Source organism: Nicotiana tabacum, chromosome 9, assembly GCF_000715075.1.
Source record: "Nicotiana tabacum cultivar K326 chromosome 9, ASM71507v2, whole genome shotgun sequence".
NCBI lineage: Eukaryota > Viridiplantae > Streptophyta > Magnoliopsida > Solanales > Solanaceae > Nicotiana > Nicotiana tabacum.
This window is the reverse complement of record NC_134088.1, coordinates 64956994-65029082: the sequence shown is the minus strand read 5'-3', so window position 1 is coordinate 65029082 and position 72089 is coordinate 64956994. Positions and strand designations below refer to the sequence as shown.

At 37.3% G+C, this 72089-nt stretch overlaps 3 protein-coding genes across 4 annotated transcripts; 1 reads left to right on the top strand and 2 right to left on the bottom strand.

Annotated features, from left to right (window-relative positions):
* Window positions 1-38517: 38517 nt before the first annotated feature.
* Window positions 38518-40628, top strand: LOC107826165 (GRAS family protein RAD1-like). Its single transcript, XM_016653121.2, has one exon. It carries the CDS (start codon window positions 38879-38881, stop codon window positions 40496-40498), a length of 1620 nt encoding a protein of 539 aa, XP_016508607.1. The 5' UTR covers window positions 38518-38878; the 3' UTR covers window positions 40499-40628.
* A 633-nt stretch (window positions 40629-41261) lies between these two features.
* LOC107826164 (RAF-like serine/threonine-protein kinase 20) lies at window positions 41262-53478 on the bottom strand. Its single transcript, XM_016653119.2, has 9 exons — window positions 53147-53478; window positions 49484-52291; window positions 49323-49391; window positions 48416-48568; window positions 48124-48287; window positions 47823-47970; window positions 47516-47638; window positions 46769-46856; window positions 41262-41635 (listed from the first exon to the last, which is right to left on the bottom strand). The coding sequence occupies exons 2-9, from the start codon at window positions 51986-51988 to the stop codon at window positions 41451-41453; spliced, it is 3435 nt and encodes a 1144-aa protein (XP_016508605.2). The 5' UTR covers window positions 51989-52291; window positions 53147-53478; the 3' UTR covers window positions 41262-41450.
* Window positions 53479-54266: 788 nt separating this feature from the next.
* Window positions 54267-67998, bottom strand: LOC107826163 (uncharacterized). Of its 2 annotated transcripts, none has more exons than XM_016653117.2 (13): window positions 67830-67998; window positions 66742-66974; window positions 66358-66408; window positions 65440-65570; window positions 65205-65321; window positions 64959-65078; window positions 61998-62062; window positions 56262-56431; window positions 55762-55815; window positions 55220-55329; window positions 54834-54947; window positions 54613-54738; window positions 54267-54526 (listed from the first exon to the last, which is right to left on the bottom strand). In XM_016653117.2, the coding sequence occupies exons 2-13, from the start codon at window positions 66919-66921 to the stop codon at window positions 54499-54501; spliced, it is 1266 nt and encodes a 421-aa protein (XP_016508603.2). In that variant the 5' UTR covers window positions 66922-66974; window positions 67830-67998; the 3' UTR covers window positions 54267-54498. The 2 variants fall into 2 exon arrangements, with proteins under 2 accessions (XP_016508603.2, XP_016508604.2); XM_016653118.2 differs by having other exon boundaries at window positions 66742-66942; window positions 67830-67963.
* Window positions 67999-72089: the final 4091 nt, after the last annotated feature.

Sequence of the window (72089 nt, the reverse complement as noted above, 5' to 3'; positions counted from 1 at the left end):
TTCTATTGACATGCAACACAAATACAACCTAAAGCCACAACTGTGCAATCTGTGCACCAATAAGCAACAATTCAAATGTACTCAAACATGGAAAATGACTCAAATGAGAGAATTGTCTCGCAAGCTTAACAAGTGCCACCACAAATGCAATTCTACGAACCCATCACACATAGTAGAACCGAAACACACGAATCTAACTCAAAAGATCATATCTCAACATAACTCCGCTGCAACGCGTGACCCCATCCAAACACCATTCGTATGAAATACCTCAAATCACAATGCTCAAAATCAACAACCACACACAATTTGACACCAAGTACACTAAGTGCATGACCATAACCATAGAGAAGCGAGTAACACAATATACCACAGTCCGGGAAGACCATAGCCAAGGCGCAATCAACCATTCAACACCCCAATAACCATCTCGCTCGAATTCCACGACAAGACCGCAACAAAATCGCATCGGGTATGCACATAACCAACAAATCACAACCCCTCGTAGCATAGAAGAGTAACACATAGAACATATCAGAATACGAAAAAGCTCAACTTTAACCGAAAGACACACCTTTCAGCAATAACGGTGCTGAGTCAACAAATGGGCCCCCAAATAAACTCCGGTCATCCCCAAATGGATAAATGGCCCTCCAAAAGTCCATAATGATTTATCCATAACATATACCACCATTTGGATAACTTTGGCTACATTTTCACAGTCCGCAACCCTGAAATAATCTGCTTCTAAGAACTCTCAGTCTCCAAATCCATAGAACACACGAATCACCAATAGCCGATTCCAACTCCACCACTCAAATGATTAACACATCTCTCATACACAATCATCCCACGAGAAATACTTCTATAATTCTTCTGTGCCACATAGAAGAATCTGAACATTAGCAGTCGATCAACCAAGTGAGTACCGCAATACCGATAAAGCATCTGTAAGTCAAAACACAGTACGCCTTCTGAAATACGCACCTTTCTCAGGCAATACCAAGTAGTAATAGCATTCATCCAGTCGTCTTAAATCATCTATGTTGCCTAGGAATTCATGACCTTCTCTTCAAAACTGAACTGTGACTTAGCATATGCAATTCTCAATCCCACACAACACACTGCATCTATTATACCATCATATGAAAAGCACGAGAATCTCATAATCAACTCTGAGTCACCAGCAAAATACATATTTGATAGATCAGAAACCTTCCATTTGATCACATCCAGGAGAAAATCACATTACGCAACATGATTCTCATTCCAGTAGGAAATATCCATCTCAAACCATGGTATAAACCATCGAGAACTCCTCGAAACCCATTTGCACATAACCAAGCCATCAGAACTTAATCTATCTAATTCAACCAAGCCATGTAGGTCGTCATACCCAAGAGTATTGCTACAAAACACCTGTAGAGACTTACCACATCATAAGTACCCAAAGAATCAATTTTATCCATTACCGTGCTGGTCCAACCTACTACCAAGCTGTCATATTTCTCCGAGTTCCTTCCGAATTACCCTCAAGTTGTCACTTATCCTTTCCAGAACATCACGCTCCTTACTCAATGCTCACCATAAGAGATCCTAGCATAAAACTGCACCGCCCTAAGGTCATTCCCTCTTAAGCACCCCAAGAGTACCACAACCGAGACATCCACTCTCAAGAGACCTTCTGTGAATTTAAAGTTGTTCATTTTACCTTTATCTTACTGAAATGTAGAATTTATAGTGATAGAGAAATATCGCAAGTCCTGACACCATCAGATGCAAATCTCAAATTCTAGCCATACACAAGTTCAGAAAATTCTCAATTGCCACATATAATCTTGAATCCATTACAACCTTCTCGAGAGTCATCTATTCAGCTAACATCTCAATTATGTCACATCTCTTTTTTATCGAGGGATCGGGAGTTTTTCCATTTAAAGTGACATTATTCGAAATTGGATTATTTATTTATTCAGAGTCGCCACTTGGAATAATTTATGGTGTCCCAAGTCACCTGTTTATTTTAAATCCCAAATCGAGGAAGTTGACTCTGTTTTAAAGTCTGCGAAAACCAGAAGACCGGGTAAGGAATTCTGTTAACCCGAGAGAAGGTGTTAGGCATTCTCGGATTCCGTGGTTTTAGCACGGTTGCTTTAATCATACCTGGCTTAACTAATTTATTTAATTACGTATTTTTAGAACCTACGTATATTTACCACTTTTAATTATTGAATTATGGATTTATCTTTGAAACGGATCACATGTGCGTAAATCCATTTTATTTGGGGCGCTAAAATTATGTCACGTGAATGTGTACATAATTAATTACGCTTTATTAATTATTAAGATTGTTTGGCCAAAGTGGCGCGAACGCGTACTTCGGTATTAATTTTGAAAATCATAATTATGTCACGCGAACGTATACATAATCACGATAGATTAATTAAAATTGCGCCTAAAGCACTCTAACGTATTCATGGATTATTTTTCATACTTTAAAATTATTGTAAAGGCCATAGGTTATGGAATTATTTTGGAAGTCAAGAAATATTTGGCAATTTACAGTATTGACAAGTTATTCTATTTAGAGATATTTACAAATTACTACTCTATTTTTGAAATTATGAGATAATTATCTATTATGGAAGAGTGGGCTAACCACTAATCTATCGACTAAAATCAATGAGGCCTGACAGATTAAACTTGTTCGGCCCAAGTGCTTTCGAAACCAAGCAAATATTCTTGAGGTAAAAGTCTGGTTTTAAGACTTTTAACCAGCAACCCAAACGGTCCAACTTCAAATTAAGCCACACGACCCATTTTGATTTTTGCAACATACAACACTGACCTACGAGCATAACGCTAAATCTTTTCATTCCCTAATTCTAAACCAAATTCAATTACAATAAATTAAATTCATTCAACTAATCTAGCATGTAGCTCAACAATCAAATGGAATCGAAAAGCCCTACTTGCTACTACTAAATTGTAACTGTAAAGCTAACAAAATGAAACTGAAAATCAGTATAGCATCACAAGAAATCTAAAACTAAGAACGATTCACCACATAAATATAAAAATATTGAACAAGCAATATAAAGGTCAGCATATTAAACAAGAATAAAAATATACACGAACTAAAGATCTAGAGTAGAAATAGACCTTGAGTGAAGCAATTTCAGATTTGTAATTATAGGAAGAACCTCGTACAAATGAATTCAACATCGGCAAATTCGTCGAAAATTGGACTAGAAGTCAAAATCTACGATCATCTTTTAAACCGGAACCTCGAACAAAATTGACTCGTTGGACCTTTTGACGGAGTTCAATTACTCGGCTGATCTTCGCCGGAGTGGGGGGGGGGTGTTTAAAGGCCGGTTTTCATGGAGTTTTGAGGAAAGAAAGTGAAGTTTTGTGTGGATGTAAAGATGGAGAAGAGCTGGCTTTAATGGAGTTTTATGCCCGTGCTTTTCATGGTATTCCCACGGTGAAGGTGAAACCAAGTAAAGAAGAAGGGAAGGAGAAATTTACCGTTGTTGCACACGAGAAGAAGAAGAAGGCACTGCTTGGTTTTTAGTCCCCAAATTGTTCCCTTTTCCCGGATCTCTTTCCTCTCTTTTCCATTTTTCCCCTGTTTTTGTTTCCTCCCTCTCTATCTCTATTTCACAGGTGCTCTCTGTTTTTACCTCCTCATTGTTTCTATCTTTTCCCCCCACTGTTCCGCTCCTTCTTCTTTTGCTTTTCCGTTTTTTCCTTTCCTTTTCAAGTGAGGTCGGTCATGGTTAGAGAATGAGGGGGTTGGAATGCTAGGAATTGGGAAATTGAGAGGAGCTGGTCTTTTATGTGTGTGGGGGGCCTCTGGAAATTAGGTCTTAGGGATTAATTTATGGCCAAGAAAAAAGAGTGTGTATGTACATATGAGCTTTTTGAGGGAGAGCATGTGAGTGAGTTTGTTACAAAAGATAAGGAAGAATCTTGCCACATGAAAATGACTCATTGGCTCTTGCTTTAATTAATAATTTTTCTTTTCTTTTAAGTGTGTAAAATAAAAATACTAGCTAAATATTTTAAAATCAAGAACATATAATTTTTTTGTGATTTTTAATTTTCTTAAATAAAACTTATAAAGGTGAAATAAGATCTAAAATATGTAGATTGAACTTAGAAACTATTTAAATACTAAAAATGATTAAAAGAAACTAAATATGATCAAAATTTAGGTGCTCACAGCATGCCTCTCTTTGCTTGGAAAAATGAAGAGTTTTTAAGCAAAGACAAGGTGAGCCATGTGACTAATTTTTGACCAAATATTTATTCAAAAGGGAATATAAGCAAAGGAAAGGGTGCAACCGAGTCCTGGTTTTGGACAGCCTACATATCTCGAGTCATAAGGGAATCAGGTCGTGTGTAGTTCAAGGAGAACGATGGAATGATGAGTTCGAGATTCGAATGAGGTTCCGTCGAGGCTCCGGTCCATTGTCCTGTTATTACATCAAATTAAAATCAAAAGAAACTAAACAAACCTATCAGCTATGAGTTACAACATTCTTATCTATAAGTCTTCTGAAACTTGATCTTGAGTCTTGACTGGTTCTTCACGCAGACTCTGATCTGAACCTTGATACTTGCTAGCTGCAGGTGTTAGTTCATTCTTCTAAGGCTTCTTCTGATCAAAACGGGAAATGTAATGCTCGTGACTTCAGTCATGTCTTGAGCAGTCCATATCCTTTTCATCTGCTTCTGCATATGGATTCACTTTTTTTTCTTTTCTTTTATTCTGGATTGAGACTTCTTCTTTTGATCATCTCGAACCCTGTGCCTCGAGGTAAAACCTGTTCAGATACCAAAACAAACAAACAAACAAATGAATTTTTTCTGCCCCAATTTTCACTAGAAAAATTTCGTGAATTATTTGTAACAAAACTCTAAACTACTTTATTAGCAGCAATATAAAGTCGAGAATGGTGTACCCCGAAAAGATCATGATGATTTATTTTTTTTATTTTTGACTGTTTTTTGGATGGTGTTCCTTTATTGTCAAAAGGATGTCTCAACTAAGGATTGGTGTACCTTATGTTGGAAAAATATGGCTAGGAAATGATATACCCTATATTGGCAAAGATATCAGGGAGTGATGTACCATGCATTTAAGATCAAATCAACTAGGGAGTGGATACCCTATGTTGGAAAGGAGACTAGGGAGTGGAGACCCTATGTCTAAAATAAAATCAACTAGGGAGTGGAGACCCTATGTTAGAAAAGAATACTAGGAAGTTGAGACCCTATGTCTAAAATAAAAATCAACTAGGGAGTGGAGACCCTATGTTGGAAAAGGAGACTAGGGAGTGGAGACCCTATGTCTAAAATAAAATCAACTAGGGAGTAGAGACTCTATGTTGGAAAAGGAGACTAGGGAGTGGAGACCCTATGTCCAAAACGAACCAAGAAGGATTTTTGGTTTTGTTTTTACGATTTTTTCTTCTTCTTTTTTTTTTTGAGAAAAATCATTTTCATTTTTTTTTGTTGAGAAAAACATTCTTTTAAACAAATTGCCCCGACGCTTATTTTCTGAGGGCATGAACAAATGATCCTTTTTTTTAAATTCAGAATTATTATTATTATTATTTATTATTATTATTATTATTATTATTATTATTATTATTATTATTATTATTATTATTTTAATTATCTTACGAGAAAATTCATCAGACTAGTTTTTTTTATCTTAGGAGAAAGATTCATCAGACTAAGACGTCTATCCTAGGAGAAAATTCATCAGACCAGGTTTTCTAATTTATTATCTTATGAGAAAGATTCATCAAACTAAGATTTCTATCCTAGGAGAAAATTCATCAGACTAAGTTTTCTTATCTTAGGAGAAAGATTCATCAGACTAAGATTTTGTATCCTAGGAGAAAATTCATCAGACTAGGTTGTTTTATCTTAGGAGAAAGATTCATCAGACTAAGACTTTGTATCCTAGGAGAAAATTCATCAGACTAAGACATTTATCCTAGGAGAAAATTCATCACACTAGGTTTTTTTTTTGTTATCTTAGGAGAAAGATTCATCGGACTAAGATTTCTATCTTAGGAGAAAATTCATCAGACTAAGACTTCGATCCTAGGAGAAAGTTCATCAGACTAGGTCTTTTTTTTGTTATCTTAGGAGAAAGATTCATCAGAATAAGATTTTTATCCTAGGAGAAAATTCATTAAACTAGGTTTATTTATCTTAGGAGAAAAATTCATCAGAATAAGACTTCGATCCTAGGAGAAAGTTCATCAGACTAGGTTTTATTTATCTTAGGAGAAAGATCCATCAGACTAAGACGTCTATCCTAGGAGAAACTTCATCAGACTAGGTTTTCTAATTTATTATCTTAGGAGAAAGATTCATCAGACTAAGAATTTTATTTGGAGGAAAATCTATCAGAGTAGGATGTATTACCCTAGGAGGAAAAATGTGAAGAGTAATGGCAACATTTTATGCACACTAGAAAGACAAATAAAGGCAAATATTTGAGAAACTTCCCTTTGTCGGCTCTTCTCTTCTCTTCTTTTTCTCTTTTTTTTTACCACTTTCCTTGCACTGCTTTGTTCCTTTTTCAAACAAAGAAAATTTTGTCAGTTTTGAAAGTGGTGGTCGATTTGTGGCCTTGAGTCTTGGACGGCTTGGCTTTGTGATCATCCAGCTTTTGGAAGAGCGACTGTATTGGTAATTGGCTGCACTGCTGGGAGACTCTGTTGTTGCTTTCAAGGGACCTTTACTTTCTGTATCAACCCTGACTGTTTCGCTCCCAGTGCCATTTGTGTTTTGTAGCTCAATCAACCTTATCTCAAAAGATATTTCTTTGCTTAGATAACCTTTTCTAATATCTTGAATGACTTTTGCTTTTGGAGTAATTTGTCTGTTATAGAGAATCACAACTGGTAAGTGCCTTTTGCACGATGTGCATACTTCATAGTCCTTGCTCGGTACTATAGAGAATCCCTGATTAACCTTGATATTATCTTTGCTTGCTTTAGCCAAGTAAGCTGACAAGAGTCTTTTGGGGGGAGCCTTTGCATGAATCCTCAAGGCATGTAGACTGTAACAACTCAGTGTGCTGGCCAAATTTACTTTGTGCAACTGAAATGCTGGTAGCATATTTTGAAATATTTTTTTGCTTGTTTTGACAAGGACTGACTCAAAGTGAAGGACACAATAATGCAAAGAAAAAATATTAACAAGAAATGCTCCTGTCGGGGAGGAAAGAAGGAAGAGTTTTTTTTTCTTTTTTTCTTTTTTTCTTTTTTTTTGCGGTAACTAGCCATAATGATCATGACATGCATTTTTGGACTTAACGGACCGATCTATCAAACTGATTCATTCTCTCCTTTTACCATTTTTATGCCTTTTGAAGTCGGGCTTGTTCGTGCCAATTCTTTGACTCACTTTCGACTAGTGGTGCCCCGAGGGGTTTTCACCAACAAGTCTTTCTCATTTATTCATCTCTGCTTACCGTCGCCTTGTAGTGCCCGTGAGGGTTTTTACCAGTAAGACACTCTCATTTTTTCTTCTTTATTTTTCTTTTTCTTTTGCTTTCTTGTGTGAGCAACTTGACAGTATCCTATGTCGCGTGACAACCATTGCTCGTTGCATGCTTCTCTTGACATTCTTGTAGGCTTATCGGGAGGTCTTATTAGGAAGGTTTTTGGATAGGGTTGGAAAGAAAAAATGACATGAAGGCTCCAAGTAGACTCAATATGATGGGGTTGTACACTTACAACTCTTGGAATCGACTCTTTAAAAAAATTAAAACAAACTCATGCCACAGTTTTAGATACTAGGGATTTTTGGATTTTTTTTATTTTTCTTCTGAATTCTTATTTGATTGGGCCGAACCGTGTAAGGCGTTGCTACGTATCCTTTTTTAAAGAAATCAGGTCAAACATAGTTCAAACCTAAAGAGGGTTGTCAAAAAAAATAACACATGCTCAAAAGGGATAACAAAGGTATAAAGTATTTGGGTAGCAGAAAAAGAGTCTCACAGCCTCGAGAATGCCAAACATAGTATCCATTCGCGCGATCACATCATTGATGAACATGTATGTTTTCTCGGTGTGTCGTGGTCGAAAGACACTTTCAATCCATTAAGGTCAAACTTTCCACTAATCTTCAATTGCTTCTTCCTCAAACCCGGTCTTCACAATGATTTGAAGATAAAGATCATTAACCTCCACGGGTATGACTTTTCTAGTTCCATTTGAATTTTACTCGAGCTTAATTCCAAGGTATTTCAACTCTTTTTCATCTTCAAAAATGTCTTTTTATTAGTTATCCAATTCAAGCTTAAATCAATTTTCTAAGATCTGGCCAAAAATTCCGCATGCATGTCATGTCACTAGAACTAGCGGCGAAAGAATTAAGCATGGAATGACACAAAGGACAAACTGTATCTCATTGAATAAAGGATGGAAGAGTTTAACAACAAGACAAACAACCTAAAATCCGAGCTACAACCCTAAAATAACCCGGATAATGAAATTAGCAACAGAACAGACATACAAGACTCACATAAACAGAATAGAGGGATGGAAGGGTTTGACTCAATAAAACATAAAATTCTGGATCACAACCCTGAAATAACCCAGATAATAGAAAAAACATCAAAACAAGCTACCAAAATTCCTTCCTAGTGAGGAGGGAATGACTTTTCAATTGCTAAGCTTGACATTTAGCCACAAAATTGCTCATTTGAGTCACCAGGGCCTTCTCCAATGTCAATATCATTAACTTCAATCAGCAAGTTCCCGTGAGGATACTCATACTCTGTGTCACCACGCATCATCCCCATAAAGTGTGCATCATCATGTGCAGGTAAAGGATTTTGCACGATATTCTAGGTGTCACTGTCTTGGATCACAATCATTTTTTTCTGGATCATCCTTTCAATTTCTCTTTTCAAATCCCGACAGCTTTCAACATTATGCCCCTGGGCATTGGAATGGTATTCACGCCTTTTAGAAGGGTCAAAGCTTCTTGCACGTTGGTCCACATAATTTGGAGGGATAGGTGCAATCATGCCATAATGCTTTAATTTCTTAAACATGCTTGCATAGGACTCTCCTATTGGTGTAAAATTATCTTTCAACCTTTGTTCCCCTCTATACCCCTGGCTTGGATATGAGTTATAGGGCACTTGAAAATTTTATGGAGGCTGGTAGAGATTTTGCGGTGCTGATGCTCGCCTTCTGGGGTGTGTTGGTGGCTGGACAACATACTGAGGTGAAGCAACAAAGTGTTATGGGTTCTGAGGCGGGTAGTAGTGCTCAGGGGAATCGTCGAAAACCAGACAAGGGTGGTCATACCTTGGAGATGTTCTCCTAGGACCTCTTCTCGACCCTAATGACATCATGGTTTCTTCATCCTTCTCATTCGTGTCACTAAAATTAACAGATTCAATTTGGACAGCCTGAGTTGCGGCTTTGAGAACAGTTTGACTTATAATTCTGCCTGTCTTAAGGCCATTCTCAACCATTTCCCCAATTTTGATTGCTTCCGAGAAGGATTTTCCCACTGCGGATATCCTATTTTGAAAATAATATGGCTCTTGAGCCTGAAGGATGACAGTGATTAGCTCGTGGTCATCCATGGGTGGCTTAACTCTAGCCGCTTGCTCTCTCCATTTAATGGCATATTCCCTGAAACTTTTAGTTGGTTTCTTCTTCAGGTTGGAAAGGGAATTGCAGTCTGGGGCGATGTCGATGTTGTATTGGAAGTGTTTGACAAAGTCCTGGGCCATTTCATCCTAGACATACTGGCGAGATGTGTCTTGATCCATAAACCATTTGGAGGCTACTCCCGTAGGGCTTTCCCTAAAATAAGCCATCAGTAATTCTTCATTTCCTCCCGCACCTCTTAGTTGATTGCAATACCTTTTCAGGTAGGCTATGGAGTCTCCATGTCCATCATACTTTTCAAATTTGGGAGTCTTGAAACCAAGTGGCAAACGAATACCGGGGAACATACATAGATCCTTGAAGGCAATACTCTTCTGACCTGCCAACCCTTGTATGTTTTTCAACTTTTGTTCTAAGATTTTCACTATTTGGGTCATTTCTTCTTGTGCCATCTTTCGGGTAGGCTTCTCAATCTTTAAAGGAAGATCAAAATAGGTACGAGTGGTACTCAGGAGAATGGTATTGTTCTTACTGGGTAGCAAATTGTGACTCATGAGTTTTCCTCTACACCACTGTCGGTTGTGGGATGGTGAAGACGTGCATAATAGTAGTGGATGTCTGATTGGTTGTCAATGGCAAACTTTGGGAGCACGCAACAGAAGTTCCAGCTGTAGTCATACAGTTGGGATAAAGACTGAACCCAGGTGGATAGGATTGATCATGCAATGAGACCGGAATGGTAGTAGTCGAAATGGATGTAAACTCTGGAAACCATGAATAGAAAAAGGCGGTCCTTGGCCATTGGCCCATGCTTGACACATTTCAGTCATTTGCTGCTTCAGTACACTATTTTCCTCAACCACAGTAGACTCTTGTTGAACCCTCTGACCTTGAGCCTCTTGAGCACTCGTAAAAACTTCGATGTCAGTTGTCATTTTTCCTTGGATCTTGTGTTGCCAGCTTACCACAAACCGACCACCTCAACCTTTCTTTACAATTCAAAATAAGAGATACGTTAGAATGGACTAAATAGGTCCTTATTATTATCATCATCAATTTTTTAACACTATTTTTTTATGGTCGATCGAACCTAATGTGGGTTGCCTATGTATCATGTGGAAACATGATTCAGATCTTGCGTAGTTCGGGAAGAACAGGAATAAAGGAAATAAACTAACTCTTTTTGTTTTTTGGATTTTGAATTTTTTTTTAAATTTCCGAAATAAAGACTTATAAAGAAGAAAGAAAATATTTATTTATTTTGAATTTTGACTTTTTTTTCTTCTTAAATTTCGAAAGAAAAACTTCTAAAGAAGAAAGGAAATATTTTTGAATTTTTGGACTTTTATTTTGAATTTATGAAAGAAATACTTCTAAAGAAAAAAGAAATTTTGAATCTTAAATTTTCTTTTCAATTTTCGTAAGAAGAATGAAAATTTTTGGATTTTAAGAAGAAATTAAAAGAAAATATTTTTGTATTTTTTAAAAATTGGGGTCTAAAAGAAAAACTTTCTAAAGAAGGAAGTAAAGGAAAATATATTTTTTGGATTTTTTATTTTTTGAAAATTGTGGGCCGGAACCGATGAGGTTTGCCTACGTATCTCACATCCGGTGAGAATCAGACCCGCGTAGTTCGTCAATTTTGACATAACTGGGAGAACATGATATTGACTCATTTTGAAATTCATTTTTCATTTTTTTTAAAACATTTCGGCAAAGTTTCGGGACATTTTCAAATAATGGGGTTTTCAGAACCGGGTGAATTTTCTCTCCTACCTCACTCTTGGCTTTTCTCTTGATTTTCTTTCCTTATCCGAACAACATGCAAGTCGAAACAAATAAATACACAAATAGCACGTAAGATGGATCAGAATGGTCTTTTATTTCGGGTACACATGTCCTAGCATGTATTGAGTCCCCAAAGTCAAATGCACGCGATGCAAACAAACGTTTCTACTAGGGATCCGGCATGAGGCTATATTATTCTAGGTTTAAACCTAGGGTGTATTCTAGACATGGCTTACCCAAGCGGACAGCTCAAGCCGAGGTGGGGGCAATGTACCGGGAGCACGAAAGTCTACCCGCCTAGTTGTTTATCCAGCCTCGTTCTATTTGGTACAACCTCCAACAGAAAAGTGGGCCACGCGTACGTGTGCACAATAATTTCAGAAGACTTAGAAGGGAGGCGTAAGAAGACAGTTTATACAATTCAAATAATATCAAAACGGTAAATGAGCGACAATTAGCACATTAGGCCCACAAACACAACAATATCAATAATCAAGAAAGCCAAGTATAGATAACATTACAAGCTCGAATTCTGAACCATAAACCAAAGATTCTGGGTTCTTTTCCCCACCAGAGTCGCCAGAGCTGTCACACCTCCTTTTTCCCGAAGGGATATGAGAGTTTTTCCATTTAAAGTAACATTATTCGAAATTGGATTATTTATTTATTCAGAGTCTCCAGTTGGAATAATTTATGGTGTCCCAAGTTAGCGGTTTATTTTAAATGCCAAATCGAGTAAGTTGACTCTGTTTTAAATTCTGCGAAAATCAGAAGACCGGGTAAGGAATTCTGTTAACCCGAGAGAAAGTGTTAGGCATTCCCGGATTCCGTGGTTTTATCACGATTACTTTAATCATTCCTGGCTTAACTAATTTGTTTAATTACGTATTTTTAGAACCTATGTGTATTTACCGCTTTTAATTATTGAATTATAGATTTATATTTGAAACGGATCACATGTGCGTAAATCCGTTTTATTTGGGCGCTAAAATCATATCACGCGAACGTGTATATAATTAATTACGCTTTATTAATTATTAAGATTGTTTGGCCAAAGTGGCGCGAACGCGTACTTCGGTATTAATTTTGAAAATCATAATTATATCACACGAACGTATACATAATCACGATAGATTAATTAAAATTGCGCCTAAAGCACTCTAACGTATTCATGGATTATTTTTCATACTTTGAAATTATTGTGAAGGCCATAGGTTATGGAATTATTTTGGAAGTCAAGAAATATTTGGCAATTTATAGTATTGACAAGTTATTCTATTTAGAGATATTTACAAATTACTACTCTATTTTTGAAATTATGAGATAATTATCTATTATGGAAGAGTGGTCTAACCACTAATATATCGACTAAAATCAATGGGGCCTAGCAAATTAAACTTGTTCGACTCAAGTGCTTTCGAAACCAAGCAAATATTCTTGAGGTAAAAGTCTGGTTTTAAGACTTGTAACCAGCAACCCAAACGGTCCAACTTCAAATTAAGCCACACGACCCATTTTGATTTTTGCAACATACAACACTGACCTACGAGCATAACGCTAAATCTTCTCATTCCCTAATTCTAAACCAAATTTAATTACAATAAATTAAATTCATTCAACTAATCTAGCATGTAGCTCAACAAACAAATGGAATCGAAAAGCCCTACTAGCTACTACTAAATTGTAACTGTAAAGCTAACAAAATGAAACTGAAAATCAGTATAGCATCACAAGAAATCTAAAACTAAGAACGATTCACCACATAAATATAAAAATATTGAACAAGCAATATAAAGGTCAACATATTAAACAAGAATAAAAATATACACGAACTAAAGATCTAGAGTAGAAATAGACCTTGAGTGAAGCAATTTCAGATTTGTAATTATATGAAGAACCTCGTACAAATGAATTCAACGTCGGCAAATCCGTTGAAAATTGGACTAGAAGTCAAAATCTACGATCGTCTTTTAAACCGGAACCTCGAACAAAATTGACTCGTTGGACCTTTTGACGGAGTTCGATTACTCGGCTGATCTTCGCCGGAGGGGGGGGGGTGTTTAAAGGCCGGTTTTCATGGAGTTTTGAGGAAAGAAAGTGAAGTTTTGTGTGGATGTAAAGATGGAGAAGAGCTGGCTTTAATGGAGTTTTATGCCCATACTTTTCATGGTGTTCCCACGGTGAAGGTGAAACCAAGTAAACAAGAAGGGAAGGAGAAATCTACTGTTGCTGCACACGAGAAGAAGAAGAAGGCACTGCTTGGTTTTTAGTCCACAAATCATTCTCTTTTCCCGAATCTCTGTCCTCTCTTTTCCATTTTTCCCTTGTTTTTGTTTCCTCCCTCTCTATCTCTATTTCACAGGTGCTCTCTGTTTTTACCTCCTCATTGTTTCTATCTTTTCCCCCCACTGTTCCGCTGTTCCGTTCCTTCTTCTTTTGCTTTTCCGTTTTTTCCTTTCCCTTTCAAGTGAGGTCGGTCATGGTTAGAGAATGAGGGGGTTGGGATGCTGGGAATTGGGAAATTTATAGGAGCCGATCTTTTATGTGTGTGGGGGGCCTCTGGAAATTAGGTCTTAGGGATTAATCGATGGCCAAGAAAAAAGAGTGTGTATGTGCATGTGAGTTTTTTGAGGGAGAGCATGTGAGTGAGTTTGTTACAAACGATAAGGAAGAATCTTGCCACATGGAAATGACTCATTGGCTCTTGCTTTAATTAATAATCTTTCTTTTCTTTTAAGAGTGTAAAATAAAAAAACTAGCTAAATATTTTAAAATCAAGAAAATATAATTTTTTGTGATTTTTAATTTTCGTAAATAAAATTTATAAAGATGAAATAAGAGCTAAAATATATAGATTTAACTTAGAAACTATTTAAATACTAAAAGTGATTAAAAAAAATGAATATGGTCAAAAATTGCATCGCCCAAACGGGCCGAACGACTCCTGCCCCATTAGCACAACAACACCCAAAGAAGTAAACCATACCTTTAAGCAACCGAACGAATCCTTTTTTCTTAGTACATTGCGTCCATCACGAACATCAACCATAGACCATTTCCAAGACTTCCATATATCCATAAAGTGCAATGTATCATGCATCTAGAAATTCCTTACTCAAGTCATCCTCAAAGCCAACCTCTGCGAGTCATAACCAGTCCATAAGTATGCCTCAGACCGAAACCAATATAACACATAACCATGCAATCAAATCGCCGATGGAAAACTCCCCCACTTGGCTCAAATCCATAGAACAAAAACACTTGATAACTCACAATACCCATACTCTATTACTACCATAATCCGTAGTGAGATTCAACTAAATCCTTCACAAGTTCCTGCAACACAACCGACAAAATGCCACAAATCATCTACTAAGCTCGTGACCGTCAGGTCAACTTTCACCATGGATCCAAACTCAAATCGCAACACATATAACCCACTGATGGAAAGAAACTCTCCACACAATCATTATAAGGATCACGCATCCGTAGATTACCTCGCAAGTGATAACCCACCTGCTTAGCCCTAAACTGACATCTCTCTATGCCCTTTAACGGCCACAACTACTACGCAATCACTTAATCTTCCTGAGTCTGGACTCATCAACAAGACATGAAAATCTACTTCATTCCAAAAATGAAATAACACGAAATATTCTCTCAAAAACCTTCATAACTCAAGACTGTATAACACATGCAAAGAAATCGAGCATACAATAGTCCTTTTCAAATCTCAAGCAAACTCTTCCCGTCACATTGAAATCATCTGAACACATCCCCCAGTCACATGATACACATCATATAGCCATCCAACCACTCACCGAGCCATAATTTCCACTCATAGGGATACTACCAGATATATAAGTCCAAAAGCACATGCTCACACAACTGAGACTACCGAGCCTAAGTTGTGGTCTAAACCTGGCCTCAAGTCCTCCAGACTGGCCCATCGCCAAAACATAGAAATGCATCTCACACCTCATCCGTGGAATCCACAAATCGTCGATGCACAGCTGATACCGAGCGCTCACATGCACATACGAGTGAGTGGAAGGAATTCAAAGAGTTACGTTTCAAGCTGAATCAATGCCACACGATAAGGAAAAAAAGATGGAAAGTTTATCCTAGATGCCATGTAGCCTCTCGAAGATAGGTATGGACGTCATCATACCGATCCGCAAGACTCTACTAGTCCTTTGCTCATAACTCATAGAACCTATGAACCTAGAGCTCTGATACCAACTTATCACGACCCAAAATCCAACTAGTCGTGATGGCACCTAACCCAAATCGCTAGGTAAGCCAATTAGCAACAATTCAATTCAAATGAGATTTACTAAGATAAGTAATGATAATACAACTGAACTTTTATACAAAGAATTCTCAAGGACTGGTAGTACAAATCATAAGCTTCTAAGATTTAGAGTTTACAAAGCTGGTACGAAATAAATACATCTGTTCGAAATATAGATAAACAGATTCATAAATCTAAAGCTACTAAGAACAAGAGACAGCTATAACCGAAACACAGGTACATATTCAATGTCAGCTCCTGCCACATACAGAAACATCAGCTCTAAACTCTGCATGCAAGATTAAGAAGTGTAGTATGAGTACAACCGACCCCATGTACTCAATAAGTAACAAACCTAATCTTAGGTTGAAAGCGGTGATGAGCTTGGACAACGGTCAGAGTCCAACACAAATAGTCAAGAATAACTCGTAACAATATAATAAAAATAATGCAAGTAATAAATCAAAGATGTGATGCCCAGCTCGTTCACAGTTACAGAAAATAGGCGTGATTTTCAGGTATATTAGTAAAAATCTAAATCTTTCACCGAAATCACAAAACTATGAGTATTTCAGAAAACTATAATTTTCCAAAAATCTTTCAACAATAGATGAGATATTTAATTCTCAAATAGCATGAGGAAAGTACGTCTCTATGCCTATATGTCCATGTGCATGTGAAGTCATGAATATCACAATACCGTACAACATGAGGAAATGTATCTTTATGCCTACACACCAAGTATGCATGTCAAATGTAATGCATCACAGTGAAGAACTCATGTACTCACACTCTCAGAATACTCAATCTCACTATCTCACACTCAATCACTCGGTACTCTCAATCACTTGGTACACTCAATCACTCGGCACTCGGTATCTATGGTCACTACTGGTATGTCAGACTCCGGAGGGACGAAACCTGCCCAAGCGCTAATATAAGCTAACATGGAATGTTGTGACGTGCAGCCTGATCCCAACATGAATCAATAAATCTTGTTACAGTGTGCAGCCCGATCCCATAATCATCACTCACTATCAGGCCCTCGGCCTCACTCAGTCATCAATCTCTCCAGTTTCTTGGGCTCACAAATCTCATGCCAATCAGCCCAAACAATGATAACATGATGTGACAACAAATGATAACAAAGACTCAGATATAATATACAAATGAATGAATATGACTGAGTATGTAATTGCAATTTAAGCAAATAACTCAACAGGAGAAATGACCTCAGTCGGTCCCAATATACAACCTAAACATGATTTCTAACATAGATCACAGCTCAATTATTCTAACACATAGGAATTTCATGGATAGAAACAAGATTAGATAACTACACAGTACCAAAGAATCAATTGAGTCATCATTCACACGGTGCACGCACACACGCCTATCACCTAGCATGTGCATCACCTCAACACCAACACATAACACGTATATTGAGCGATTCATACCCTCAGCACCTAGTTTATAAGTGTTACTTACCTCGAACAAGGCGAATCCAATACCGAGCAAGCTAAACAATACTCTAGAAATGCCATCCCGCACATACCAACCTCCGAACGGCTCGAAACTAGACAAAAGCAATTCAAGAACATCAAATAATGTCAAAGGAAACAAACCCCAATCGATAAAGGTTGAATTGTCAATCAAAGCCCAAAGTGAACCAAAAAGTCAAACACGGGCCCGCACCTCGAAACCCGGCAAAACTCACAAAATCTGACAACCCATTCAATTACGAGTCCAAGCATACTAGTTTCACTCAAATTCGACTCTGAATCGATGTTCAAAATCCAAGAATTCGCTTTAGGGAAATTTAGACAAAAACCCTCAATTTCTCTTCAAAATTCATAATCCAAATAACAAAATCGAAGGTAGATTCATGAAATATAATCAAAACTGAGTATAGAACACTTACCTTAATCCATGTGGTGAAAATTGCCTCCAAAATCACCCAAATCCGAGCTCCTCAACTTAAAATATGACAAAATGAACCAACCCTCGAATTAATATTGTTCTGCCCAGACATTTTCGCATTTGCGATAAATGATCCGCTTCTACGACGTCGCTTCTGTGATAAGACATCCGCTTCTGCAAAAACAGCTGAAAAATCAACCCTCGCACCTACGGGCAAAATATTCGCTTCTGTGATATCGCAGGTGCAATGAAAAGCTCCGCATCTCCGCCCTTCCCGCTTCTACACCAAAGCAACCACATCTATGCCTTCGCAAATGCGAAGAAACCTCCGCATTTGCGGAATCCTACTCCCAGCTGTACTTTCCGCTCCTGTGCTTTGATTACTACTTCTGCGGTGCCGCACCTGAGCCCAAGGCTCCACAGGTGCGGTCACACCAGAACCCCCCCCCCCCCTCCCACAAAACCAGCATAGCCAAAATGATCTAAAACGATCTGATCCTCGTCCGAAACTCCTCCGAGTCTTTCGGGACCCCGTCCGAATATACCAACAAGTTCCATAACATAACACGGACTTACTCGAGGCCCCAAATCATGCATAACAATATCAAAACAACAAATTGCACCTTAAATCAAACTTAATGAACTTTCAACTTCCAAAACTCATTCCGAACCATATCAAATCAATCCGGAATGACCTCAAACTTTGTACACAAGTCCCAAATGACATAACGAAGCTAATTCAATTTCTGGAACCACAATCTGAACACGATATCATCAAAGTCAACTCTCTGTCAAACTTATGAATATTCCAAATCTTCAAATTTCTAACTTTCACCAAGTAGTGCCGAAACCTTCTAGAAATATCCAAATGCAAATCCGGGAATACGCCCAAGTAAAAAATCACCATCCGGACCTAATAGAACCATCAAAACTCTGATCCAATGTCAAATAATAAAAAGTCAAGCTTAGTCAACTCTTCCAACTTAAAGTTTCCTAGTTGAGAATCATTCTTCCAAATCAATTCTGAATCACCTGAAATCCAAAAACGATGATTCACACAAGTCATAATACATCATACGGAGCTACTCATGCCCTCAAACCACCGAGCGAAGTGCAAATGCTCAAAACGATCGGTCTGGTCATTATAACACTACAAGTGACATATTCTGATCAATTAAATATGGCTTTATCACCGCTTCAATCTGATTGGTCAGTCACCCAAGTCAACCAATCATGAGAAAAAAAGTATGTCCTCATTGTAACACTTCTCTCCATTTATTATAAATAGAGGTTCTCATAACTTAAAAGAGAGATCATAATCCATAACAAGAAGCAAGAGAGAGTTAGTGGATCAAAGGCCACAAATTTCTCTACGAACTTAAGCAGTCAAGCATTTCTGCACAAATCAAGAAGTTGCAACGTAGATCACAAAGAGACAAGCACTCAAGCAATCAAGTTCAATTTCCAATCAAAAATCCAAATCAAGTTTTTGCAAGTCAAGATTCGAAGTGTGCGAGTTTAAAATCATTTATTCATGGTAGCTGAATCTCAAATCCTTGTTCGTGGTGATCATCAAATTGTTTGTGGCAGATAGGGGTGGCATGTGGGCCGGTTAGGACCGGTACCGGCCCAGGACCGCAAGCCCACATGGGCGGTGGGCCTAAATGGTCCTAACCGGATAGGACCGGGACCGTGGGGTGGTGGGCCGGGTAGTGGGCCGGTCTCATAGGGGAGGCCCGCGAGACCGGGACTGTTTAGGACCGGGACCGGCTCAGAAGTGGGCCGGTTCAAGCGATCCTAAACTGGCCCAATGGATAATTTTTTTAAAAAAAATTGACCGTTTGGCCATTTAAAAACTAGCCGTTTGGTCTGCCAAAATAGTCGTTGGCTATTTGCAAAATAGCCATTTAACCCCCCAAATTTTGTTTTAACCCCAAACTTTTTATAATTACACTTTTTCCCTATTTTCAACTATAAATACCCCCTCATTCTTTCATTTTTCTCACAAAATCATCAATCTCTCTCAATCTCTCTCTAATATTCTTCTATAATTGCTTACTTAACTGTTACAATTTGTGCAAAATTGTGAAGTTGGTGAATTGAAGTCTTCAAGTCTTCAACGATAATTATTTTTCAACAAGTTGTTCGTCAATTCGGTAAACTCGTTCCAACTCTTAAGTTTTAATATTATAGTTTGTTTGTTTTATTTGCTTTGCTTGATTAATTAAGATGGCTTATTCCCTAAAAATAATTTTTAGTAAAAATAAGGGAAAACCCAAAAGTGGTGAATCTAGTGGCCAATCTGTTCCTCCTCCACTTCCCCCGGCTCCCCGGCCAAAACCTGTTACCCGTCCTACACCTGCTATTCTTGATAGCGATAATAATTTATTATAATTTACCGAGAGTCAATTTTGCCATAATATTGCCCCCGGTGAACAATTAAACCATGAATATATGAATGCTCTTTATGGTAATCCAACTATTGATGAAAATGATGAAGAAGAAATAGATTTTGATGAAACGCAACCGGATAACGATACACTCACTAGTCCTGCTCCTGAAGTTAACCCAACTAATAATAATCCAAATGATCCCCCGTCTGACCCTCATGTTACTGCCCCTACTTTTTCTAGACAACCTTCTAAACGGGCAGAAACATCTCTTGTTTGGCCATTTTTTACTCAACTAAGAGAAAAAATAGGGCTAAGTGTAAAACTTGTGGCAAAGAGTTAGTTTTTAAATATGTTGGAAGTCGGGGAGGGGGGCAGGAAGTTTGACTAGACACATATTGCTACACCCTCAAGATAAAGCTAAATATTTTCGTATGAAAGCTTTGGCCGAGGGGACAAGTGCACCTAGTCAGGCTGACCTTAGTACCGGGTCAAATCAATTTCAACCGGGAATTAACACTGTTACCGATGGTATTTTATATTATGATCCAAAAAAAGATCGGGAAGAATTGGCAAAAATGGTTATTGTTATGTGCTTACCCTATAGTTTTCCTTCTAACCCTCACTTTGTGCATTATATTAGAAAAGTTTATAATCCTACTTATAAAAGTTTTTCTTGTACAACCGTAAAGAGTGATATTTATAAATATAAACATGAATATGAACAATATTTGAGCTATTTATTTACTCATATAAATTATCGTGTTGCTATTACAACTGATATTGGTAGAAGTGATAATGACTGTGATTACCTTACTGTTACCAGTCATTGGATTGATGAGGATTGGATAATGCAAAAGCGCATTATTGCTTATAGAATAATTAATTCACGTCACGCAGGGCAGTTTATTTCTAGCACGATTACGGATTTTTGTAGATATTTTTGCATTAGTGATAAAATAATGTCAGTTTCAATGGATAATGCTACTAGTAACACAAATATTGTAGTCTTGCTTACCACTACACTAAGTCCTGCATTTAGTAACATTTTTCATGTTAGATGTATTTGTCATATTTACCATTTAATTGTGGGTGATGGTATGCGAATTTTAAATGTTGAAATTGAAAAGGTTAAAATGGCTCTTAATTGGCTTTTTTATTCAAACCGTAGAAGTAGACGTAGAGAATATTTTAAAAGATGCGATGAATTTGGCCTAAGAGAAAGAAAGGTTCATAAACGTTGTCCAACTAGATGGAATTACATGTATGAAAGTTTAGTTGTTGCATATGAATATAGAAACCCCATAAACTCAACGTTTAATGCTCATGTAAGTGATGATGATGAGCACCTTACAAATGCGGATTGGGCTAATGTTAAAATGCTTGTAGATTTTTTAGAAAAATTTTATATTGCTACAAATGAATTTTCTGGGAAATATTACCCTACTATTTCTAACTGTTTAGTTTATATTGCAGAACTTGCAAATTTGTTTGATCATTTTTCAGAGGGTGGGAAAATTTATCAACTTGCTATTGATTCTATGAGAAAAAAGTTAAAAAAATATTTTTTTCCCTATTCCCCCTATTTATGGTATTGCTGCATTGTTAAATTCTACTATGAAATTAGGAGGTCCTCAATTTTAGTATGAAACTGTTTATAATGGTTTAACACTTGAAGATGAGGAGTTGTATATACTTCCGGACGCAATAGCCTCAATTAAAATAAATGTTCAAACTATTTATAATGCTTATCAAGTTGCATTAGATCATGCTAGACCAAATGTTCCAACTCCTTCTTCTTCTAGTTCTCAATCATCTAAAAGAACTGTGGGAGTAAGAGCACTTAGTGCTTGGGCGGGGTTCATGGGTTCTCAGGGTTCTAGTACTAGTGATTTTTTACTACTAAATGAGCTTGAAGTTTATTTGTCATAGGGAATTGAGGAAGTGAATCCCGACGACTCCTTTAATATTTTGGAATGGTGGAAGGACAAAGAAAAACACTTTCCGATTCTTTCAAGGATGGCCCGAGACATTTTAACTATTCAAGCTTCAACAGTGGCATCATAGAGCGCTTTCAGTCAAGCAAGACTTCAACTCGGTGATTATAGAGCGTCTATGAGGGAGAGCTTGGAAAAATCAGTACTTTTCAGAGATTGGATCCGTTCGGAAAGAAGAAATTTTGAACTTGCTGAATCACAACCAGAGGTAGACGAAGCTTATGAAGAAATGCAAGCTGAACTTGCGGAGGATGATGCTTCGCCTGAAAGAGGTGATGACCAAGCTTCATTTTCGCCACCACCAACAGAAATTCTTCCGGACCTTGAAGGATTTATGAAATTTTTAAAAGATACCATGTAAATTAATATGTAACTTGTATTTTGGCATATCTTGATTAGTTTCTTTTTCTTCTCAATGGTGGTATTATCACCTTGTTGTGCTCATTCCATAGAGGGGAGGAAGACTAAGAAAGATATTGCCATGATTTTTTAATGCTATAATAAAAATATAAGGCATTGCTTTGAATATCTCTTTACAATATTTTTGTCTTTTTATATACCTTAAGCTATACATATAGTATATACTATACTCTCTCTCTCTCTCTCACACACATCTTACTATATACATAGTATATAAGCCATATTCGATAGTATACATCTTACGATATACTATATATACATCTTAATATAGTAAGATGTATATATAGTATAGTATATATATATATATAGAGAGAGAGAGAGCGAGAGAGAGATATATCTTAAGCCATATTCGATAGTGTATATATATATATATATATATATATATATATATATATAATATATATATATATAGTATATAAATCGAATATTAATGTATAAATCTTAAGATGTATATATAGTAAATCGAATATAGCTTATATATCTTAAGATGTATAGTATAGTATAGTATAGTATATATATTATAACACATTACTTTGAATATCTCTTTACAATATTTTTGTCTTTAAATTTGAATTAAAAAATTTAGGTGACAATTCTATAATATAATTTACTAGGAACTGTCTTAGATATTTTTATTACCATTTTTTTCTCTAACTTGTATAAAAATAATTTAAAAAATAGAAAGTTTTCGTTGGGCCCGCTTAGGACCATTTGAGCCCGCTTAGGCCCGGGACCGACCCACTTAATACGGGACCGCTAGTTCATGGTCCCGGTCCCGGACCGGTTCCAACGAGAAGCCCGCGAAGTCCGGGACCGCTTAGGACCGGCCCGCCTAGGACCGGGACCGCTTAGCCTACTTAGGACCGGGCACGGCCCACATGCCACCCCTAGTGGCAGATAATACAAGTTCAAGATCAAGCACTCAAGCCTAGTGACTCAAATTCAAAATTATAATTAAAGAACAAGCACTTGAATTAAAATCAACTCCATCAAAAAGATCAAGCATGGAGGCTCTTGAATGAAGTTTTAAAGAGAAGAATAAGAGAAGACTCTTTAAATTTAAGATATTATAGAGATTGTTAACCCTAATTATTTTTTGAAAATTAAATTTTGTTACCTAATGTCTTGTCTTGATTATTTCCTCGACGCAAAATTTTATTGTTACAAATACTTCAAAAAAGAATGTAATATCAGTAATTGTCACGATCCCAATTTCTCATCTTAGGATATTGTGATGGCACCTAGTCTCTAAGACTAGGTAAGCCTAATATTTAATAATAACTTAACAGAATTAACCAAACTGATATACTAAAATAAAATCGATAAACTCATATAAATTCCCAAAATAGAACATCAACAACATAATACCCAAAATCGGTGGAACTGGGTCATAAGCTCTATAGAATATTCTAAACCTTTACTACAACACTATCTGATAAAGGAAATAACAGTAATGAGATGATAACGGAAGGCGACTCTGAGGGCTGCGAACGTCGAGCGAGTATACCTTGAAGTCTCCGAAAAGTAGCTAATCAATCAATCACTTGCGTCCAACACGGGCAGATGTACCTGGATCTGCACAAAAATATGCAGAAGTATAGTATGAGTATACCACAATGGTACCTAGTGAGTATCAAGTCTAACCTCGGTATAGTAGTAACGAGGCCAAGTCAAGACACCAACTAGGACAAGATAAATATAACAATAATATAATAACGAGAAGTAATAGAAAGCGGAGAAATGAGTGATAACAAAGCAGTTTAATAATGTAAGCTAAGAATTTTAAGTAAAAAGGCAACAAGAAGGAAACACATAATGAGAACCACAAATAATCAAATACGGACAAAACTGGTAAGATAAGAAATAATAAAAGTAACAAGAATTGTTCAACCAACAAATCTTTTCAATATGAAATGTACAATAAGAACCACAACTGAGGTACCGCTTCGTATTCACATTTCAAAATTTCAATCACAATATTTCCTTATATCACTGCATGAGCCTTACATTTAGTTTTGAAAATCATTTTTCCAAAAATAGCTACACGCGTTTTAGCCCACCTTATCTCATCGCGTGGCTTCAAGTAGTTCCCCTACTAGCAACACGTGTATCAAGCCCACCTTATCTCACCGCATGCGTATCAACCTCTAGCCTTATACCACCGCATACGTATCAATATCACAACACAATCACAACTCGTACCACAAGTGTCCATATGGCACAACTTGTCAACAAGTCAATAACGCAAATGTTTCCACAACAAATAGCCCATGGATTAACCACATTGTATACAATAAGCTCAATAACAACAAGATGAATGAGGAATACTCAACAAGGAAAGATACCTCAACAATTAACAGCTTCACCTCAATATGATAATGGCTTTTACAACTTCAATACTAGTAACTCAACAAGAAGATATTCCACAAAATAACAACCTCAAGTAAGAGTAATTTAACAGTAAAGAGGTAACAAGGCAATAAGGAAAATAATAACTTCAACTAAAACATATGAGAGCAAATCTAACTAGTAAGAGGTAGAACAAGTGCTACAACGTCAAATAAAGCATGTAAGAGTAGATTAACAATGAAAGATGTGACATGTTATAACAATTCAATTAAAGTTATGGAAAGGGTCTAAATAGCCTAAACCGGTTAATTATCACATATAATTGTGTACCCACTCGTCACCTTACATGCACGTCTTTCACATAACACAAATAGCACAATCAACCCAAATCCTATGGGGTAATTCCCCCACATAAAGTTAGGCAAGATACTTACCTCAAACAAGCTAAATCAACCCACTAGTTAGCCTTTTCAGCAAAAATCCAATTTCGGACGGCTCGAATTTAGCCAAAATAACTTAATACCATAAATACCAACCATAGAAAACTATTCCGGATAATAAAGTTGCAATTTTTAAAGAAATTCAAAAAGTCAATTTCGGGCCCGCAACTCGGAACCTGACCAAACTTATAAAATCCGAACACCCATTCAATAACGAGTTCAACCATACAAAAATTATCCAATTCCGACCTCAAATCGACCTTCAAACCTCTATTTTTTATTTATTGAAAAGTTTCTACAAAATCCCCCATTTCTCCACTTTAATTCACTAACTAAATGATAAAAACAAAGATGGAATCATGAAATATTAACAAATCCGAGTCAAAAATACTTACCCCGATCCAAAGCTTGAAAATTCCCTCCAAAATCGCCCAAAATCGAGCTCTGCAACTCAAAATATGAAAAATAACTCTAACCCTCGATTTAGTTAATATTCTGCCTAGGTGCGCATCTTTCATGAACGCGGAAGAAGCCTAGCATTCGCGAAGCACAACTTCACCTCCATCCAAAATTACTCTTTGCGAACATGACGACCCAGTCGCGAACGCGATGCCCAGCTAAGCCACGCCTACGCAAATGCGAGACCTCACACGCGAACGCGAAGGCTTACACTCCTAGTGCCCCTCAGCCGGTATCCCTTCTATGCGAACGCGAATGCCCTCTCGTGTTCGCGAAGGGTACTGACCTCCAAAGCTTCGCTAACGCATTCCCTTTCTCGCGGACGCGAAGAAGCATGCACCAGACACCAGATCAGCTTTCCAAACATGAAAGAGATTGGTCTGAAACTCGTCTGCAACACCCGAGGCCCCCGGGGCCTCAGCCAATCATACCAACAAGTCTTAAAACACAATACGAACTCGCTCGAAGCCTCAAATCACATCAAACAACACCACATGAATCGCACATCGATTCAAGCCTAATGAACTAATGAACTTCTAACTTCTAAAACTAATGTCGAATCATATCAAACCAACTCTGAATGACTCAAATTTTGCACACAAGTCATAAATGACACAACGGATCTATTCTAACTTTCGGAACCGAAATCCAACCCCGATATCGATAAAGTCAGCTCTCGGTCAAACCTTCAACTTTTCAAGTTTCGCCAATTCAAGCCAAAATGACCTACGGATCTCCAAATCAATATACAGACATACGCCTAAGTCCAAAATCACCATACGAAGCTATCGGAACCATCAAAACTCCATTCCGGAGTCATCTACATAAAAGTCAAAGTCCGTTCAACTCTTCCAACTTTGGGACTAAATATCTCAATTCACTCCGAAACTCACCTGAAACCAAACCAACCACCCTGAAAAGTCACATAACTACAAGTAAACATAGAGGAGGCAATAAATAGGGGAACGGGGCTAAAATACGCAAAACGACCGATCGGATCGTTACAATAATATACCATTCTTACTTGGCCATTCATGAAGTGTTCATTACAGTTATCTGTAAATCAATAGAGAATTAAGCTTGCGCTTATTAGCTTGGTTTGGTCAGCAGTTCCTTATGCTTTTCTTTATTTCGCTTTTCCTTTTGTTCTGAAATTATCTATCCAAGAAGGCAAGAACTGTAACCCTTTATTCCATAAGCAGTTTATTTTCTCTTTTGAATTTTTTCTTTAGTTTTATTTTTCCCCACAGGTATTAGATTATGAGCAGTAGGTATATAGAGGAGACCGGAACCAAAATGTGGTTCTTTTGGACTCAAAGTATCAAAATGTGTTGAAAAAATACTCAGTGACAATTTTATATATAACGCCCTTTTAAAGGGCATTATACCTTAACGGTCGTTTGCCCAGTAAAGCGTATAGTCTCTCTCTCTCTCTCTATATATATATATATATATATATATATATATATATATATATATATATATATATATATATATATATATATATATATATATATAGAGAGAGAGAGGCTCAAAGAACCAAAATGTGTTGAAAAAATACTCAGTGACAATTTTATATATAACGCCCTTTTAAAGGGCATTATACCTTAACGGTCGTTTGTCCAGTAAAGCGTATAGTGCCAACTTTTTGGGCGCTATATATATATATATATATATATATATATATATATATATATATATATATATATATAAAGCCAATATTACCACGCTATACATATTATGTGGGCTAACCAATAATTCTTCTGGGCTTAACTGACATAACAATAATTTAACTGGGTATAGCGCCCTTATTTAAAGCATTATACCTAAAAATATTGTACCCCCAGATTGGTTTTTGCCATATTTAAAGAGGTTAAGGATTTTCTAAAAATTCATTCATAAATATTCTCAAGTCTTCTGAAATATTTCTTCGTTAAGTTGTTTTGCATTTTGTCATAATGTCTGAAGTGCGAAGAATAAGGGTTTTATTATATTGGGGGGGGGGGGGGGGAGGTTGTGGTGGCGAATAACTCAGTAACCTATAGTTTATCTCCACAATGTCATGTTAAGTTGCCACTTACAATGGAGTACAATACATTAGTATCATTGTTATGTAAAAAAAATGAGCGTGAGCAAACGTTCGGTGAACCTTAAAGTAACCGAAAGATATTCGTATTCTATCACTCTACAAGGGGTTGTTTATTATGCTGAGTTTAATATCAAGGACGATGAAACTCTGAGAGATTTTTTGAGGACTACGGATGAATACCGAGAATTTCTTGTGATAAAAATGTTAGAAATGTACGTCAAGGTTGAAGACGTTCGCAATAATGAGGTTGCGCAAAGAAGGGATATCCCTCAGTAATCGGGTGGTTATTTTGGAGTAGTTTTAGCCGAACAGGTTCCGATAGAAAGAATTTGGCCTGATCTAAACTTATCTCCACGGGCGAATAAGGAGCGAGGAAATAATTTCTCTCCTAGTTTAGATAATCCACAAGACGAGTGGTAAACTTCAATTTTCCTTTGTGTTACGATATTTATTTTTGTTGTATTGAATTTGTATTAACACTCATATATTCCATAGGGGGTACCGGCCAGATATGAATTTTACAAGTTATGAACCAACGCCCAGTTGAAATATGCCTAGTTCTGGTATGTTGGATCATGGTGGTCCATCCAGGAGTCATCACCAAAAGGATAATGTCCATCATGGGATGTTAACACATTACGATTTGTACGTGAAGTGATATAGCTATATGTAAAGTTTGGATCAATTTGAGTAACACATTATTTTGTTGGTTGTGCAGTGAAAACGAGCAACTTGAAGGTCATGTCCTTACTCAATTGCCCGAAGATGACATATTCAATCGGGATCTGGTAGATACACAGAGTCAGAAAGAGAATAGTGATTATGACAACAATGCCGATGAGTCTGGAGATGACACACCCTTCCCTGATGAGGGTGATGAGGAGAGGGAAGAGAATGTTGAACCTGATTTGACGAGGGAGCATGCTCCACCCCCGTTAGACCAAGAGTGTATGAGTCCCATGTGCCGTTTCATTCAAGGGAGATTCCCTACCTTGATCATTTTCCAAGTATCCCGAACGTGGATGCCCTTACAAGGGATATTGACGAAATTTGGACAGCAATATGGGATGAATCTAGAGCAACGGTGCTGTCAAAGGGCATGACTTTTCCCGATAAAGCGCGCCTAACCAAGGCGGTGCTAATGTACAGCGTAAAAGAGTATCGTGAGATCACGGTACGCGAGTCATCTCCAGATATATACGAGGTAGTCTACCGTAGATGGTTTACGGGTTGTAATTGGATGTTGTGTGCGAGGAAGAAGAAAACAAATATGTGGGTTGTGGGTAAATATATTGGCACCCACAATTGTGAAATTGACACATTCAGTAGGAATCATTTTAACTTGAATGTTGACTTGATTTCTCTTGTCTTGATTCCACATATTGAAGTGTCCATAAGGTACAAGATCAAAGAGTGTATAACATTTGTCCACCAGGAATATGGGTGCACCATTACCAAAAGAAAGTCATTTCTCGGGCACAAACATGCGTTTGAAATTATTTATGGTAACCGTGATAAGTCATTTGCATCTCTACCCAGGTACATGACAGTATTGCAACACTTTAACCCCGGGACTGTTGAATGGAAGCTTGAGCGGAGTCCGGGAATACCAGAACATATATTCAAATATGTGTTCTGGGCATTTAAACCAGCAATTGATTGTTTTCTGCATTTCCGGCTGGTAATATCCATAGATGGCACTCATGTCTATGGAAAGTATGATATTAAGTTGTTGATCACTGTTGCAGTAGATGCTAATGGAAGTATATTTCCCTTAGCTTTTGCTATTTGTGCCAATGAAAGATAAGAGACGTGGACAGTATTTTTGAACCACTTGAAAAAGCATGTTATCAAACAGCGTTCGGGTATTTGTCTAATATCTGATCGGCATGGTGATATTTTAAGTTCTGTATAGAATTTGCGTGCATGGCAGGACCGTATGCCTACCACCATTACTGTCTGAGGCACCTGAAGGCCAATTTCCAGAAGGCATATCCTAACAAGGATTTGCATGATTTAATGTGGATGGCTGTAACAGATCACCAAGAGTGTAAATTCAGGAGGCGCATGGAATCTATCAGGCAGGAAGACGAGGGAGCCTATCGTTGGTTAATGCGACATGAGCTTGACAAGTGAAATTTTTAATGGGTTATTAAAGTCTGCACATGGATTGCTTGTCACTGCCATGGTGCGGATGTCATTCAAGTAGATGGCGGAGAGATTTGTTGAATGGGCTAGAGGTGCATCGTCATTGATGGAAAGGGGTGTTAAATTTATGCCAATACCAATGAAAAGATTTGAGAAATACAGGCGGCGAGCACATTGGCATTCATATTTATAGTATTGCAACGAGCGAAATATTTTTGAAGTTCGTACCGCTATCCATCAAAACCGAGGGAATAATACACACACCATAAATGAAGCCAGAAGCTTATGCTCTTGTGGGAAATGGTTCATCTACCACATGTCGTGCTCACATGCCATCAAGTGCTTTCAACATACAGGTTTAGGGGAAACCAACTACGTTGATAAAGAACATAGTGTTGCTGCATACTTAAACACCTATAGTGAGCAGTTGCAGCCAGTGAGTGCTGAGCATTATTGGCTGCCGGAACCATTTAAAATGGTGTGTAACAAGGAGTATGTACGTCAACAACAAGTACAAAAAAGAACGTGTATACGAAACTAAATGGATGTTGGTGATACCGTTTATGCACGCAAATGTGGCATATGCTCGCAAACAGGACACGACCATCGTAAATGTCCTTCAGCTGGTTTGGGTGGCGATGTAAGTTCATCTAATGTGCCCAATTATTAAGGATACACGTAGTGTTTTGTTTCCGTAATTTGTTGTAATAAGTGTATGGATTTGTTTATCTTGCTGAATGTATGAAATAAAATTATGTTTCCATTGCTGTTAAGTCTTATTGATATTTAGCATTAATACTTCAGTACAACAATTTAACATAAAACCATTTAAAAAAATAATTATCATTCGCCATTGTCATTGCTATTTGGCACAATTTCAATGTCATTGTCTTCATCTTCTTTGTCAACATCGTGTACGCACCCTTCGAGACCAAGGGCATCGTAATCTAGGCCCCAATTCACACACATTTCTCGTATTTTATCGCTATCATCAATAAGATCACTTCCTAGATTTCTACAACAATATGGGACTCCAACGCCCAAAGTTTGTGGTAGAAACTTAGGTAGTCCCTCCCACTCGACAACTGTTGGGAAAATAGAAAAATCATTATCTCTATGCAATTTATCATTTTCTAACAAATCCCAGTACTGATCCTCCGTTCCTCCCAGGAAGTTAAAATCATCCATTGCATGATTAACAGCTAGTGCCTTTTCCATCTCTAGAATCTCCTTCATCAAATGTCGAATCACTTCTGGTTCATCTTTGTGTGTGTTTGTTTGGAAGGTTGCAGACAGTGCTTGTGGAAAAACAAGCCCATGCCAGCGACATAGTACTTCGTAATCACACTGTTTTGAGTATAGGGGAATCCATTGTAGTTGTTCGCCCCAAATTCGCATACCTTCAGGATTAGTAGAATATGCGTCGCCCTCAATAATGTGCCCTGCAACTTTGATAGCAGTGTGTATGATGATAGGCTTATTTTTCAAGGGACGCAGAACACCATACCACTTGTCATCAACAAGTCAGTATAGCAATCTAGCATATTGTTTTCAAGGTAGGGATCGATAGTGTTAAGACGTGTTCCATGGGGATCTGTTGAACTACCTTCACACTTTTGCCTCTTTTTGAACCACTTGTTAAATGTTAGTGGCATTTTTTAAATGGATGTTCTAATGTTTATTCAAATGGTCTTTGAAATACGGATGACTTGGTTCAGTTTAAGCAGATGTCTTATACCCGAAAGAACCATTATCATGCGAAGCATAGCGCAGTGAAATACCACGTTATGTGTGTTGTCTATCTTCTGGAAAAGCTGTACTGTACCCGAAAGAATCTTTAACACGCGACGCATAGCGCGGTAAAATACTACGTTATGTGTGTTGTCTTGTCGAAGAAGAAAAAAATAGGTTGGAAGAGAAATTTAAGTGGTTGAAGCAGAGAATAATGGGCGATAGTGAGTACTTTATGTGTTGAGTGTAGTACTTTATCTTTATGTTTTTCATGTCATGTATTTACATTAGTTGTACTGAATTTAAATTATGTTAAGTTGCTATATTTGTGTTTGTGTTGTAGTATTAAAATAACGAAGAACCGGAGAAATAAAAACATAATGCTCATATAATATAAACAATAAAAATTGTTGCTATTATTTACTGAATGTTATATGTACATAAAATTAAAAAAAATCAATGTGTCCCACATCTTGTATGCTTTAAAGCAGTCGTTAGCCTGAGGCGCATCCCATCCCGCCCAGCTACACTATCAGGATCATCCTCATTACGTAGCCTCTTTATCGGAGGATGCGCTGCAGCATGATCGTCAGTAGGGCTGGCAGGCTCGGTAGAAGGGGTCGTCGGTCCAGCAGTAACCTACAGAATAATAAGATATTTTAGTATATGAAATATGTACTAGTAATGTACGTGTTAAGTCACATAAATTTAAATTGTCTTACCATGGTCTCGTCAGGCTCCCGAATATAATCATCCGTCGCAGCCATGTCAGTATCGTACAAGGTGGCCTCCGTGACGGGCGAGGATGAAGCCTTCAAAAAATATTTAGATATTTATGACTAATCAATGAGATAAAAACAAATATAAATAATAGTAATCCAAACAAACCTGCGCCTGTGAAAGATCCTCAGCATCCTTCGATGATGAGCCATAACTCAGTCGGCGCCCACTATCCACATCTTGTGTCAGACGATCATCAGCAACGGTCGATGGGTCAGGAAAATACTGATCCCAATCCTCTCGCGTAATGGTCGTGCCCGCGATCAACAATGGAGCTGACAGGGTCACCTGCAAAGTCCCTGGAGTAAGCTGAAGGCTGAATGACGGCATATCACTATGAGCATGATCTGGCTCATGGAGGTCACCTGGCTGATCAACTCCAACATCCTCAATAGGTGCCTCAACGCCCCCTTGCTGGGGAACATCTCCTCGCCGATCCCCACGAACTTATGGGATACCCCTACCTCGTGGGACATCCCTACCTCTCTGGGCACGCCTGCCACATCGACCACATTCCGGCTTCACTGCTGGCCCACGATGGTATTGCTCTGGCACCACATACTCAGCCTTGTATCCTAAGCGCTCATCATCTCGGGCTCGGCTCAATGCCCGGGAATCCAGATCGATAACTTGACGGTCATACTCGTGCAAAGTGGATGCTCCCTCGCCGGTATGCTGCTGCATCTGCAGTCCCAACTGGTGGAACAGATGTAGGCCAATAGCCTGCACAACATGTAAAATATAAATTACGGAACGCTAGATTAACGTTATAAGTAAGTATACCAAATAACATACTAGTGTCTCGTGCCTCCCGGCATATGGAACGTACCGACCGCCAGCGCGATAAATGGGATTCCCGATGAAAAGTTGGGTAACGCTACGGTACCAGCCCATATACTCATGCTTACCATCCGGCCGGTCAGGTGTAGGGGGCGGAATCAGGTTATGTTTTTGGTCCCAAATATCGATCTGCACCTCTAGCCATGCCACATATGTCTGGTCCATCCTGGAACGATCATCTCGCTGGTAATGTGTCATATGCCAAGCGGGCAGTGGCAGTACAAGCTGCGAGCGACCAAACTGGCGAAGTACTCGCTCGGTGGCATGATGCTCGACAATATCGAGACACATCAACGGGACGGAAGAACTCCACATAATTCGGCCGGTGAAGCAATAATCGGGCAAACCAGCTATTAGCTCGTCGCTGTATGGCCTCCAAATGAACTATTAAGTAAAAATATGAAACGTGAGTATACGCAACACATATAAAGCCAGGCCAAGTAAACTTAGGTATACATTTACATGTACGCTCTCCAGCAAATCCAACAAATCCCTGCGGGGAGATTATGTCGAGCCTCGTACTCCCGTCCATATCCTTGCCTATCAACCCACCTCCTAGCTAAAGGGAGAAATGGAGGTGGTGTATTCGGAGCTAAGGGCGTAGAGGTGGCTGCAGCTGCAGGAACCGCTCTCAGGCCCAAACCTAATATGCAACGTGGACGTAAAATTTAAGGTATATTTTTACTAGGTATGTTATAATGAAGAGAGCATTCGACTACGTTTTCACCTGCAGCAGCGGCAAAAATCCTGCAACGTCTCGCTGGGTGCCCATGCTCGCCCGGCATATCTACCTGTACAAGTAACCGAGAACAGCAGCACCCCAGATGTAATGATGTAAATCATCTAGCCGCTCAAGATGATGAAGAAATCTCAAGCTGACTAGGTTTCCCGAAGTGTTCGGGAACAAAACCCCTCCAAACATAAGTAGCAACAACAATAACAACAACCTCGTGTACCAGTGAATATGAAGCTCCAATGTATCATCTATGATGTCAGCATACATCGCCTCCAAATGTTGTCAGACGGGCGTCAATTGCAGACGACTAGCCCCAATCAATGCAGTCTCATTCGGTGGCTGGAAACCGGTGAGCCGCTGCAGCATCTCCAGGTACTGCAAACCTCTATACTCTCTGATGGCATTCGGCAAAGTAACAGGGTGTCCATCAACGGGCATCCCATACAGGACCTCCACGTCCTGAAGCGTGATAGTGGCCTCGCCAATGGGCAAATGGAATGTGTGCGTCTCCGATCGCCATCGCTCTATCAGAGCCGTGATCAATGACCAATCCAGTTGCAGCCGGCCGATCTCCACAATCCTATAAAAATACGTATCCTGGAGGCGTCTGACTATACGAGGATGATGATGGTGGGCCCTAATAAAGTCCCTCATATCATCTACTCTCCTAGCGCGGAACGTCTAGGTCAGTAACTGTCCCTCTCATATGTGGGAAGACCTATGCTCGGCCTGTAGCAACAGTAGCTCTAGCGAGGCAGGTCCGGGATGCAAAGGCGGAACCTCCATGTCGACTACTGTAAATTGAACAATATTAATTACATTACTTTTCTTTTTCATTGCTTAAATATATTGCAATACCTTCAGTATTATAATTTTATATGTTATTGTTACTATATTGTTAATTAGGTTGATACATTTTTAATATTATAATTTTATATTTTATATGTTACTTTAATATGTTAGTTTTATTATTTTACATGTTAGTTTTATTATTTTATATGTTTGTTTGTTACTCACCTATTTTTTACTATAATAAAATTAAATAATTAATTTTCATAATTATACAAGATTTAATTATTAAATATTCACATATTGGTTGAGGCCCAGTAGCACCAAGGTATCCTGAATTCTTATGTTCATGATGAGAAAAATTTCCGATTTATCACTCAACAGGTCTGTTATTTTAAATGTTAGTGTATTATTGTATATGTTAGTTTTATTAATTTATATGTTAGTTTTATTATTTTATATTTTTATTTATGACTCGCTTATTTTTTACTATAATAAAATTAAATAATTAATTTTCATAACTATACAGGATTTAATTTTGACAAATATTGTTATTTTCTCATGTTATTTTCTTACGTTTGTTGACTAGAATTGAAGAGCGTTTGTGTTTGAACTATCAGCTTTTTTGACGTATTTTTGGGTGTAAGAGATACTTAAATTATTAGTTTCAATAATTATAAGGATACTGCGCTAAAGGGTACTACATTTTACTACGCTAAAAGGGCACTACATTACAAATAGGAGCACTATATTAGACCACAAGATACCACTACAGGAAACTAAAGTAACAATTTATCTATTTTACTAGTCTTTAAGCAAATAAATAATCTAAATCGGATAAAAAAAAATTAATCACAAAACAATCACGAAAATACATATACCACAGTAAAAAATAACTAATTAACATTTGTTTTAACAACTAATAATATTTTTTCTATTTTACTATTTTTTTAGCACAATAATACTATAGTCCGGATAAAAAATAACAAATTAGTCAAATCACAAAACAATCATAAAATAACATAGAGCACATTAAAAATAACTAATATGCATTTTTATACGAGTTTTAACAAAAACTAAGTCGGAATAATTCGATTTAAAGATTTTAAAAAATTGAAGATTTGGTGATTTGGAGCCTAAACAAGCAACCCACTCCGAGATAACGTCTTAGCTAGGACGTGGGACCGAGAATCTACACTTTTTGTGGGACCGGTGGGCTCCACTCGAGCTTTTTTTGATTAAAAATAGGGGGACCGCTGTTAGATTTTTATTTTTTAATGGGGAGGGGCGTTTTCTGTTCTGTGGGGAAGGGGAAAGGGACGACCTTTATATATGTATAGCGCCCTTTATTAAGACGTTATAGTATAGCGTCTTAATAAGGGCACTATACATTCCTGATTTTTTTGCATTCAAATATAGCGCCTTTTAAAAGGGCGCTATACTTAACTAGGCAAACGACCGTTAAGGTATAGCGCCCTTTAAAAAGGCGTTATATATAAAATTGTCACTAAGTTTTTTTTCTATATATTTTGGTTATTTGAGTCCAAAAGAACCACATTTTGGTTCCGGACTCGAGGTAGGTGCATTTACTAAAAGTCCGACACTTCACCTCTTAGAATTGGACTCGTGTTACATTTAAGTATTGAGGTTGTACCTAGTCCAAGTTTGTTGTAAATGTGTTGGTAATGGTACAGACTAGAATGTCCGTGTCTAAATCTGCTTCAATCAGTTCAACTAACCAGTATTAAAGTTCCCTGTGTACTCTTTGCCCCAGGCACCTTTATAAAATTTGTCTTAATTCCTTCTTCAATAATCTATTTATTTTGCTGATCAACTAATTTTGTCTTTGCATGTGGTAGAGAAGAATAATGAAAAAAGAAAAGAGAGGTAAAAGAAAGATAGAGCAGGTTAACTGACCACGAAAAAAAGCTATTTTATTCTTGAGTATTTAAAGGATTTAGCATCATTAAAGTACAGTTGTTTGAAATACACTGGAACCTTAACAACAACAACAACAGCATAGGTTAACCCACGGCTAAGCGACTTATGTCAAAGAAAGAAACTCCATATGCCTAAAATTGAGGAAAGGAGATTTGCCTCGAACTCACACGCAATTGGACATGAAGCTTTAACAATAAGAATAAGGTAGCGTCACAGATAATTTGGTGGCCGGCTAATAAATTAGATATGACTTTGTGACTAACAAACGATGATGTGGGAGTCTGAAAATTAAGATATAAAAACATATTCGTGTTTACATTAAATTAAATTAATAAATGTAACATGGTTGTTTTTCGTACATATATAATATAGCGATCAATTATCACGATTATGTGATATTTATTATTACATTAATTTTTAATTATTTGACTTCATATAAATATCGAATGAAGGGAAAATCAAAATGACAGCCCATTCCTATGAGCTTCTTTTGTCAAAAGTATTGATTAGCTTTGCATTGGATCATGACCCCACTTCCCTATGTCTTCTTTTGCCTCAACCTCCAACTATTCTTTGACTTATTCTCCGCTTCATTTCTTTTAATGTTTCGTTTGGTGAATCTATTTCCTAGCAAACCTTGCCATGAATTATTGGCATTTAAAATATATACTACTTCCATAAATTCCAAAACTATTGGCAACTCCAGAATTACTCTCAATATTTCCTCTACTGAATTTAGTGTCCCTTTGCATTGGAAGAAAACTCGTGAGTTAGGAAGAGGGGGGAAGGGTAATTTTTGGACCTAATAATATATTGTGATTGTTAGTACATTATTTTAGGACAAGATCCTCAATTCTTATGATTCTATACTCGCAATAATCATAACGATCTCTCGTACAATCTTACAATGGTATGTTTTGATAAATTTATTTAAATCTTTTAAATTATAATTATATCGTGTTTGTTTCATTTTAACATTAGTCATTTTATTGTTGTTGTTTAATTAGTGTAGGTTTGGATATAACGGCATCACTTGTACTATCTAATCTACCCTGACGAATTGAATGCAAAACTAGCTAGAATTTGAAAAATGACAGCTTTTCTTATATGGAATAAATTTGAGTCTTTTTCCTATATTCTAAGTACAAGTAAACTTGAAGATGCAAATATGGTTTTGAAACTAGAGGACCAATTAATTGACAATGTCATAGGCATGGACGATTCCATCCACACAAAATTTATCCCGAGATTGATTTGCCTACTAGAGGTCGATCCAAGTGAAGTCGAGTCTAATCGAGCATATATCAGGTTCAATCAAGTTCCATTTTTTTTTTTTTTACTTTTTTTTTTCTTAAATAGAATAGGAAAAATTGTCAAATTTGCTACTACTATATTGTCTTAAATTGAGTAAACTTTTTTACTAGAGGTCGATCCAAGTGAAGTCGAGTCTAATCGAGCATATATCAGGTTCAATCAAGTTCCATTATTTTTTTTTTTTACTTTTTTATTTTTCTTAAATAGAATAGGAAAAATTGTCAAATTTGCTACTACTATATTGTCTTAAATTGAGTAAACTTTTTTCTACGTTAAATTTTTGGAACTTCAAATCATACTTAAAAGTTAGAGAGGTAAAATTAGACTTTTTTCTCAAAAAATATGGACACGTGGAGTCTATCAAGTTCACGCCGGAGCTCTTCTAATGCGAAGGGAAAATTTGAGAGGATTTGCTAATGCCAAGAGTATGTATAGAGCAAAATACAAATAAGGACGTACAAGACAAATTTGAACCTTTTCGCATAAAATCGCACTTTTAATTCAAGAAATAGAAAGAAAATTCAAAGGATCATCCTTGTGCTGGAATATTTCATGCGTAAACAAGACAAAAGTGTTTTCCTCATTTCTTGTTGGGGTGTTGTCCATTGTCAAAATTCTCTCTCATCTCAAACAGTAAACAAAGAGAATATTCTTGAGTTAAGAGACGGCCCTCAAATTTAATTTGCCTCGTCCAACTGCTCCATCTTTCAACACATAACCCGCTAGCTGTATTACCTGCACATAGATAAAGTCCTAATTAACTTGTCTAAACAAAGCAAAGCAAACCAATGCATGAAATGAATTCGGATTGGGTGCTCTCCTTTCAGAGCCACAACCAAGATTTTGCCATTCGACAATTTTGTGCTGCTGCCCGAATGATCGATCAAGAACAACAACAACAACATTCACAAAATAGTATAGGTGAGCTGTACACTTATACTAGCACCCCTGATCACTCAGCCTCTTCCCAGGAGGAGCAAGAATTTGTTGATAGCTTCTTCAACATTGATTCTTACGACAAAGATCCTCTTGATCAGCAAGTAAATCTTGATGTTGAGGAGTTTGGAGACTTCACATCAATGATACTCAATGAATACAGTTACAAGAATCTATCAGTGCTGACCGATGAAGAACCAAGGTATACCGTGCTGGAGGCTTGTAGCTCAAGCGATGATCTTATTGGAGCAGAGAAGCCTTTTGACGCGGAAACAATTAGCCATGACCATGTGGAGGCAGAGGTGAATCAGGGGCTTCAGCTTGTACATTTGCTCTTGGCTTGTGCTGAGGCTGTAGGTTGTAGGGACACTCGACTTTCTGATTCATTGCTTACTCAAATCTGGCCTGCAGTCACCCCTTTTGGTGACTCACTCCAAAGGGTCTCCTATTGCTTTGCTTTGGGACTGCAATCCAGACTAACGCTTCTTCAACATAGAAATAATGCAGGTGCAACATTAATACAGGACCAGTTAGCAGCTTTGTCTAGAGTGGAGAAAAGAGAGGCCTATCATTGGTTGAACCAAATCACTCCGTACATGGCTTTTGGTTTCATGGCTGCAAATGATGCTATCTGCAAAGCTTCCAGTGGGAAGGAATGCTTGCATATCATTGATCTTGGCATGCTCCGTATTTTTCAATGGCAATCCTTAATTAGAACATTAACCGCACAACCAGACTCACCTCCTCCAAGACTAGTTCGCATCACAGGCATTCTTGAAGATACTCATGATTTTATGGAACTTGAACTAGGATTGAAGAGCCTTATGGATGAGGTTGCTGCTACTTCTTCAGGCAATATTCGTCTAGAGTTCCAAGTGATCAAGGAGCCAGTATCAGCATCGCTCTTCACTAGGGAAAAGCTTGATGTAAGAGAAGGGGAGGCTTTAATTGTGAACAGCGTCATGCAGTTGCACAAGTATGTGAAAGAGAGCAGAGGATCTCTCAAGACCATTCTTCAAGCCATCAAGAAATTAGGCCCTGCTCTGGTTATTGTGGTGGAACAGGACGCCAATCACAATGGCCCTTTCTTTCTAGGAAGATTCTTGGAATCACTTCACTATTACTCTGCCGTTTTTGATTCGCTTGAAGCTAGCCTCCCACGGGACTCCACCACAAGGATTAAGATAGAGAAGTGTCATTATGCAGAGGAGATTCGAAACATTGTGGCATATGAAGGATCGAATAGGATCGAGAGGCATGAAAGAGCAGACCAGTGGCGCAGGCAACTTGGACGTGCTGGTTTTCAGGTAGTAGGATTGAAGTGTATGAGCCAGGTTCGGATGATGCTTTCAGTCTATGGTTCCGATGGTTATACTCTAGCCAGTGAGAAGGGTTGCCTTCTGCTAGGATGGAAAGGAAGGCCAATAATGTTTGCATCTGCTTGGGAAGTCCACAATGTTGCCTCCTCCTGATATATTAGTGGACAATTCTTGCTGTTGAGTCACCTCATTTGAGAAAATAATACTAACCAACAAGGAGGTTCCTATCATTTCACTGGAATTGAGTATCAGCAGCAATGCTTGCTTTGAATTTTTAGAGCTCGCTATATTACCATTTAACCTGAATTTTTTTGCCCCACAAATTTTGAGTTTTGGTTATTCACTTTCTGATATCCAACTAACAAGATATGATATCCGGTGAGGAATCCTTATTTTTTCTGAAAGCACGACTTTGGCAGTTGGAGACAACATTGACCATAGTCAGACACCCAATCTTTCACAAAGGCCTATAAATTTAAGGCACCAGCCTTTAAGAAGCTTTCTGATAATATTAGATCTTCCAGGTCCGGAAACTTGCAATAAATCAACTACCTCCTTCCTCGGTAGCAGTAGATGAATAAACACTAAAAAAGCAGGGAAATTTCTTCACTGGTCATGGTACTTTTATTGGAGAAAAAAGGGCAGACCGGTGCACAAGGCATCCCGCGTTCACGCAGAGTCCGGGAAGGGCCGCACCCCAAGAGGTGTGATGTAGGCATCCCGCGTTCACATAGGGAACAGGGAAGGGCCGCACCCAAGGGGTGGTACTTTTATTGGAGCAGTAGATGAATATCCAAGGGCACTGATGCAAACCTCAGCAGAAATGCTGCAGTTTCAAAGGAGAACCGAATTGACTGCAAATTTTTCAATTGTGAAATACTATAAATGATTGTCATGCCATGAAGAACTCTCGAACGAACAAAAGACTTCTTTTCTTACTTTTCCCAAACAGGATACACAAATATAAGTTTGCAGTAGCTCTCCCTGATACAAAAGTGATCCTCATTTCTAGAGTAATTGTTTATATAGATGTCTGGGCATAATCTTTGCTGCTCCAATAAAATGAATAAATTTACCACGTAAACAATTGGAAGGTAGACAACTATTAGTTAGATGCCTTGTGACCGGTAGTTTTGGAAGCAGAAGACAATAACCGTAATCGACTAGCAATTTCCGTAAAAGATGGCCTTGATGCAGGATTAGGGGCCCAGCATTGCTCCATCAAGCACCTCCATTCTGGATCACAGTAGCTAGGAATTGTTGGCCTCAGTGTATTGTTAACAATACCTCCTGCATACGAGGAAGAATGTATTAAAATGACTAGCCTGATCAAAATAGCACATCGACAAAAGAACAAAACTGCTGAACAGCACTAGGGGTCAACTTCATAAAAAGGTTCAAACCGGGGTATAAATTGTAAACAAGATTATGCATAAGGAATAATGTAGCAAAATTACTAGCCTGATTAAAATAGCAAATCAACAAAAGAACAAAACTGTTGAATAGCACTAGGGGTCAACGTCATATAAAAGGTTTAAACAATTGTTTTAGGCCCTTGGGAGTCACCAAATAAATTTAAGAACATTGCCCAGATTTGTCAAGATTTGACAGCAATGCATGAAAAGATGCCTAGTTTGATTCAATGAAATTCTCAGAGAAATAATTCTACTACAAAAATCAAACCCTCGTCTTTCTAGTTTCTCTTGAGCCAAGCAAGCACCATGTGTTGCAACCCATCCAAAACACACCATTTTAGGAGGATCCTTAGTCTCCAGATCATCTTAGCAGACTGTTCATCTACTCTGTCTCCCTGAGCTAGCAACATTTGGAGCACGGATGGCTATATTTCTGGGAGCAAACTCTGGGTGAATATGAAGCGCATGGATACAATTTATGCCTTGGAATGGAAGACAATTTCGAATCAGCTTCATCTACGAACATGGAAGCTAGTTATAGGAATTAATAGAGAACTTCCCATCTACTGGCTGTCCGTTGCATTGAGTCCTCCCTATCCTCAATTATCACCACTGAAGTCGATTTTTGCAGCAGAAGGTTAACACCTCCAAATCTCCCAATCATTAGGATGTCTCCTGAACTGCAAGTTCCATCAATTTTCAGAAGAGCAATCAGCAATCCTTGTGTTAACAAGAGAGAACAATTCTGGAAAAAGAACTTTTAGTGTCATATCCTCCACCAATTTTTCACTCCACAGTTTAATCTTTTTTCTGTTGCCCACTTTTAATTAAGTATTTTCATGGAACTCTTTCCATGACCCTCTTATTTTCTTCCATACTGCTACACCATCAGGAGCTAACACTAGATTGGAACACCATCTCCATCCCTTCCATAATTTGAGATTTTCACCTCCATAAATCATTACTATTGTCACTAAATCTCCAAAGCCACTGACACAATAAGCATTTATTGAGAAGTCTTAGAGACTTTACTCCCGTTCCCCTTTCTTTATCTTTGATAACAGTGGACCATTTAACTAAATGTATTTTCCCCTTCCAGAATTTCCTTCCCATAAGAAATCATTCCTCAACTTGTTTCATCTCTTCTCCACCTTTGTTCGGATTGGAATTAGAGATATAATATATGTTCGAATTCCATCCAATACACTATTTATTAAATTCAATCTCCCACCAAATGACAAGTATTGCATTTTCCAAGGTGCCAACTTCTTTCCTCATTTATCAATGAAGCCTTGCCAAACCCCCTGATCTTCTGCTTTGCTCCAAAAGATAGGCCCAAGTATACTGTTGGAAACTGTACCGTGCTCCTCATTGTTTCCGCCACTTATCCAATTTTAACAGAAAATATGCTGCTCTTTCTCTTTGCCAAGTTAACTTTCAATACAAACATTGCTTCAAAAGCCAATGAATCCCTCTTATATATAATAATTGCTCTCTGTTGGGTTTTTTAAAAGGATGGAGCAGCAAAGATTAAAAGTATTGGTTGAAAATGTCTCTCAATAATTTTATTAAGCATAACGAGGCTTTAAATAGCCAAGTAGGAACAAAAAATCCACATAATTTAAAATTCAAAAAATCTAAAATATCTCAACTAACTTAAACAATCTAATAGAAATTTAAAATTGAAAATCATTCTAAGACTAAGCAACTTATTATGCTAAAAAAGTTATTGCAGTAACTGAAAGCAACAAAATTTCAACACTCCTCCTTTGCTTAAGTTGCTGCAATTTAAAAAGTTGCTCCTCCTCAATTCTTGCTTCTGTTATTTGTCCCTAAGGATTATTTTGAGCATCACTGAAATTGCACACTTTTGTTAGTGTAGTTCTTTTTCTTCTTTTCTTCTTTCTTTTTCGTCTTATGGTTTTGTGCATAAAAAACACCCTAGTGACCTTGTCCTATCTGAAATCTCTTTTGAAAGTATTTGATTCTGGACAATGATAGGATTTTCAGGGATTGCTCCTAAGGATTGTTCTTCCATTACAACATTCAATTAATCATAGGTTTTAAGAAATGATTTCGTTTTCACTGAGCAAATCTGATAGTTATCGCCAGTGAAAGTTTGTGGGGCATTCAAAGAGAGACTGATCCTTGCCATGTTTGAAAATGGGTTTAAAAATTGATATTGGTTAAAAATGATTTGAAAATGGTTCTTTGGAAGAACTCACAGATCCCGTAAGACAAATGAAGCTCTTGATACCACTGTTGAGTTTTTTAAAAGGATGGAGCAGCAAAGATTAAAAGTATTGGTTGAAAATATCTCTCAATAATTTTATTAAGCATAACAAGGCTTTAAATAGCCAATTAGGAACAAAAAAATCCACATAATTTAAAATTCAAAGAACCAAAAATATCTCAACTAACTTAAACAATCTAATAGAAATTTAAAATTGAAATTCATCGTAAAACTAAGCAATTTATTATGCTAAAAAAGTTACTGCAGTAACTGAAAGCAACAAAATTTCAACACTCTCTCTCTGCTTCACATAATAGCAAAGTTTCATCTGCATACTACACATTCGAGACTTTTATACTTTTGTGATCTCTGTCTTCTATATTAAAGCCTTTGAGCCATCCATCTGCAACTACTTTCCTCAATATAAGACTTGAGATTTTCATCACCAATACAAACAAAAAAGGAGATAAAGCTTGTCTTAAGCCCCTTTTTGACTTGAGAATCCACTTCCAATTGTGAAAAATAGAAGAAACTTCTCATTGACTTATTCTTATAATCAAGAATCTCTGAGGGCTAGTGGCGCATGGTTCGAAACTCGACAGATAATGGGCCCACTCTTCTCAGAGGCGGATCCGGGATTTGAAGATAGCGGGTGCCATATTTCCATTAATGTACGCCTCGCACTGAGCATAAAGTTTTAATGTGAGTATATATCGGCCGGATTCAATTCGGTTTGATACATTTCGAGTTCATACAGGTCGGTTTAATAAATTTAACGACATTTTCAATAGAAAAATCAACACAATCTTATAAAAATCAAATCAGCACAAGTAAAAATTAGCAATCTTCCTTCAATAAAGGAATCACACTTTTTTTATTAAATATTTTTGCATAAGTGAGTATTTTTAATAGGAGAATCACACTAATCCTATAAGAGCATAAGCAAAAAAAGAAAAAATTTGATATAGAAATTATACATTGCAAGCAATATATTTTCAATAGGACAATTGCACTTCGTATATAAAATATACAAACTAACAGAATTTTGAAAAGAATAATCTTGTGTACTTTTTATTAACACAAGTGACAGAATTTTGAATTAAGAGCCACAGTTTTTATTTATGGAAAAAGAAAAACGAAAAAAGGAAAATGATAGAAAAACAAAGGAAGTAGAAAAGACAAAGACAAAAGGGAAAAAAATAAAAGAAAAGGGAAACTGGGCAAACGAAAAATTGAGTTCCTCATTAGAATCAGACTCAAACCTAAGCATAAACATGAGAATAACTTAAGAAACCAATTCCCAACAAGGCACCTTCCTCTGGTTTGATATTGAGGGTGGCAACGTATGCATTTAACCATATTCTAAAATATTTCAACATATATTTTTAAAAAGTTTGCCAAACTTGCAGGTGGCATGGCACCCCCACCTCTCAAGGTGGATCCGCCACTGACCCTTTTACCTTTCTCCATTTATATACCAGACTCTTTGTCTATGGCATGGTTCGAACCCATGACTTGCGCCTAACCTCATATCACATGTCGCGCTTTATTTATTGTTGTTTGAGCCACCTTGCATGCACCTCGACTATTCCACCCGGTACCTCTTATCTCTCACCCTCTGCCCTTCCAGGGTAGGGGTAAGGCTGCGTACATCCTACCCTCCCTAGACCACTTTTGTGGGATTACACTGGGCTGTTGTTATGTAGCTTTATCTCTCACCAGCATAGGTACCGGGTAACTCTGCTCACCAAAACTTAGGCAAATGGGAAATCACCTAGTATTTATTTTTTTTTGTAACTCTGACGCGATTTGCACCTTGGTATCCAAGGGTTTTACTCACTTCATTGACCACTGGGTCACACCCTTAGGTGTTACATCACATGTTGAGCTCTTACCACTAGATCAAAGCACTGGGGACAAAAACTTCTCATTGACATGAGACATGCTCCATATATAGGAGTCATAAGCCTCACAAACTATGGTAGGTAACTAATTTCAACAGTAATAAGGTAAGTAAATATCCTATAACTAAATATAAAATGTTCAAAGGTATCCGAACATTCTTTTTTTAAGTACAATGAATCTAAACATGTATAAATCTAGACATATATTCTCTTGATATTGTAATAGAACTCCTCAAACTCAAAGTGAGAAACCAACTTGAGTTTGTTTATTTTGGAAACATAAAAGTTGAAAGTGAAATCTCACGGGAATAGTGCACAATCACCATAAAGAAAAGCGGTGTTGGAATTTTTTCCCCGAGTTGGTAACTGCACAATGAAAAAAAGTGCCTCTTGCACTATACACAGAAAGGAATTTATTCTTAATCTTGGAAAAGAGATATGGTGTTGTAATCAGCACAACTTGAATTAGTAGAACAAGAAATTGAAATTCAACGTATAGAGAAAGGCGTCGGTTGTGCACAAAGTAGCAGCGCCGCTCGCTGGAGAGATAGTAGCACTAGAACGATCGCTGGAGAGATGAACAAGGCTTGAACGATCTCAGGAGAGAGGAGCAACGCCTAAACAATTGCCAGAGAGGAGCTTATGCAAAAATGGTTGCAAGAGAGATGACTAACGGATATACAAATTGGTTCAAGACACAGTAACCTAGTTTATAACAGTTAAGATCGAGATTCCTACTTAGCATGCTGATTTGAAACCAAAAAAGAAAAGTAATGCTGATATACAATTTTTCAAGGCAGAGTATCCTAGCTCATAACACACCAATTTGATACCACCTAAATCTTTAAACATAGAAAAGAAAAGAGCTGACCTATAATAGCTCCATAATGCATATTGGCATAAGGTTCCTCCCCAGTGAGAATCTCCCACATGACAATACCAAAAGAAAACACATCAACCTGTTGAATAGTCAAGAGAAAAGAAGATCGCTAAAAGTTCCCATAAGCATGATAAGTACCTAAATGTAGGGAGTACAGGTGAAGAAAATGCCAACTCCCAACTCTCTAACTATTCCAATTATCACATCAAACATGTAGAAAACACCGGAAAAGACTGTTGTGACTTCCTATGATTCTATAAAGTCCATAAAAATTGAAATAGCGACCAGGTGCTCTCCTTTTACGAGAAAATTTAAGGAAGAAATGACTTCCATCCTTAAAGGTTATTGCCTTTAACATATTCTATCATTTAAGTGAAATATAAAAACTAAAGAAGGAGAAAGAAACTGATTTTATAAAGAAATAAAATTGGGAAATTACCCTGAAGCCTTTGTCCAATCACTGCCCAAAGGGGAAAGAAAGGTGTTTTGTGTCTTGTTTTTTGTGGGGGTATGGGGGGAGGGGGGGAGGGAGGGGAACAGATGACATGCACAGGGAGAGGAACTATTTCCATTTTGACAACATTTTGACTACTCCTTCACGGTTTTGACAACATTTTTGCTAGGACGAGGGGCCGTTTGTTTTTAAAGGGACCAAGAAGTGCATTAGTACAGCACAGACTTGAAATTCTCTGTTTCCTAAAGTGAGATAAACAGAGAGACATGAGGTTGCCATCTTACTTTTTCAGAAACTTTGCTGCTGCTACCATTTAGCAACTCTGGAGCCATCCATGGTAGTGTTCCTCTCACACCACCAGAAACCAAGGTGTTTCGCTTTATCTTTGACAAACCAAAATCACCTACCTAGCAAGTCCATCACAAAAATATCAAATACTAATTTCACATTTGCTGGCAGATAGTTTACTAGGAACCTTAACTCATATTCCTTTTTTTTTATGGGTAACTCAAGTTACACGCAATATCAACAGAAAACCAAATAATAAATTTAAGATCATCTAATTAAACAACAATAATATCATGATTAGACCTTGCAAATTGGTCGCGATGGATCTTTCAAATTCACCAGCAAATTGTCACATTTCAGATCAAAATGCACAATATTCTTAGAGTGCAAGTACTCCATTCCAAATGCCGCATCCATTGCTATTATGAGTCGTTTACGGCGATCAAGATGTCTGTAAAAGGTGAATATTATATCATAACAGGGGAACAAGGCTCAAAATAGAAAGAGAGTGGATATGTCGTTTCGTGTTCTCGGAGAAACTAATGATCCAGATATTTTGTTTGGAATGCGTGCAAAATTCTGAGAGCTAAAAGTGGGGTTCTACCTATCTTTGCGGATCAGAACATGTCTTAGCGAACCATCAGCCATGTACTCCGCCACGGTAGCTAATGTACCCCCAGGTCCATCTTTCACTGCACCATAAAATGCCACAACGTTTGGGTGGTGAAGCTTTGACAAAATCTCAGCTTCTCTCCAGAACTCTATGGCCTGGAAGGTGGAAAGATTATGAGTAGCTGATCTATAGAGCTTTAACACACATACTTTAGGCACTAGGCAAAGCTATGAAGAGAAAAAGGGGGGAAACCGCTTGGGTCCGTAGGGTTAAGAAAGGTTACCAATCTCTCTAGTTCTGTTGATTGCCCAGTGAAGCAACTCTTCTTTATCCGCTTAATGGCAACATCCGTTCCTCTCCATTTTCCATGATACACTGTGCCAAATGTGCCTGAACCAAGTTCTTTCAGTTCCTCGAGGTCTTCATTCTTAATGATCTGCAAGAAAGCAATGTGAAAATGAGGACTATTGAGAACTCCTTTGTCCACCTCCCACCCCGCCCCCTCTATAATACAAAGAGTGAAGCCTAGGAGAAGCTTAGGATTTTTAAGCAAAGAATTTATGGAAATGTTTTTGACAGCAGGCTGTTTAATATAGCAAACCATACCCCCACTCTTCTGCCCAGTTTGTAGCAGTATGTTTGATACAGCAGGAAATAAAAGCATTAGTAAAGCGATGGTAGGATATTTCCAAGACATGGTGTTCATTCAGTATCTGGCAATAGGAAAGGAAAGAAAATTCAATGTATTTGAAAACTCCTCTCTATCACATCAAAAGCTTCCAGCAGGTGTCTACCCAAACTTTCCTCCTAGCAAATGTACAAAATATCCGTAGTTAGACATATCACTTCTCTCTCCAGTCTCCCCACAGGTGAAAGTCCATTGTGTCCCCTGCCTTTACTCCCTTCAGGATTACTTAAACGCTTTTTCCTTTTCTCAGCCTTTTAACAAGGACAATATCCATTCCCTTCCTAAAGTGCACCTTCTTGCATGTAATAGCATGCAAATGAATAGAAAGGTACCCCCCCCCCCCCCCCACGATCACCCTAACATCTTTCATTTCCCAGCCTTTTTACTCCAGGAACTTATCTATTTCCTCCCCTAAAGCCATAATTTACGAACAGTTCAATTACGAACTCCTTATGTGCCGCACTCATCTTTAGATTCAAGAATGCAAAATTTGAAAGATTACCTGCAGGGAGTTGATGTCAATATCCTCAAGTGTACGACCTAGAGGCAGTCCAACGTTTTTAAACCCATCCTAAGAGCACAAGGGATCAAAGATTTCTTAGGAAAAAAAAATACACTAAGACAAGAAGCTCTATTAGATCATATATTGGCAGAAAAACGCACCTCAGAATCAATATCTAAAGCCCTAGATTTATCCATCATATCATCATCATGCATGTCCTCGCTAACTTCTGTTTGGGTTGCGCCAAACCCTAATTGAAGTTGACTATCAACATCCCCAAGTGCATGAGGCAGCTCTTTGGGACCATCCTCAGCACTATTTCTTTGTGGATCCAAGTTGATTGTTGAGGGCATACATTCATTAGCTGGAGGAGGCCCTTCATTAAAATTTTGGAGACCCGGTGTGAAAGCAATGTGATCTTGGTCAATTAGCGAAATATCTTTCCTAACAAATTCATCACCTGCCAATTTTTGAAAAAATGACCAGTGTTTTGGTTCCTCATTTTGCATGTTTAAACTCATACCAGCTCCATCCTGCTGAACTGGAGAAATATCAGATGAACTATTAGAAAGTATAGCTTTTGCAAATATATCAGATAGGATATCACTAGGGAACCGGTCATTAATATCAATCAAGATATCTCCTTGCTCAGATCTGGGTAACACAACAGATGGTTCCCCTTGAAAAGCACACTTTTTGTATTTTCCCATCCAATCTGAAGATTGAGATTGCTCTTGAGAGTTAGTATATGTGAACTTGCTGCCAGCCTTGTTACCCTGATGAATTTCAAGATGAATGCCCCCCACATCTTCGCGGTGGTTTTCAGCATCTGCATAGGTCAGTGGACTTGGCCTTGATCCACCATCCTCCATCCGCTTGACTAAATAGTTTGTATACTTATTGTCGGCACATACTGTTTGTTGATTATCTAGGGGAACCTGATCCACATGCACGGCGTTTTTCATATTTGCAGCATTTGGAATAACCTGCTTCAAATTCGCAGGCGCTCCAAGATCATGTGCTGCAGTTTGAGGACCATAGCTCAATGGCTTTTCGGTAGAAACAAGCTGCTCATTCATGTTTCTATTTTGCATTTTCTCAATGGATTCTTTAAAAATTTCTGGCTGTGCAATATCTGTATGGGAATGAGTTGCAAGAAACTGTGAATTGTGTGAATCGTCCGACTTTGATAACGTGTTAAAGAACTCTATCTTCCCTCTTGGGATTTGCACAGAACAGAAAGCGCTCTGAGGTGGTGGAGCAGGATCAGAGAAGCTTAAATCCGTTGAATCAACCATTAAAGTGACAGACTCAGGAACAAAAGCCTTAGTGTACATATCGGGTCCATATTGTTTCACTTGTGTTTGGGAGCCTTGACCTTCAATATCATTTTGGTGGTCCACTGCACAGTCTGCACCCTTGGAGGACCAATGAGTAGCACTTTGAGTAGCTGAGAATTGAGAATTAGAACTATAACCAAATTGGAATTGCTGCTGCTTACTGTCATCACAATTTTCCATCTGGCCATGATGAAAGCATAAATCAATGTCATAAGCACTGGGGGGACTTGGTACATTAGGCTGAGCAGATTTAGCAATCAACGACGAGTCATCAAAACCAGCTGAAGGTAAGTTACTCGCACCAACAAAGCCCGTAACAGATCTACCTGAGTCCTCCTCCATGTTATTTCCATCCAACTCAGCTAAGTTATTTGCAGAAGAACCTAGAAAATGCAAAGTTGAGCTACTTCTTGATCCAGTTTCCAAGCCATTGATGGCTACTACATACTGAAACTCAGAATCCGCATCTGAATTTGTTAAACTCAAATGAGCATCATCCAATTCAGCAATGGAAAACAAGAAAATCCTAAGCTTTTTTGAAGTATCTCCATCTTCTAGGACATCACATTCCTCCAACATATTCTGCAAATCCTCGTCACAGGACACAGTAACTAAAGCATCAAGATCCTCCCCAGGTAGTTGATATTTAATTATATGAGTTAGATCATATATTACAACAGCTTTCTGCCACAATTCATTCCATGTAATGTCCTTCCTGATGCGGATAACCCGTGTTTCACCACCAACATACCTGAGCTTCCCATCACTAGGCCGAGGTAATACCTTACCGCCAAAGCTACACATCGCCTTAAGCTTTTCCACTGAATCGTCACATGCTCCAGATGAGGTATACATAAGAGTACGGAAACCACAGTAATCTGATGATGTTAGTTGCACTGACCCATTGTAATTTTTGTCTTCATGTAGGGAAGATTTCTGTTTCTCAAACTCTTTTGGACCTTTTTCAACCATCGCTAGCATGGAAGTGTCGGAACCACCATCAGATCCAGTATGACCGATGCCTAAGATGCCTTTTAGCTCCAAGTAACCTTGTGGAAAACTAGGATCACTAGAAGTACTGGGAACATAATTTTTCCCGGGATTAACACGATCACGCATGAACTCAAGTACAAACTCTTCTCCTGTTTGTAAAGAGAAATTAAGCACGGGCTTAGCCTCTGAACAATTATCTTTTGGAGCCTTTATATTATGATGTGGATGATCAGGAAGGTCCGATGTAAAAACCGGAGGTTCAGGTTGAAATTCTGCATTTGGATATTCAGCAGAAGTGAACTGAATACAATTCCCATTGTTTGATTGGTCCATTAGACCACAACCCCTATAAATTCAACCTCAATGGTAACAGATATGGATGCCAGTATACTTAGTTATGTCTATAAAGGAGCACCACGAACCTAAATGCAGTAGGATAAACACTTTGCTTAGAACAAGTCTATCCAGAGTTCACCAATACATATGCACTAGAAGCAATTGACAATCGGAGGTACATTACTAGCTACTGACTTGAATTTGCTCTAACAAAATTAGGGTCTCAATTACTTCATGAAAGGCAATTTCTCTTTCAAGCCACAAACGCTCCATCCAAGTACACTTCTTAAACCTTTAATGCTGACAAAAAGGAAAAAAAAATTAGATGTGGAGTTAATAACAGTGCAAGAAATGTATCAAACAAATTATTAACAAACTACAAACTTCCGAAAGTCCAAGAATAAGTGGACTTTTCTTTCATAGGCTTCTTTGGTCATATTTAACAATAATTCATACAGATACTCCCTCTCTTGCTTGAGCTTCAAATCCATAAGTTTTTTCTAAAATACTTGCTGAAATAATCCAAGGCTATGTCATTCAATTCGTGCACATAGTACATGCCCTCTAATTCAAATTCACATTGCAGTGAAACAATAACTTAGAAGGTCTGAAGAAGACAAAAGTCCTAAAAGAAGTTTCTTGCTCAAAATAGCAGATTATCTATCCTCTGTCTTTGTTTTAACTTTAGTACGAAATACATTGCATAAAGTGATCTCTGCCCCCTCAAAATCAAGGCATTCAAGATTATAGTTAACCTTGGCGACCAAGCCTTTGTCTTGAAGTTTTGTCATTATATTGTTAGTATTTACGATTGGTTCATTTCTACCTATTCTCTAAGCCGAGCTTTCCTATTACTTTTCTATCACAGTTTAGTACAGCAACGAAGACTTTGTTTGTTCTATCAGTTGTTAGCTTCAGGGTCAAATAAAATCAGTGGCAAGCAGAGATCTACAATTCCAACTCAAAAAATGTGATAAGGTTTGAGTTGAAGATTATTCAATTGCTCTTCCAAAGTCTAAAACGTTGAAAGAACATTGTAAGGGGAAAGGAAAAAAAAGAAAAATGAGTTGCTGAGAAGCTTTTAGAAAAAGGAACCAAAAGTCTCTTAAGCTTTTAGAAAAAGGAACCAAAAGTCAAAAGAGATAAGATGGTTACCTGAAAATAAGAGTTTGACAAGCTTGCAGCACATAAAACCGCCATTTTGACATTTGAATTTGTATACTTACCTACTGACTACATTAGTATTTACATTTCTTTCCCCTTTCACTCCCTCTCCTCTCTATCCAATATGTTGTTTGCATTTCTTCGGTTTTTCAAACAAAAAAATACTAGAATGACGGCTTTGTCTCAAGCGTCTCTCTCCTTCACCTTTCTCTCTTCTTTCTTTGACTCCAAATTTTGTCCTCAAACCCCTAAGCTTTCTTTTTCTATTTTGTTGCTCTACTTCTCTATCACTTTCGTCCTTTTTTCCTTTTTTTTTTCTCCCTAGGACTAGGATATGAGTTTGAAGTTGAAGTTAAAAACAAAAAGGAGTATGGAAGTTCTCTTTTCTTCTTTAGTTTATTTCTTTTTGGGAAAATTCATTTGTTCTTCTATAGTCATTTAGTAGTACAACTTTATTTTAAAAAAATAGACGAAAAGAACATATCATAGTCATTTTATTATTATTATTCAAATCTATTCTTTTCCAGTTGAAACTGCAATGCTAATAAAAATATATAGGACTAAAGAAGCATACTGCTCTACTTGTTTATATATTTATTAGATGGCGGTATTTATTTTAATCATGTTACTATGTTTGCTTTAGGTCATATACTTTCTAAGAATCTTTTAGACCTACTATTAGAGATTCTTATGTCATAGAAAATATAGAGAATAGAGAACTTATTGTACTTATCATTTTGTATTTTTGAATTGTATAATGTTGGCAGGATAGGAATTTAAATGGGGATCCATAATAGTGTACATGTGCATCTGACTTAAGTTTGAAGAGAGTGTGTATCTTGTGTTGGGTGCAAAGGCATGAGATATATAGGGGAAGAGGGTGGGGGGGAATCCCTTTGCTTCTTCCCTCCTCAAATCATCAATTATATGTAGTACTCAATACTCATCCCTTTGATCATCAATTATATGGAGGAGTACTCAATACTCATCAATCATTAGTTAGAATAGCTCCATTCCCAATCCCCACTTGGATTGATTTTATATTCTTAGATCCACCTTTTGCTGGGCGGTAGACCCTTCCCCAATCCCCTTTCTCTTTCTTTAAATGCCATTGGGAGTAATTCACGGTTCATATCCATTCTTCAATATATACATATGTTTACATTTGTACGAATTGTCTCAGGACTCAGCATATTGGTAAAACTTATTATACTACTATTTTACAGTGGTGTAATATGACCCAAATACATACAAGGAAATGCTGCTGCTGCAAATACTTATTTCCTTTCTCTATTGTTAAGCAACCCCTTCAAGGATTTGGTGAAACAGTATGTAGTTTGACTTCACATAATATTGCAACTACCTGCTTCCCTGAAAGTAAAAGCTTCTTCATCAGAATTCAGGGCCATTTGGAAACCTCAATCTCAGAATCAGAAATATAACTAACTAATGCCTACTTTTTTAACTCTTCATAACGGCTTAGTGCTTCCTCAAATTTGAGCCACATAGGACCCGTCTCCTGCAAGTTCACGTTCTGTGGTCCACCAAGATAAGCCTGGACAACAAACTGGAGACTCCTTTCTCTAGCAATGTAATATAGTACATTTGCCACACAAATCAATCATATAATCTTTCACGTCCCATGGACCGTAATCAGTACCAACAAAAGAAGACTTACCTTCCCTCGTACTCTGATAACCAAGCCAAATAGCCCGCGCCAAAGTACATGGAAACAAATGGCTTTGTAAGATCCTCAACTGACTCCACTCGGTAAGCCTTGTACCCCAAGTCCCTAGATTTCACGTTAATCAGCAATTTTGGTATGCGCATACTACTTACTTAGCATACATCATTGACCTTCTGTACCGTTGCTTTTCTTACTTCAACTGTCAAATTAATTAAGCAATTCTGAAGACAACTTTTGCTAAGCGTACTATTAGAGAAACTTTACCAAAGTGAGCATAGGTTACCAATTTGCTAAAGAATAAAGGAATGGAAAGTCAAACGTAGACTAGACCAGAACAAACCAGACCAAAATGATACAAGAAGGTTTATGTCACATACTTGTAAAGCCAGCGTGCTGTGGGATAGTCAATTCCCATTAATCCAGTACGTCGTCCAATTCCTTCAACAAAACGCATGGTAACTATCTCAGCGATAGCACACACGACAGTCTGCAATGAAAAGGAAATATCCCCATTATGTTTCCTATTTCTACCAAGTGGTGGAAGAGGGAAAAAGAAGAAAATGACACAAGCATTCTTCTAGCAATCCCTTTTAGATTGTAAACTAACCAATACGAGATACTATACTCGCGATATGAGTCGTGAAATTTATAGATGGGTCATGTGTTTGAATCCTGTATCCCTCTTTTCTCTATCAACAAGAATCTCTTTAGTATCTTAAAGATGATAACATCCAAAAATTTCCTGTTTAATTTTTCAAATGTGAGCTTAACCACTCTCTTGACATTCGTAGATATCACTCCGTTCTCTGATTATCCACACAGAGCTTTTACGATAAACAATACAGTCCTATTTGTTAACTTTAATCACTTCAGTAGCTTCTAGCTTAAAAGAGGTGGACCCCAGGGACCAGACACTTACAGGTTTCAACCCTCTTGTGCTGAAGTGTTTTGAAACAATTACTTCCGCAACTGCCTGCAGCAAGATGGTAATTGCAGAAATTCAGATCATAGAAATTTAGAACTTGCAGAAAATTGATCAAACAACTCTAGTAATGAGGTAGGTTGAGAAACCTGGTTCTGTCAAAAGTAATAGTAGTATGTTTACCTTCAACAGATGTAACAGGCGTAAAAAGTTTCTAGAATGAAAAATACTCAAAATTAGAAGAAAAATTCCTACATGCAGCATCTATAGTGGACTATGAAATACCTCTCAATCTTTCCAGTTTTATCGTGAAATAACTAGAAATGATCTTACAGTTTGTCAAGTCTAATTGGTGCAAGCAGTTCTTGCTGAAAAAAACAGCTAAATTTAACAATTGGAGACTAGCAAGGTCAAATGGCATAATTTCCAGGACAAGAATCATCCAACATCTATTAATAGGTTCTACAGTTCTATACATACTAACCATGCATTCTTACCCTCAGTTCTACCCGAGAAAGATATGGTTTCTTTTCAGTATCATGAGAAAACCGCACATGGCCTCTTTTCTCCCCTGACTTGCTCCACTCCTTGCTCACACTGGGATGATTCCACATTTCTTCCATGTCTTCTGCAGAAGTTCTAGAGTCCCAAGTTGTATTGACTGGACCTGCACCAAATGAAAAAACATATAAGAGATTGTTACCCGATGGAAAAATTTTGAGCCTTTGATTGAAGCTGGACAGACAAAACATGATAGTAACGGTTAGAAAACTTGAGACACAAAGAGTTGCGTGGTCCGGTCATTACACGTACATCCCACAGTCGAGAGGATGAATTTCACTTTAACCAAGATTTATACAGGAGTTTTCACTATGACCAAAATATAAATGGAGATTAAAGATGCCCCTTTAATTTACTGGGAAAATAAACTCAAGAGAATATCTCACAAATTAGCTCTACAATGAATTTCATACAAGTTTATCCTAGCACTTTCATATTTCTCATGATTCCCCCAGTCTACTTAAAAACTCTCTCAACACCTCATATTATGAGAGAACTCTCTTTATCTCTCGTTTACATTTCTTGCATTTCCATCCCATGGCTAACAATGAGAAAATAGGTTGCTTTTTATCCGGTGATTCTCTCATGATTCTTTCACAAATCTCAAATTGTCAACTTGATCAATTTGGTGTGACCGATTGACGTTGCAAACTAGCTCACTGCTACATTGCAATCAAGTTACAAACTAACTTCAAGTTGCAATCAAGTTGCAAATCATCTCACTCCAAGTTCTAAACAAATTATAAACCAACTTTCTCGAACTTGCAACCAAACAACTTAACAAATGTAAATAGAAAAACTACATAATTTTTTCTAACAAATCTCCACCTTGACTTGAATTTTCTAACACAATGGAGTGCTCCGCCTTGAAAAACATTAACTAAGCAATTCCAGCGCTAATCAAGTTTAAGATCTCACCTTCCGTCAATCATAACACCACAAATGACTAGGTATATGGGAGAACTCATCGCAACCTCACAAGTGGTTAGGGATATAAGGGAACTTGCCTTGCATCCATCGGAACCATACAGATGCTAGAGTATACAAGAGAATTCACATAATAACTGTGAACCATAACTCTATATGAACGAAATGCCTCAGACTTTGGGACCAATTTGTTATACTGTGGAGGATCGACTAATACTTTTGATCTGAACATGATAGTCAAAATGTGATAATACGGTAAGAGAAGTAGAAGCACAGAGAGTTACATGGTTCGACTAGTTATACCCACGTCAAAGGGCAAGGAGGAGAATCTTCACCATAACTGAAGTCGGTTTATAGAGAACAGATCTCACTCTAGTTCATCCATAAAATAAACTCAAGAGAATAGCCTAAAAATTTCACTCTAAAATGAATTTCGCAAAAGGTTATACCAACACCATTGTAGCATTTTTTTCACAATTCTCTCAATCTACTTTTAAACGCTTTCAACTCCTCATACTGCGAGAGAATTCTATCCAACTCTCACTTACATTTTGTTTCGTTCCCATTTTGTGGCTAAAAATGAGCAAGATGTGTGTTGCGGAAGATCGTGGTTAACTAGCACACAATCACACACAAAGCAAATAGAGAAAAAAAATCAACACAAGGATTTAACGAGGTTCGGCTAAGCCTAATCCTCGGGGCAGAAGCAGAGAGAGTTTTCCACTATGAATGAGAAGAAAAGCACAATACAATCTATAGAATCCTCAACTACACCCCCTATATATAGATCCCAAATAGTACCAAACCTATAAAAGAAAGGTTTCCCAATTTGACAAGGACTATAGGTTTTCCTTTCCCAAATCTATTAGAACAATGGGTTTTCCTAAACCTATAGGGATTATGAGTTTCCTAAAAATACAAGGAAATAATTAAAGCCACAAAATAACAAATCTTCCTCCTGGCTTGAATTCTCTTCATTAACAGGAACAAAGTCTCTCTACCTTGCCCTCAGCCCTCGCGAGGGCTCTGCCCATTGCCGCACACATCAACCAAGTCTAGGCAACGCCTAAACTTTTTAATAGACTCAATCTCTTCAGCCATAGCACTAATCCGTCGATTTGGTTCTGTACCCGGAATAGCTTCTGGATAGCTATAACACTCAAACGCCTCAACGGTCTCTGCAACTGCCAAAGCAAATCCCACAGGATTCGTATATCCAAGAAGATTCCCATCAACTACATTTGCAAACCTTTGCGGTCGGTTGATCACTCTCTTCTCTCTACATATTGCAATGCTATATGGTTGTTGTTGCGCAGGTGCATTGATATTATCATCTTGATCAATATTTTGCACCTCATTCACTTCCTTTCCTTTAGAGCTACTGGGCTGAGCTAGTGGAGATTCATTTTCTAGCTCTATGCGGTAACTGGCACCATGATCTGTTTTCCCTATTGCCTTCTCCCTCTGACTGTCCAATGAGGCAGATTCATTAAATGTCACATCCCTACCGATAATTAGCCCTGGAGTCTTTTGATCTGTGCACCACAACCTATAACCTTTCACTCCAGTTATATACCCTAGAAATATGCACTTATTTGCCCTCGGCTCAAGTTTTCCATCCCTCACATTAGCATAGGCAGGACAACCAAATATCTTTAAATTTGAATAATCAGCAGGCGAACCGAACCATACCTCAAAAGGGGTTTTGAACTCAATAGCTGTGGATGGAGATCTGTTGACCCCAAATAACAAGTTGTGTTGATTGCTTCAGCCCAAAAAAATCTTTGCTAACACATGAGTATGAAAGCATGCTTCGTGCCATATCACAAAACGTTCTGTTCATACGTTATGCAATACCATTTTATTGTGGTGTTCCGACACAAGTGCGGTGTCTCACTATACCCTTTCTGTTGCAGAAATTATCGAACTCAGAATTACAAAATTCCAAACCTTTGTCAGTTCGAAGACGCTTAACTTTTCTTTTCGCCTGCCTCTCAACCATCGTCTTCCATTAACAAATGTCGGAAATGCATCATCTTTTGTTTTCAGAAAATACACCCACACCAACCTTGAGTAATCATCAATCAAAGTCATAAAATACCTGGTACCACTCTTGGAGAGAACTCTGTTTGGACCCCACAAGTCTGAATGTATACAATCTAACTTGTCTCTGGTCTTGTGCTCGGCCTTCTTGCTGAACTTTACCCTTGTTTGTTTACCAAACACACAATGCTCACAAAAATTCAAAACTTGATTTTTGTACTCATTCAGCAAATTCTGCTTACTCAACAAAGGCACTCCCTTATCACTCATATGACCAAGTCGCAAGTGCCATAACTGAGAGACTGATTCAGATAATCTTTTCCAGAAGCTACAACAGCTTCCCCTTCAACTACCCTGTCCTGAAGATGATACAATTTAGAATGCAGTTTACCCTTCATGAGTACCATGGAGCCTTTACACACTTTAAGTATTCCATTCTCGGAGTGAAATTTATACCCTTGATCATCCAAAGTCGAAAGAGAAATCAAATTTCTCTTTATTCGAGGAACATGCCAATACTCAATATTTCTGATAATTCCATCGAACATTCTCAATTTGATGTTACCAATCACATCAACTGGTAATGGATTATAATCTCCCATGTAGACAGTCTCACTCATTTGCTTGTAAGTTGCAAACCAATTCTTGTATGGACACATGTGGAAAGTAGCACCAGAATCAAGAACTCAAGAATTCAGCCCATGACTAGAACTCACAGCACAGACTTCCCCTACATAGTCACTATCATTAGAATTATTGCCAGTGTCAACAATATTTGCCGAATTATCTATTTTCTGCTTCCCTCTTTTCTCCTTCAGCTTAGGGCAATCTCTCTTGTAGTGATCTTGCTCCCCGCACTCATAACAATTTTGCTTTCTTGCTCTAGACTTTGATCTGGCGGTTGACTTTTTTCTGTTAAAGTCCTTTTGTTGTGTTCTTCCTCTAATCACAAGACCCTCGCCCTCAATTCTGATGTCTGGAAAGCTCTTTTTCAACTATGTAGATTTTAATGCATTACTAACATCTTCCACTGAAATGTTATCTTTCCCATATAGCAGCGTATCGGCAAAAGTATCATAAGATGGTGGTAAAGAACATAACACAAACAAGGCCCGATCCTCACTCTCAATTTTTATATCCACGTTCTTCAGGTCCATTAAAATTAAATTAAACTCATCAAGGCGAGTTTTGACAGGTGCACCTTCGTTCATACGGAGATTGTATAACCTCTTTTTCAAGTAGAGGCGGTTTGTTAGCGATTTCTTAGAATACAGATCTTCCAGCTTCTTCCATGATGTTGCTGCAGAAGTTTCTTCAGCAATTTCCCGAAGCGCTATCTGTAATGCTCATGAAAATCGCACTCAAAGCACTCTCCTTCAGGTCTGCCTTCTTTGTCTTTGTCATCTCTTCAGGAAAATCCTCATCAATTGGCTTCCATAACCTTTGTAACATCAGTGACGATTTCATCATAATCTTCCATCGACTCAAACTAGAACCCCCGTCAAATTTCTCTACTTCGTACTTTGTTGAAGATGATGAAGACATTTTAACCCTAGATTATATGTAGAAACCCGAACCTTGCTCTGATACCAATTGTTGCGGAAGATCGTGGGTTAACTAGCACACAATCACACACAAAGCAAATAGAGAAGAAAAATCAACACAAGGATTTAACGAGGTTCGGCTAAGCCTAATCCTCGGGGCAGAAGCATAGAGAGTTTTCCACTATGAATGAGAAGAAAAGCACAATACAATCTATAGAATCCCCAACTAAAACCCTATATAAATCTCAAATAGTCCCAAACCTATAAGAGAAAGATTTCCCAATTTGACAAGGACTATAGGTTTTCCTTTCCCAAATCTATTAGGACAATGAGTTTTCCTAAACCTATAGGGATTATGGGTTTCCAAAAATACAAGGAAATAATTCAAGTCACAAAATAACAATGTGCCTATTGCAGGAAGGACTATATTAGGATTCCTTGACCAACACCAAATTGCCAACTTGATCAATTTGGTGTGGTAGATTGAAAATCATACCAAGTTGTAAACACACTCATTTCCGAGATTGCAATCACACTGCAACCCAGATTACTCCAAATTGTAATCAAGTTTCAGACCATCTTACTCCAAGTAGCGATCACATTGCAAACCAACTTACTGAAATTTGCAAAACAACTCTAGAACTTGAATAGAAAATTCAAGACATCTTTTTAACTGTAGTAAGCATACATATCATACCAGCTGCAATTCCATTTCTTGCCAAGGTACAACCCCATGTCCAACTGTGGATACCAGCTATTTCTTAACTTCAATGCTCAATGGTCCTTCACAAAACATAGATATCCGAGCATAAGAAGTGAGTGTTGCATGACAAACATGCTACTTTTCTTCTCTTTAAGTACTTTTCTTCTCTTTAAGTCACTATAGCCGTTACGAGATTGACAGACACTGAATTGGAGTGATGTACTACATACTAATTTTTCACTTCAAGTCTTAAGGCACTGAATGAACTGATATAGTGAATGTAATAAAGCCTCACCCCCTTCCCATCACATTTAAGTGATCTTACTGCATATTCTCACACAAATTGTTATATGCAATTTGCATGAACAAGAGAAAGAAGGAAGGGGGGGGGGGGGGGGGGGGGGGGAAAGGAGTTGAACTAAATATCTATGCTTTATTAGTTATGCTCACAGTACCTTTCCTTTCCGGAACTCCACCAGCGGATGCTGAAGGGGGTAATGGATTGACTTCAAAGATTTTCCTATAAAAGTGACAGATAGTGTAGCAATTATTAAGAACAAGTATATCAGTCATTTACTTAATAAGTATTAGCAAATGGTAGTATGTATAAATCAGAAGCATCTACTCAGTCCATGTAAATTGTCAAGATAGTCATCTTGCATACTAACACAATCATATACCTACAGTATTATTTAAACTTTTCATGAATCTCAGGTGCATAATAAGAGTATTTCTTCACTTTGTCACTAGTGTTCAGATGACCCTTTTGTCCATGAGGATGATATCACCTGCTGATTACTGTGGTAAAAATGGTAATCATCCTTTGTTAAATCTTACTAAATTGTGATCACTCACGATGAGTGAAGTGTTATGGATTTTAGAAAAAATATGCAAGCAGCAAAAAGGTTGAAAATAGGATTGAAAAACTGTCTCTAAAATTTTATTAATCATAGGGCTTTAAATAGCCAAATAAATAAAGTACTAGACTCCTCCTACAACTAAATTACTAAATCTTACTATAATTAAAATTCTGAATCTTCTAGCAGAGTCCTCCTAAAACTAAACAACTAATTATTCTAGAAAACAGTAGCAGTAACAGATGCAAAATCCAACACTCCTCCTTGCTTCTGTTGCTGCAGTCTAAAGAAGGTCATACTCAATTCCTTCTTCTGCTATTAGTGCTTGTGCATGAGCATCTTTGAACTTGCACACTTTTGTAACATGACCTTTTTGTTTGCAATTTCCACATAATACATCAGGTCTCCACCAACAAAAATTTTCTAAGTGTGTTATCTTTTTGCAATATTTGCAATAAGGATAATTGACTTTTTCTTTTTGGTGTTTCGTATAAAAAATACCCTCAGTAACTTTGCCTTGTCCGAAGTCCCTTCTTTGCTCTTGTGCTTGAAGAGCACTTATTAATTCTGCAACAGAGATGGTAGAGAGATCTTTAGACTCTCCCAGAGAGGAAATTTTGGATTCAAATCTCTCGGGAATTGTCACAAGAATTTTTTCAACTATCCTGTCATCTTTGAAATCCTCGCCAAGTAACCTGATTTTATTAGAAATTAAAGAAATTCGGTTAGAATACTTAGCGATGGTCTCATCATCTTGCATTCTAAGAGATTCAAAATCTCTTTTCAAATTTAAAATCTTATTTTGTGTGCCTCGTTCACTTCCTTGATACTCCTGTTTGAGTGTTTCCCAAGCTTCTTTTGTTGTCTCACATGCAATGATTTTAGAGAAGATTGAATCTGCAACTGAATTTTGAATTATAGTTTTGGCTTTGTATTTTTTGGTTTTCTCATCTGAATGAGTTTTGATTTGGGAAAGGGTAGAATTTGTAGGAAGTGGTTGTATAAGTTTGTCTTCCATTACAACTTCCCATAGATCATAAGCTTCAAGATAAGATTTGATTTTCACTGATCAAATCTTATAGTTTTCACCAGTAAAAATTTGTAGGGTATTCAAAGAGAGACCGCTGCTTGCCATTGTTAAAAATTTGGTTAAAAATCAGTATGGGTAAAAATGCGTATGGTTTAAAAGTGGTTGAAATTGATTGTTTTTCAGCGAATTCAGAGATCCGTCAAGATCAATGGAGGTCTGATACCTCTGTTATGGATTTTAGAAAAAATGTGCAAGCAGCAAGAAGGTTGAAAATAGGATTAAAAACTGTCTCTAAAATTTTTTTAATCATAGGGCTTTAAATAGCCAAATAAATAAAGTAGTAGACTCCTCCTACAACTAAATTACTAAACTCTTACTATAATTAAAATTCTGAATCTTCTAGCAGACTCCTCCTAAAACTAAACAACTAATTATTCTAGAAAACAGTAGCAGTAACAGATGCAAAATCCAACATGAAGGTTCATAAACGTTCGAAAATAGAAGATTTAGTTGTACACCATAATGTGAGACCGGAAATGGTGTCACAAGCTACCCCCTTTTCAATGATTGCATCCTCATCAAGGATTGACAGGCAATAAAACTCTAGAGATGGAGGCTTGAGATTAAAGATATGCTCCCAAACACAACCTTGCTATTTTAACTCCGAATTTTCAACTAGCGCCCTCCCCAAATACCAGTTTATCACAAGCTAGACATGACAAGCAGACTGGTCAGATGAGAGATTGCAGTAATTTTAAGCCTTGCTTCCATTTGGCTCCAACTCCATCATAATTGACTTATAAAGACTCTGTATCTGAATTGAAGATCTAGTCGCATTGTAGGACTCATCGATGATTCCGTAATATGCCAGGACCTCCATTTGAAAGTATTAACAAGACTTGACACTTGATAGTAACCTTCCCAAGTTAACCCAGATTGCTTTGATGGGTAATGGAAGTTTCGATCAGCCCACTGTCTCAAACTGTGCCTGCACTGGTCTAGTAAGGCCTGATGTTGTTCTAATAGGGAGGATTAATCTATGGCCTCTAGTAGACCTCGATTTCTGTTTGGAAGAAAATATGCTCAAAGTGGTACCCGAGTATCACATGAAACTATACTATTTTCTGCTTGAAAAGGAAGATCCAAGTCTTAAGTTTGTATCATATATAGAGAAGTGTGGACAATACTACATGTGATTGAACTCAAGAAACTTGCTCAGTCTGAAACTTTTCATTAAATAGCATAGTCTATCTTTCTTAGAATAACCACAAGTAACAAAACAAAAGGAGATAAATAAACAACAAAAATTCCTTCTTCCTATTTATTTTTTTTCAAAACACGTCTTCAGAAAAGGTATATACTTATGGCAGTGTTCTTCTACATACAACTCCCTTTCATAATACAATGCCCACTATGTTAAACCATAAAGTACCACAGGAGTGCACTCTCCTGCCCTTGATGTCATTTAAACGCAGAAAATGTAGAAATAAAATCAAACTGCAAGGAAATCATGGCATGCAAACAGCTACCTCGATGGTAGACTTTCTTTGACGGAGAGATAGCTTCTCCAAAATGGTAAGGTGGACTTATGGGTTGCCTTCTTAGTACCAGCCTTGTAAGCTCTCACCATGAACTCTTCACTTCTCTCCCTGTTCATAAAGTTCCACAGTTATGTACTTGGTTACAGTATCTTTAGGATTCCTTAGAAGTGATATATGTAAGATACATGAAATAGAAAGAAGATACTACTAGAAGAAATGACCATATCAACTTACTTTTCTCCATAGTTTGATAACCACTTTAGATATGCAGCGCCAAGGTACACATTTACAAAAGGCTTGTAAAGAAGTTTCGAATCTGCTGCCACCTCATATGTTCGGTAACCCAAATCACTGTAACAAAGTGTAAATTCATCTTATTTCAACCAAAAAAATGAAGTAGACAGTTCGCAGTGTTTGGTGATATTCTGCACAATTCCCCAAAATCTCAACAAGGAAAAAAAATGACTACCTCACCAACCAGTCTGCAGTTTTAGGCAAAATCTGCATAATTCCCATAGTGATCTCTTTTGATTTTTTATTGTACCGTGTTGCAAGAAGCTGCCGGTCACTTTCAAGCTCAGCGATAGCGCAAAGCATATCCTGAAAATATGGGAAGGCCACCTCATTGGAGAACTACAGAGAAGGTGTTGATAATTGCTAAAATCAATTGATTCATCCTTAAAGAGATGCAAATTGCCCCAGATATATTCTAAGATGAGAAGACTTCAATTTTGACTAAGCAACCTAGCAATAGTTGCAGGTTCAGACAATGAGATATTCTAGGTGGAGACAAGGCACTTACTTGTTAAAGTAGTCCTTACTTAGACTTCATGAAGCTTGCGTAAAGCATGTAAGGTATAAAATAGCAACATAGCATACACCAAAAACTCTAAGTGGATGAGGAGTATTAGCATTCTAGTTTAAAGAGAAAACAAGGTCACCCACAAGATCAAAATTTACATGAAGTACAAGGCTTTAACAGTTGTAGATGAAATTGAGAAAACAAAATACTTTGAATGTTCCGGTTGTTGATGATTAAAAATGTCTTTAGTAGAAAGACGCTATTAAACGAGACTTTGATGCTATGTTTAGCTGACTGCTGTCTGCCATTTATCATGCACAAAAAAGAACGGGTCTCGACAATTAATCTCATCCGCATTTATTCATTTATCTAACCCTTTGGAAATAGAGAATACTAAAACACTATCTCCCCACAACCCCCCACCACCCATCCCAACTTCATCAACAATACAGTGCCCCTTGTGATGCAAAACAACAGAAAGTTTTAGCAAACAATATTTTGAACATTTCATCATATTCTGAGTCTGGTAGTCACTAATTCTCTATAACATGTAGTAGTAGACATTAAAGATCTTGGACATCATACCGAATCAATCTGCGATAGGAAATGTCTTCGGACTATAATACCTGCTACTGCCTGTAAAGAAAAATAGAAGGAATAATTCAGAAAATAACTTTTGCAGGTAAACTATTCTGTCAAATGCATAAGCTGAACATAACTTCTGGAAGAGATTCTAAGACATCATTGGTTGGAGAGTTTAATGCATAGAGGATATAGTATTAACATTATATATCCCGCAAACAAGTTATGAGAAACTTGTGGAATAGCAATATAGCAATATTTCCCTCTAGTTATCTTTTGTCCAGCAAATTAAGGAAATTGAGTACAAAATTCATTGACTCAACATGAATACACAAAAAGAAGAGTCATATTCTATGTGAATGCTTGTGACTGTCCAAACAGCTCAACCTTCATTTCTGTTTGAGTTAGATAAGGCTGACCATCAGGATCACGTGAGAGGTGGACTTTTGATCCCTTAGTTTCACCAGCATTAAGCCATTCGGCTCTAACATCTGGATCGGCCCACATGGCTTCCAGATCATGAGGATCCACACAATCATCCCAGTATTTGAAGCTAACCGAAGCCATTTTTGAAGTTAATTATCTTCACTGCATTCCACACAAGGAAGAAGCATGAAGATCTGCAAATAAGAATGAAAAATACTAGCTAATCATTTGAGGAAGCTGCAAATAACTAAGTGTTTCTGGAGAAACAACCGAAAAATCTTGCCATGCATTTAACAAAAGTCTATAATGCAATGAATTGAAGAATGTAATTAGATGATTGAATGTACGCGTGGAAATAATGAATTGGATTGTTTCTTTCTTTTGCCAAAGTCATCTTTTGGTTACAAATCTTAATGATATGTCTAAGATTATGGAGATTAGATGTAAGATAAAATACAAGGCTTTCTCCAATTCAAGAGTTTGGGTATTGACAAAGGTAACCAGCAATCAGCTCGGGTTCGAGCAGAAGGTTCTTCAGTAGTATGCCCGGTTCACGAGGTTCTACCACTGCAGGGTCCGGTTGCCATTCTCCCATTACTCAAGTCATCCAAGGGACATGACCCCCGCACTGTAAAAAGTTTCCTTTTTATACAACTCATGGTATCTTTCTTCCCTAAGAATGGATAAACTCCTAGCCGGGAGCCGGGCCCTTAAATGGGGCCCTACGTGGCATGAATCTGGATTGTTATTTTCGAAAACCATATGGTTATACCAGCAAAAGAAAAATATCAGCAATCACCAAATAACTAATTGGGCAATCCATCTAAAGATATTTCAAGTTGATAAATGCCTTTTGATCAAATGAGATTGGAAATTGGAAAGAAAAGAAAATGGAAGGGAGATTAATAGAGAAATAAGAGGATCAAGAAACACCCATCAATTAAAGGGTAAAACCCACGTCCATTTTATATAAGAATGACGCATGAGAAAAGAGAATAAATCAAGGAAACGCATGAATGAAATAAGGCAGAGAGGGACATTGAAAATACCAGAGCTTGTTGTTGATTGAGATGCAAACATACAGAGAAACGGAGGCGGCACTTTGCCTCCTTGTCTCCAAATACACAAGGAAAATAGGGTGGGGTGAAGGTTAAATTTGAATATGCTCCCCCTTTTGCTTTTCCTCAAAGAAATGAAAGAGAGGTCGTTAATTTGTTAGTTGGACTCTCAGTCTGAGATTGCAGATTGCAGCTGCTTTGATGTGACACGTACTAAACACGGTCCCACCAATTCTTTCTGGTTCACCGTGCGTTTTTATATATTTTCTTTTCTTTTAATTTCAAAGAAAGAGATATATAACGCTAATATATATATATATATATATATATATATATATATATATATATATACTAGTATCTATAAACGTGCGTTGCACGTTAATAATGGTACATGATGGTTTAAATATTCAGTTATACAAAGGAACAACAAAATTTGATTAATAATAGAAATTTTATATATAATAATACAACAATCATCTAAATGCAGAAAATATTATTACATTAGCATAATACGTGAATTCAAATCTAAAAGGACATCATCAGAACTTACACAAACAATCAATTTAGTCATATTAATTAGATAATTATGCATTATAGTTTAAAGGTATCTAATGTGGTGGTATCTTACCAAAGACTTCTTTATAGACAATATTTTTTTTGTGTATATGCTTTGGTTGCTCTACCATAACCATAACTTTTATTGTCAATATTTATATCCCTCTTGAAAGTGCAACATATAGTTAATCGTGTAAGAAAATATATTGTTATAAATATAGTCTAATAATTAAGATGTTTGTCCTTGTACTTTATTATTATAATAATTACAAAACATAAACATACTAAAAATTATTTTCACACAAATTTAAAAGGATATTCTTTAGTTTCGGAAGACGAAAGTTGAATTCGGGGATAAACACATTCTTAGAAGCACATTGACTAGCATCATAAGTTCTGCATGTATGACGTTATTGCCAAAACTTCTATATACCATATGCTACATAAGTTATTCGCCGGATCTAAGTTTTCAGTAATACGACGGAAATATTTTTCTTCAAAATCAACCTATATGCAATGGAAGATCAATTTTAATTCAGTCTATTATATATATGGTGGCACTAACATGCGTAAGAAATAATGCACTTGACAACAAACTTGTATGGTAGAAGGCCATTTGGTATAAAAGTATTTAAGTATTCTTCTTGGTAGTAATTATTGATATCAAATTCTACCGAGTCAAAACTAAAAAATATTTTATTTTTACCATAAAACTTAGCAGTCAGTCTTTTATTTAGTTGATCAACATATTCATTTCTGCTAGCTAAGATAGCTCTTTAATTTTTATCATGTAATTTATACAAATTGCATTTTAATTTAATAATAGATATATTTTCCTCATTAAATGCAGTACTATTACCATTGGGATTGATAACCAAGTGTTCTGGGGAACCAAATCATCTTTTATTGGATGTTCTTCTTCGTTTCTTACACGAAGCAAGAAGTCACTGAATGTTGGATCTGTTCTAACTTTTATATTTCCTATTATTTGAATCTTTTTCATTTGAGGTCATAAGTATAATTTTGGCAAGCTAGCTTTTACAGTCTCTGCTTTCATCGATTTTGGAACTACTGATAGTATCACCTCCCAAACTATTACTTTTTCAGCAAATGGTTCATTGATATCCAATAAATCTCTAAAACTCTGGGCAATTGTTTCGATCATTTGACGCGTAGCCATACGCGCTTCATCCCATATTGTCAATTTTGATTTTCTTATAAATTTAGCACTATTGCTATACTTTGATATATTTATGATGGTTATTTCAGTTGTTTGAATAGGTATATCAAATCTAAAGTGAGATGTCTCATAATAAAATCGTTGTTGGTATACTACTTGTTATTATTGCTAACTGATCACGCCGAACTATGCATTATAAAAAGGACTAAGCGGTCGTTGCAAATATAATCTGGTTAACAAGTCCGGAGTCGAATCCTACAGGGAATTAACCTACTAAGCACAACTACTAGACTCGCATAAATTCACGCAATCAATCTTCAGAAATACTAAATAACAAATTGGATGTTTACTAACTAAAGATCAAGTAATAAAAATGCAGTAATTAATAACTAACGTCGAACAGGTTGTAGACAAGATTTGGAATGATTTAAGGTTATGATTTCCCCTATTGTCGGAATCCTTTCTGCCACGTATCCTATAAATTTGCCTAAATTTTCTCTACCGATCATGAGCGCTTTGAGTGTCGTAATTTTCTTCCGAGTAACTACCACAATTTACTAGACATATTCTTCCGAACTACGCTAGCTGGCACTAAGTCACGGCTCACTCAGATCGCACCAAGGTTTCGTTATTCCTAATCCCACCTTTAAGCCCTCAGTATTGATCCCTCACATACGTTAGGAGTGATGTTGTTCAACAACTACCTAAATATGCATTTTCTTCCGAGCAATACACACTAAATAGGCACAGTCGATTGAGAGCTCTTCAATCAACCACAATATAAACGTAGTTGAACAAATAGAGAAAAAGCTACGGCGGCTCTATATTAAACGTAATAGGAAAATCATCCTCCAATAGGTTCCATCAAAACCCTAGATTAGAAGTTTAGCTACTCATATTTATAGTAACAAATCCCCAAGTATTTTGCATAAATAAATTACAAAGAAAAGATGAAAAAATGTAGAACTCGATGATTCTTTCCCCCAAAAGTTGTTCCACGAGCTATTCTTGCCTCAGGTTGCAATAAACTGCCTCAAAAGTGGTGTTTAATGACTATTTTTATGTGTAGAAAAAGACCTAAATGACATAGTCCAAGTCCAAGTCCAATAAGGAGACGAAATAGGCTTTTAAAATCCGTATCAGGCTTGCTACGGACCTCGCCTCGTGAGGCAAAATGCGAGTTTCACCTCGCCTTAGACTGTGCGGCGCAAGCCCTGCCGCGTGCTTCAATCTCGCCATAACCCTTGTGTCGCGCGCTTCTATGCGAGCTAAAGAGCTCGCCTCGCCTGTTGCTTCATTTTTCCTCTGCTTAATTCTTTCTTTTTTCTTTCCTATTGTTTTCGAGCATGATTTACACTTTAAATATTCACGTTGCTCCAATTTCATCTCCAATGTACCTACACATAAAATAAACTCAATTAAGCGCAAATATAATTTAGTTTAGCATTAAAGCACCTAAAATGTAAGGTAAGTAATATACTAAAAATATGAAATTATAGCCAAACATCACTACCCCACACTTAAACGTTGCTCGTCCTCGAGCAATCAAACTACACTTTATAGAAACGGCCTTATTAAGCAATTCTCTTAACTCGTCACACCAAGAATCTTTAAAATATACTAAGCACAAAGGTGTAACATCTTCACCTTAAGATTTGACTCACAAATACCATGCATTATCCATAACTCACTCACTTACTCTAACATAGAGGTCAATGACATTACCTTTCTGTCATAAATCACGTGCTCTCATACAACAAAAGAGATTAGTTCCACACACAATAAATTTTAAGAAAGTAGGAACTCAAGATAGGAAGAATTTACTCGCTCTCAGAAATAACATTCATATGCCACAAAAGATGCACCATAGGCTTTCCCTTAGTGTAATACTCTACTAATCGAGCTCATTCAGTCTAGGATCAAGTAGGACTTTAATTGGTTGTAATGAAGGCTGCAGGTCGAGTAAGATACATTTAGATATAAGAGTGACTATACCTCCCTAAGCACTTTAATACATATACTTTAACACTTAATCCCATACTTATGTCAAACCAAAACTCCACCTTCATATCAATGTATATTACCTCATACTTCTTTAAGCACAATTACATCACTAGCCACCACCATCAAGAAATATTTTTCATACAATACACCTATATTTTTTTATTTTTTTTATTTTTTTTCTTCAATCCAAGTGGCTTTTATTTATATATTGTTATTTTTTTCAAAACGGTACACCTTTCTCCTTATTTCATTTGTTCCATTCAAAAGCCGAACCACCACCCCCACAGTTTAACTTTTACATAATTCATAACAATTCAAGTGCTCATGAGAATCGACAAGGTTCAAATAGACGGTTAATTCAAACAAAGGGGTAAGGCTTGTAATGTGGTTACCAAAGAAACAGGATTATAGGCTCAAAGAGGTTAACTACGTTACATAACATTTAGGCGGGTAAACTATATATATCTGGCTCAACAAAGAAATGCCTATATCACTTTCCAGACTGAACAAGA

Bases quoted from the DNA above. Each gene is read 5' to 3' on its own strand.
- LOC107826165 (XM_016653121.2), top strand. From the start codon at position 38,879: ATGCATGAAATGAATTCGGATTGGGTGCTCTCCTTTCAGAGCCACAAC.
- LOC107826164 (XM_016653119.2), bottom strand. From the start codon at position 51,988: ATGGACCAATCAAACAATGGGAATTGTATTCAGTTCACTTCTGCTGAA. The intron at 48,569-49,322 runs GTAATCTTTCAA...GCTTTCTTGCAG, and splicing joins TTGACATCAACTCCCTGCAG to ATCATTAAGAATGAAGACCT. The intron at 47,971-48,123 runs GTAGAACCCCAC...CACCTTTTACAG, and splicing joins GTTCTGATCCGCAAAGATAG to ACATCTTGATCGCCGTAAAC.
- LOC107826163 (XM_016653117.2), bottom strand. From the start codon at position 66,921: ATGGCTTCGGTTAGCTTCAAATACTGGGATGATTGTGTGGATCCTCAT. The intron at 65,079-65,204 runs GTAAGTTGATAT...CTTTATGAACAG, and splicing joins TTATCAAACTATGGAGAAAA to GGAGAGAAGTGAAGAGTTCA. The intron at 62,063-64,958 runs GTAGCTGTTTGC...TCACTTTTATAG, and splicing joins AAAGAAAGTCTACCATCGAG to GAAAATCTTTGAAGTCAATC.